The sequence below is a fragment of the Mixophyes fleayi genome, chromosome 2 (assembly GCF_038048845.1).
Source record: "Mixophyes fleayi isolate aMixFle1 chromosome 2, aMixFle1.hap1, whole genome shotgun sequence".
In the NCBI taxonomy this organism is placed as follows: Eukaryota; Metazoa; Chordata; class Amphibia; order Anura; family Limnodynastidae; genus Mixophyes; species Mixophyes fleayi.
In genome coordinates this window covers 314,640,867-314,712,955 of record NC_134403.1, presented here as the reverse complement: position 1 = coordinate 314,712,955, position 72,089 = coordinate 314,640,867, and the positions used below count along the sequence as shown (strand labels likewise).

Below are 72,089 nucleotides of genomic sequence, written 5' to 3'. Positions count from 1 at the left end.
GTTTGGTAGCAAGTCAAACTTCCAGTCCATCGCCCGAGCCTTGGTGCGCAAGACAGGCAGAAAGGTTTGTGCTGATCATGTTAGGCTGGCTTGGGATTGGTCAGATATCTCAAGAAAACAGGTGTTATTGTTAATAGTAGAATAGTTAAGGATACCTGAGACCACCAGATCACCTCCATAGTCTTTTCAACAGAATGTAAACCAACGTGTAATCAGCACTACACCAGAGGTACCTCTTCTATAAAATTCTGGAGAGTCTAGGCAATATACAATAAGAATGCAAAGTACAATATGGTACAATTTATTACATGATCCAGTGCAGTGTTCACAAGACCAAATTGGTCAAATTACAGTCCACTTAGAATTCTAAAATACTAATGATTACATCCAACATCTGTCATATTGGCGAATCACTATAGCATGAATTGATAGCATGTCTGAACTATCACATTGGACACGTTGTATCTGGTACCATTAGTTTTTGATATTGGATATTTGGAACATTGATAGACAATAAGGGAACACGCTGTTTACCCTCAATTCATGCTATAGTAATCATTAGTATTTTAGATCTCTAAGTGGACTGTAATTTGACCTATTTGGTCTTGTCTGCAAACAGTGACTATCTGCCTGTGGTTTGACTGTTGCAGGAGGTAATGGTGCACTGTAAACCAAGATGTATCTTGTAGTTCAGGGCACCACTGCTGAGTGAGACTGTTTTGTCCTGCAAAATGTAAGTGCCCCTAATACAGCTTAAGGTTCTGCTTTTGCTTATCTGCCTCCTAGTTCTAGTATCTGCCACTGACCTACATAGTTATAGATTTGGATTGAACGATTATTGAATAAAAAATAGCATGGGATATCCTTTAAGCAGGAGCAGAACTATAGGGGGAGCAGCAGGTATGGCTACTACAGGGCACAGAGGTGACGGGTCAAGACAATTCAGAGCGGGGGCCCCCAAATGCGATAATGACATCATACAGGGACTTGCTTTAAAGTGTAAAACTTTAAAATATAACACCATCTAAACGTTTAACTTTTGGGTGGTGTTCACTCATTTAATCTAAAAAACTAAATTTTACTTGGGTGATGGTGGCTCTCACATATTGCACATACATGGTAAGTACAATTTCTTAATTTTATACTAACTGATTGAACTCCACCCATGAATTAATCTTTAGTTTTGGGCAGAGTCCTTCTTTAAGTTTTCATACTAAAAGGGGTATGTCCAACTATTTGTTTTTCATCCATAGTGTAACTGAGCGTCTCCTGGACAGCTTTGTGCTGACTACGGCTTTCTGTGAACAGATTGTTTGAGGGGGGGTGGGGGGTCGGTAATCCTTGAGGACATTTTTAGTTTTAATTATTCTTCAAATAAAACTCAGTGATGACAGCAAGTAAATAGTATCTGTAATAGTATTTTTGGCTGCAATTTCAATGTTCTGTATGTGGAGTAAAGTTCAGAATGTTTTTGAGTGATAGAGAAAATTTAACTTGTGCATGCATGACATTATCTTGTTAGTAGTAAGTGTTGTGCGTGTCTAAACTGCATTCTGTGCATGTGTCCATAAACAAATGTTGTACGTGTTGCACTAACCATGGTAGTGATACAAATGTGGTGTTCATTTTGCAGGTGTTGACATTAGATGCCCGTAACCATGGCAGCAGTCCTCATTGTGACGTTATCACTTACACTGAGATGAGTGACGATGTGTCTCAGCTCCTGCAACAACTAAACATTCCTAGTTGTGTCTTAATTGGCCACAGCATGGGTGGCAAGACTGCCATGACTTTGGCACTGCAACAAGTAAGCTAATGACGCAATCATTCGTGGCATAGTTGCGGACATTGGAGCAGTTATGAACATAGACAAATTGTAACAAATATATTGTACAACAGTGATATACAATGCATGAAATTATTTGTTTCAGGGTGGGATATTGTTTGACATATTTTAAGTATCTTATATTTTTCTCAATTGTACATTTTTAAGTTGGCACAGTTATTATGTTATAAATATGGAAGAATATGTCCACTATATAGCAGGAGCAACTTAGCTGCTACACAACAGTACATTGCAATATTTTTTTCTGCATCAATTTGATCTACAGTCATTATATATACATAAGGAATGATTGTGGTAATAATGGAGTAGCTATGTCACCTTTTATTAACTGTTGAGTAATGATTGCATCTTTCTGTACAGTATTCAGTAACAACACTGTTAAAGGAGTTGTCCACCCTATAACCCTCCCCCATCCCCAATGCATGAAGGGGTCTCTTGCTCCTCCCCTTGGAAGCCTCTTTTATCTGAGACTGGCTAACTTTGCTTCACCTCACGTATCAGTCCATCAAAACCTCTTTAATAAAGCTTCATGGGGCTCTATTGAAGGTGATTTGAGAGATATATTGATAATATATATATAATTTATTTCTTTATTTTTTATTATTATATACAATATATTACGTTCTCATGGCTTTATGGGTAAAGGCGCCGTCTATGGGAGGATGCACACTAATGGGACAGCCCCTCCTCCACACACTATACATCCAGGCACATATCTCCGTTTTGTTCCTCCATTGTTTTCTTTCTCTGTGTGAGTAGATCATTGGACTAGTCCATTCCTTATTTACTCTTGACATTCGGTTTGATAATTGAAGCAATTGAAATTGTATGATTTCTTTGCTCCTTTGGTGATTTTCAGTCTGTGCTCTGCTCTGATGTTTTTAAACTTGAAGTTTCCAATTGAAGACATCTGACTAGCCTTTCCTCTGGACTGCCTGATCCTGTGCTATCTGGGAGTCTCTGTGGACGTCATCCATGGTGTTGTGCCCCCTAATGTACAGGCATAGATGGGAGGATTTATGTACTTTCAGATAAAGTGGAACTAAGCTCCAGAAACATTAAAGCACTTGTTCAATCCTCCATGTATGAGAGGTATATTCACACACATGAAGGTAATATTTGGGTGTTTGTTTACTGACTTACACCAGTTTTGCAGTCTGACTAGTAATGTAATGACGAGCTCTCTGGAAGCCGGTGGTGCTCTTTCTTTAGCTAAGAGCAAAGAAAATCTTATAGCAATGGAAGTACTTTGCTCTGATTGTTAATGTAAATGTATGATATGTAAGCAGACACAGAAAGGAAAATCATCTGCTGCAGCATACATTGTGCTAGAAGTCCGGTGTCTTCATTTATTAAAGACAGTAACTGACGACAAAGAGTTTGACAGAAACATGGCAGGTAAGCTAGTTCGTTTAGCCTCCTATGTAATGTATACAATTTCATCTTTATTTCCTCTTTAGTCCATTCTCATGATGTTAACTGAGGTCAGCAACCATTGTGGAGTTTTTGCAAGGGATTGCTTTAGGTGCAATAGCATCAGCTTTGAAAGTGAACTGATTATCTTTGTCTCATGTTTGGGAGTATGGGATGTGGAGGAGAAGATCATCATCATCAACATTGTTTTGTGAGATGCCATAAAACTCTGCAGTGCCGGCAGTCAGAACGACAAATCGTTTAAAATACAAATCACACATTAAAGAGAACAAGTATATACCAGATTGATTAAGGAGGTGCAGATGTGAGACAGAGAGTAGAGAGGACCCTGCTTGTGACAGGTCACTGTGTAATGATGTTTTTGTGTTTTTACTTTGATCCCAGACTTATAGTGGCATATTCTATATCCTTTATGTCTTTCCTCCTCTTGCTCTCCAATGACATATAGAACAAATAAATTATTGAAGCACTCTTCTTATGTTATTGTTTTATACAAGGACATTAGAAGCACTGTAGATAGATGATGTGTTCCCAATGTCTTACCGTATCAATTGCTAACAATACATCAAGTCAGATGTTTTATATTTAAACTAAGAGCACAGATGTATGTAACAAGCTTGATGATTTCTAGCTATTTATAAGTACAGAGATACGTCCACTCTAACAGGTGACTTTCTTATTACAGTGTAATATATAAATCTAACCTTTGTAAATATTCTTCCCTGTATCTCAGCCTCAGCTAGTGGAGCGCTTGGTGTCTGTGGATATTAGTCCTTCTCCAACAGTTCCCCAATCTGGTTTCCCAGAATATATCAAAGCTATGCAACGTGTACAATTGGAAGGGAAGATGCCAAGATCAGCAGCCAGAAGACTGGCAGAGGAGCAGCTCAGTGCTACAGTGCAGGTAAAACATTGTGTTGTCTTTATAGGGCACATGTTGGGGATGATAAGGCACTTTTTTTTTGCAAAATACACAAATATCTCACTTATACATTCCCAATATTATGTGTACTTCTACGTTAATAATTAGACAATAATAAATGATTCAAATAAAGTTAATATTCAAATAAATATTATCAAATTATAAAACCACATAAATTAAAGCACAACTTGTAAAAATGTATGGAAACAGTCTAAAGGCTCAGACCACTTTTTGAGTAAAATTTTGAGTAAGATATTCCCACTTGTGCAGAGGAGAAGGTAGTTTGTATCATTGCAAAGTTGTTTCGGAAAGTGTAGTTTTCTTTAGTTCAGTGATGCATGGTAATCATGATGCCTGTTGTCACAATGTTTCCTTAGAGTCTCATAAAGTTACATTATGCTTTAGAGATACTTTTTAACAAAATGTTGCCCGGGTTCTTCCCATTATGCAGAGTGATATCACAAGCTATTTACAAAGTCATAAGTTGATATTTTTTAGCTGGTATAGAATATTTTTGGACATTGTTATCAGCTTGCATTCTTTTGGTTTTTATGCAGGAATCATCAGTTCGCCAGTTTCTGCTGACGAACTTGGTGCAAGAGAATGACCATTTTAAGTGGAGAGTGAATCTGGAGGCTATCGCAAATCATTTGCCTGATCTGCTAGACTTCCCAGAGTTTCATACAACTTATCCTGGGCCTGCACTTTTCTTAGGGGGTGCTAATTCTCCATATATTAGGTGAGATGCAAATGACTGATAATTACACAATGCAGACTACTGAATTTTCCAAACTTCTGCTTTTTCAAGACAATCCATCACTTCTGGTTTTTATTTTATTGAGTATGTGAATAAATTGAGGAAAGACGTCAAGGAAGGGAACAAATCTATAAAATATAAATACACAGATGAATTTATGTGCATAGCAATGTTTAGAAATTAATATCGTATTAAGAATCATCTGCAGGTTGATTCCAAAAGAGTCACTAATCATTGCTAACAAAAAAGAGGAAAATAAGGGACAATGACATCTAAGACAACCTGACACCATGCCCATCTCTCTGAACAGTTTGTTTACAGGACTGTAATTACTGGCTTATAGTCCAGTTCTGGGCATGCTCAGAGTGATTTTGTGTACAATACGCTCAATATCAACAGACACGTGTCTTGATGAGTCAGGCCCAATTTGAGAAATGGAGCACAATCATGCATTGTACACTATATCCCATAAGACCCCACCCATTTTCTGTGTTAAAGATATTCGTTTAGTGTGCTGGCGTGAGTAATTTAACTAAATTAGTAAAGCACCTGATCACAACATTTGTGAAATAGGTTTTTGGTGTTGGTAGTGTTGGATATGATACAAATCCTGAATCATGTTCAATGTATGCTCTCTAAAAATGTCTATTTGTTATAAATTTGTATTACCTATAACATTTTTTTTAACTTTTAGAATTGTTTTTATGTTATTAGTTCAGAAAATTATCCTGATATAGAACGGCTCTTCCCATGTGCAAGCGTGGAGTACATTCAAGGAGCTGGACACTGGGTACACGCAGAGCAGACACGGGATTTCCTCAATGCCATCTGCAACTTCTTAGAGACCGCATAACACAAGGCCTTCATATTTTGTGCAGAGCCAGGCTATGGAAAATAGTGTTACTTTATTAATGATCTCTTATCACGGCAGCTGGGAAGACTTTATATGTATTGGAATGTTTACAAATAGGGGTATTTATATGTTGGACTGGTTGAAACATCGTTGGATGTATTCATTGTATTGTTTTTCAAGTGTCACCAATAAAATGTCTTAAATAATAATGCTGTATGTGATAAGTCATGCTGGACTCATGCAGAAAAATACATCTAAATGTGCCCAATTGTTTTTATATTTTTAAGTTCCAGAATATTTAAATGTATTTGAAATAGTGTGTGTGGCAGTTATGTATATTGACTATACATCTAATATATTGGTGTTATCTTTTTTATTTTATTTGTATTCAATTGCAAGTGGTTATTATGTAATAAAAATAATGCAACACTACCTACAATTGTTTCCATATGTTCTTCCAGAGTAGTCTGACCTTCATAGTCAGGCTTCTATAACCCTGATGGTGCTGCGTCTGTCCTCTCCAGGATCCGTGCATTTTATTATATGGGCAGAGAAAGCTCACAGAGCAGCTACTATTTTATTATGATATTTTTGGGGGTCTCCTGTAGAACAGTCTAATCTTTTTATGGCCTGTCTACATTGCTGCTTCATGATTTCCCTTCCAAGTTTCTATTCGTAACTATTTTATTTTGTCCCATTTTTTCAATGAATTTATGCTAGTGCTGATTTATAAATGCATACAGCATTATGAGAAATCCTGATGATTTGTTAGATCTATCAATCTGTCTGTCGGCTTTCAAGATAATTTCATATATATTGTCATTGCACCTTCATATATGTTACTTATTGTATTTAAAGGTTAATACTGCTTTTTGGTTGAAAAATTTTACAAATTAACCCCCAGCTCCCTTGCTACCCAGTACCTTAGCTGTGGGGTCCCTCCTATGGAACCCCAACCTCTGCACTGTACATAAAGGCGGGCTGATTTGGTGTAGACCAGTGGTTCCCAAACTTTTGCAGTTCGCGGCACCCTTAGAGTCGCCATAATTTTTTCAAGGCACCCCTCCAAAATAATTACAGAGCAGTCCCCTTTTATAAGTAGTTGGGTCAAAAAAACGTATTAAGTATTTAGGTCAGAACAGAAATACTTATTTAGTTGTATGCAAAAATATTACAAATAAATCCAAGGGATAAGAATATTTTTATATATTTTTTTCAATTATATTTCTGTCAAAGAATAATTTACACCTAACTCACACTGAACCCTTCATCCACACACTGTGCCCTCCTTCATCTCCACCCCTCACTCTGTGCCCTCCTTCATCTCCACCTCTCACTCTGTGCCCTCCTTCATCTCCAGTCATCACACTCTGTGCCCGCCATCATCTCCAGTCATCACACTCTGTGCCCGCCATCATCTCCAGTCATCACACTCTGTACCTGCCATCATCTCCAGTCATCACACTCTGCCCCTTCCATCTTCTGTCATCACACTCTGCCCCTGCCATCTTCTGTCATCACACTCTGCCCCTGCCATCTTCTGTCATCACACTCTGCCCCTGTCATCTTCTGTCATCACACTCTGCCCCTGCCATCTTCTGTCATCACACTCTGAGCCTGCCATCTTCTGTCATCACACTCTGCCCCTGCCATCTTCTGTCATCACACTCTGCCACTGTCATCTTCTGTCATCACACTCTGCCCCCCCCCCCCCCCCCGTGTCCCGCGGCCAGGTAGCGAAAAAAAAAAATACTTACCAATCTGGAGGCACCCGGGACCCAGCATCCTCCTCTCTCCTGCTTGTCACAGACTGTCGGGTCGTGATGACGTCATCACGCCCGACGTTCAATGAGAAGTGAGGAGGGAGGATGCTGGGTCCCGGGTGTCTCCAGATTGGTAAGTATTTTTTTTTTTTTTTTTTTTTTTTCGCTACCTGGCCGCGGCACCCCTGTCACAGCGCCGCGGCACCCCTGGGAGCCGCGGCGCACAGTTTGGGAACCGCTGGTGTAGACTGCAAGCGGAGCTCTGGTTGGACCCGCTTCCAGTTCATATCATCACATTGCTACAACAGCCATCATTGAAAGTCCTATCACCAATAATTAACTCACTGGGACAATTGCATTCATGGCACAAAGCGACGTAGTAATGGGACAGGCAGTAGAAATGACATAGAGCTCTGCGGCATCTCCAATTTTGGACTTAATCCTACAGTGCAGAGGATCATCATCATCACCATCGCCACTAATTCCGCAGCGCTGTACAGAGAACTCACTCACATCAGTCCCTGCCCCATTGGGGCTTACAGTCTAAATTCCCTAACACACACACACATGAAAAAACAGTCAGTATTTAACTTATGTTCAAAAAAGAACACTCATTTGCACCCCTTTCATTGTAACATGGTTTTGTCCAGGAGACTGAAATAAGGATCCTCTTCATTTAAGATCCTTAATGAACCAGGCCCAGTATAACTAAACCTTATCATGCTGATGCTGAGCTGGATGCATATGCATAGCTCAAGATGCATTAGATCTACTCCAGTAGCATATGCACCATGTTTATGTCTGAATTCCTTAGCTACATTTACCCAGATACAATGACCTAACCAGGTTATAAGCACAATAATTTTTTTGTAACATTTGTTTTTATAGCAAAAAATACATTTGCTTTAAAAAAGACGTCTGTAATACAGCAGATAGAATCTTCCTTTTTCTGTATGAATGTATCAAAAAAATCATGAAAAAATACTCTCACAAAACCATATACTATAGACATGAGCACGTAAGAAAGCTTTAGAGATGAATCCGCAATCAGCCACTCACGAATGGCTAAGTAGTGACTAGTGCATATTTACAACAGCCCTGAGGCATGTATAAGTGATTGTCAGGCACCGTACCCGCACATTTAGCCGGTGTCGGGAATGGATGCCTTTCTCTGTTGCGGACGTATCTCTTCTTTATGGTCACGGCCGGCGGGCGCTTGTGCAGTAGGTGCGCGTCCCCGTTGCTGGGCAACGGAATGCTGGCTGTTCAGTGGTCAGCTGTTCTGCAGTCCTATTCACTGCCACCAATGAGAGAGCAGTATTGTCTATTTAAAGGAGACTCTGGTGCTAGAGTATCAAGGTCCCCTTATGCTCCAGCGTTCCTGTTTGCTCCCATGCATCCTGACCGACTCCTTGGCTCCAGACTTGGCTTTCCCTGACCTCCCTTTTGGATCTCCCTTTGGCATTGATAGATTCCCTGGTTTGACCTTTGGCTTTCTGGCTATACTCCTGTCTGACCCTATTGAACCTTTCTGCTCGCACGGCCTGACCTCGGATTGCTTGACCACGCTTATTCACATTTTACTTCACTGGAAGTAAAAGGTGGCTAACTAGGAGGGCCGCGGCCTGCGTGTCTTCTGCAGCGAACTCCAAACTCCCTTGCGGGGGTCCCTTGCGAAGAATAGAAGCAAGTTTAGACTCCGTGCCTCCTTGTTTAGCAGTACAAATACCAGTAAGTAGGCCTCAGTTTTCTGTTATCTGTGTGAGTGATACTGCTACTGACAGGAGTATCTGCTTCTCCGTGCAGGTCTGCCTCAGTTGCAACTGCGCCTTTACTGTACTTAAGGAATTTGCACGATCCTTTTCTACTTTATCTCGCCTCTCCAAGCTCAAGGAGATGCAAATATCAATTGCCCAATAACAATTTGCGTATTTTACGCTAAGAAAGCAAACTTTGCATAGTCTCAGTTTATTTAATCTGTTTTCCACTGATATCATTAAAGTCACTCACTCTGATGGGTCTGTGCATTTTACCAGTTCACCCAATTTTTCCATACATTTAAGTTATTTTGAATTATGTCTCTAAATGCCCCAGTTTGCATATAGATTGAGTATATTCTTGGAAAACAGGTTAAAACATCTACATAATGCTCCGAATTTTTTTCATTGTCTGATGTGTTTCAGTGTCCTCAGTGTTTATTATCAATTTTACCTGAGTTTCTTGTAAGCTGTCCATTTGTAAATTGTTTGTATGTGCATTTCAATATTAAGCTGCCTATTATTGTCAGTTTCTTGCCACCTTATCTTCAGTCATGGTTGTGGTTTTATCAAGCAAATAAAAGAATTTTGTAGAACTTGTTTAAGTTTGTGGTAGGGATGGGGATGTGGCCGTCACACAATCAAGGTGTGACATGTCAAGCTGATCGCATGGTCACGCCCTGGTAGAGATATGGCCACGCCCTGAGGACGTGTCTATCGCTTTTAAAGCCAAGGGCTGCCCCATTCTCTCCTCACCTACCCTCCTAACCCCTTGATTGTGATGCACACAGCACCTGTTTTCCGGTGCCCTGCCTTGCAAAGCAGCAGTGAACAGAATACATCCTAACTTTCACACCTCCAATCAGGACTGGCCCTCCTAAACCAGCACGTTTGGGAAGTATGGTGCAGGGATATGCAATATACTAATCGTGTATCTGTGTTCACATTTAACGGTATATGCTTTTTATCCACTTTTAGTGCTCAATATTCCACCTCTTTTTTATGTCTCTTATTTTCAACTACTTCATACATGCAAATTCCTCATTTTACTCCATATGACCCTAGCACATACTCCCCTCCACTCTTCCTATCTGTTAGAATCCTACATGGTTCTCTTGTGAGCCCTCTGCTTTCCTCACTGTACATCTCTTCTCTTGGTGAAATAATTTTCTCATTCAGCCTACAATACACTCTCTACACTGAGGACACCCAAATCTACCTCTCCACTTCTGTACTATCTTGTGTAACCAACTGTCACTCTGCTCACTCAAAAAGCATGTCCCAACGCTTCCTAAACCTCCACATGTCCAAATCAGAGCTTATCATCTTCCCACCTCCCAGAGTCATCAGCTCTCTTACTGTCACTATCACCACTATTTCCTGAGTTTTCCAAACCCGCTGCCCTAATGTCACACTTGACAGTCACACTCCGACCTATGCTTAAGTTCTCACATCCAGTCTCTCTCCCAGCTCTGTCACCTCCACCTTGCAAATATTGCCAGAATATGCCCTTTTCTTACCGAATATGCTGCCAAAACTCTTATCCATTTTCTCATCATCTCCCGCCTTGACTAATGCAACCTCCTGCTATGCAGCAATCCCCTCACTCATCTATCCCTGCTTTAATCTATTTTATATACTGCAGCAAGACTGGGCTTTCTTTCTTGCCACTCCATATCTGCAAATCCCTACACTGTCTTCCATGTCCTACAGAATACAATTCAAATTACTCACCCTTACCTGCAAAGCCTTCAACAACCCTACCCCTTCATACATCTCAGATGTCATCCCAATATACTCTCCCTATCATCCTCTTAGATCTACTTCTCATCTGCACCTCGCCTCGTATCTGGTAACCACCTCTCACTCCCGCCTACAAGACTCCTGTGCCGCTACTCACTTATGGACTTTCCTACCATTCCCAGTCGGACTTTTCCACGGCCTTCACATTTTTAAACTGTCTCTGAAAACCAATTAATTATTCTAGTCCCACCTATACTACCCACACTAAAGCACCCTCACATCTATACCAATCTCCACTATGAGGCACACTTGTTTCAGCTGTGCCCTCTTCCAATTAGAATAAGAGCTCTCTTATGAGCAGGGCCCTCCCTACCCTTTGTTATTCATGTCAGCATTTATTTTCTCTACCTTGTATGCCTCTGTTTTATATATGTCATGTTATTTCCCCTGACCGCTGTGTAAGACTGGCATCTTACAAATGAATTATAATAATAATAAGTTCCTCAGTGTGTTCTTTGCTCTATATTTCTCTTTCCACTGTTTGCATGCTTCCAACAACATCTTGTACCTCTTGTGATGCACCCTTATGTGCTTTCATATTTGCTTTTGACTCTTCAAAAGTTTTTCCAATTTCTAATGCCTTTTCCAGACATTTTCAGGGCAAGTGCCCTTTCTTCAATGCATACACCCTGAAACATTTGTTGATATCTCTGCATTTGTTATGTATCCTCTCATAAATTCTAATTGCGTTCAACTAGAGGAAGGCAAATTAAAACTCTTAGGTGTGACAGTGGCAATTTAATCTCACTGAGAGAGAGAAAAGTGTCCAGGCTGGAAAAATAGCAATCGGATATATACTATGGACCATCTTTCCCTATATCTGAAACTTCTGAAACATTTCAAATTCTCAGTGAGGTGCCCAAAACAGTACCCCCATAGATGTGGCCTAATTAGTGAATTCACGGGTATTTAGCCCCTATTTTATACACTCCAGCCTTTTCAGCCACAGCTTTCCACTGTGTGCTGCGACTCATCTTTCAACTACTGTAATACTCCTAAGGTTGGGTACACACTACGGGGTTTTCAGCCCATGATTGGGCCAATCACCCGATAGACAACTGTTCGGCCTGATGTTGCATTAGTGTGTACACGGCAATGATGAACGATTATCGTTCCAAAGCACATCATATGATTTTTAAACTAAACTAAAAATCTTGTTCAGTAATGGTGCGACCTCCTTCCAATCCTGCAGTGTGCGCTCACTTTCTAGTGTGTATGCACTTACTATTCGGATCTCCATAGAGTTTACAGTGTCATAATCTTTTCAGCCGATGGTTATGACAGATGACGAGCACAGATCTGAAGGTAAATCTTGTAAAACATGTATAATGTGTACACCTGAATAGGGATGCTGATTGTGACTATTTTGTTTTCCAGTCATTGGTAAAATCGTTATAAATAACACATTGGTCGAAAATTTCTGTAGTGTGTACCCAGCCTTAGTTAGTATTAGCATATATATTACCACAACCTACCTAGGTGCATATCACTATAGTTATCTACATTTAATTTCTTCTGCCACTTCACATCCCAGTTTGCAATTCTATCTAAATCTTTCTGTTGTAAGTTACTAATCTGCTCTGTGCTAATAACCCTTCACAGCTTAGTGTCATCAGTAAATATGGATGCCTCAGTTTTTAGGGTATTTACAAAGTAATTAATAGAAAGATTGAAAAGGACATGACTAATAATGATCCCTATTTTACACTACTAATATCTTCAGCACAATCTGAATATGTTTAATTTTTAACTACCCTTTGGGAGGGGGAATTAATTTTGAGCAAAGTCCCGTCAGAGCTACGCCATTTCTGGGTATTACAGTATCTAAAACATTGCTGATATTTGCTTGTACCTCCATTAGGTTACAATTGCCTAAGCGGCCACAAGGATAGAACCCTCCCTCTTCCGATGAATTGTCTAGCCGGCTTTGCAGTTGTTTCCGTGGTTTTATGTGGTTCTTCCCTAAATTGGTCTTCAGATCGCGTGCTTTTTTATACACTATCTTTTGGGATTTGGGCAGGATAGTGGCCTAACTATGGTCTTTTAAAAGTATTGGCCAATGTCTCTTTAAGAATTGTCTGATCTGGTTAGCCGAGTTGTTATATTTAGTGATGAAATACATCTTGTTATTAGTCTGGTTTGAGTGTGGTTTTACCTTATAATCCAAAAGGGCTGCTCTGCTCACACTGGTGGTATCTGTAAATGCCTTTTTTACTAATTCCGGGTCATAATTTTTCTCTAAAAAACCTATCTGCAAGTTGTTGCCCTTGTGTTGTGTACTCCTCTAGGGTTGAAGAGTTATGTCTAATTCATTTGCACTGACCAAGTAGTATATTGCGTAACCATGTGGGATGGTGTCCACTGCTTGCTTAAATATAACTGTGTACCGCTACCTGTTTCTGGAATGTTCTTGTTGTTGTGTATGTAAATTTCCAGATCGAGAAACTCAAACTTGCTTTTACTGTAATTGGTTGTGAATTGCAGATAAGATTCCTCCTCAAACCATGCAAACTTGTGCATGAGGATGAACTGTAGACTCTGAAGAATAAAGTTGATCTGTTCTGTATGTATGGTGTTTTCTTTCTCTAGAAAATATTTGACACTTTCTAGACCTTGTTGGTGTTAAAGCGATGTGACGTCCAATGGTCAGGACCCAATCTAACGTGTGAATGATATTCAGTATTTAAGTGGTATCTCTTAAATATGATTTCTGCAAACAGTATATATGCTGGTATAGAACTTTCACTTTGAAATGAACGGCTGGGGCTGTCTGGGTTTTGATAGAGTGAAATTAATTTTACATGCATTTTAACGTTATATAGTATAATATAAAACATGTTAAATGATGCAAGGCTATCCACCCTGTGTCCTCCACCTCTCCTGTGTCCAATTACTTTTCCTCTGTGTCTCTCCACCTCTTCCTCAAGTCACCTTTGTTTACTTTTTCCTTCATTTCTCCATAATATTATAATAAAACTTTCCAAAATAACTCCCTTATGTCTTCCATGTTACCCTTTAGCTTTCACTTATCTGTTTCCTTTCTCTGTGTCCCTACTTCATTGCAGGTATCCCCATTTCTTGCTCCATACCTGTTCTCCCCTATGCCTCACATCCTGCTTCTCCAGCTCCTTCCTTCTTGCTCCTCTCTATCCCTGTTCCTGCTCTATTATTCCTCACCACTGAATTCACAATTTTGCCTCTCCATAATCACAATACATCCTCCTTCATCACACTGTGCCCTAGGGGCTGGCTGGGCTGGGGGTTAGGGGGGTATCTGCCCCACGGACCAGTCCCATAGTGGATTACCTAGGGCTGGGTCACTGGGCCATGTGCATTTTTTTCCTTTATAGCCCTCCTATGCTGTGCCACAGGGGCGGGCTGGGCAGGGGGGCACATGCCTCCCGAGTCGGAAAAAAAAAGATTGTTTTGGGCTGGTCCCTGCAGTCAGATTAGATGGCTGGCCCATCCCCCGGAACCAGACACCTTCTCCCGTTGGCCACGGATCCTTAGATTCGTCCCCACTCCCTCCCGCTCTGTCTGCCGTCCTATTGTGGTCACATGGGAAGCACAGCACATGACTGGTGCCATCCCATGTGTGAAGAGGAGAGGAGGAGGCTGCCCGGCACGCGGATGGAACCAGGTAAGTATGTGGGGTGCGGTAGTAGTGTGTGTGGCAGCATATGAATGTAGTGTGTGTTTGTGGTCAGCATATGAATGTAGTGTGTGTTTGGGGTCATCATGTGAATGTAGTGTGTGTTTGTGGTCAGCATGTGAATGTAGTGTGTGTGTGTGCGTGTGTGGTCATCAAATGAATGCAGTGTGTGTGTGTGGTGGCCAGTAAATGAATGTAGTGTGTGTGTGTGGGCCAGTAAATGAATGCAGTGTGTGTGTGGGGGCCAGTAAATTAATGCAGTGTGTGTTTGGCAGTAAATGAATGCAGTGTGTGTGTGTGGGGGCCAGTAAATGAATGTAGTGTGTGTGTGGGGTCCAGTAAATGAATGTAGTGTGTGTGTGGGGTCCAGTAAATGAATGTAGTGTGTGTGTGGGGTCCAGTAAATGAATGTAGTGTGTGTGGGGGGGCCCGTAAATGAATGTAGTGTGTGTGAGGGGGCCAGTAAATGAATGTAGTGTGGGAGTTAATTTTTTTTAATATAATGTGGGAGGTAGGCTATTAATTTAATTGTGGAGTGCAGGTGGGGGTTCATTATTGGGTGCTATTTTATTTGTGGGGTGATGGTGGGGCAATTTAATTTAATGATAGGGCCTATGAATTTATAATGGGGTATTTGGACCTTTAATTTAATGCTGGGGAGGTTTGGGAGCTATTTATTGATTGTGGGCTGTTTGTGGAAAATGAGGTCTATTTATTAAATGTGATTATGTATTATTTAATGCCTGTGATTGTTGTGGGAAATGGTAATATTTATTAAATGTAAATGCTATTTAATTTATTGCTGGGGCTGTTTGGAGGGAGGGAAATAGGTTCATATATTAAATGTGTTTGCTATCTAATGTCAGGGTTGATTGGAGGGAAAGAGATCTATTTAGCAAATGTGAATATTATTATTTTAATGTTGTGGCTGGAGGGAGGCCTAATTATAAAACGTGGGTGCTATTGATTTAACACTGGGACTGGTGTTAGGCTGACGGTCTGATCACCACCTCACAGAACAAGATGGCGGAGGTCTTTACCTTTAGCAGCCACCTTACCCTTAGAGCTTTATATGTTCACCGGTACTCAGATGAACCTACACTCAGGTGCAGGCTAATAGATAATGTGCTCTGCTAATCAGCCCACAGGCTGAAGATCTGCACATGCACCCAGCTGCTAGACTTGTCGGGGCGCATAGAACCTAATTTGACGTCCGGCCGTTGCCCTGGCAATGGTCGGCCCGAACTTCTGAAAGGGACGTCCCGGTCATCATAGCGACGGCCGGAACGCCAGAGAGAGGGGGGTGTGAGTCGCGGCGGTGCCCGTGGCCGAAGCACCTCTCTAACAGTACTCCCCCTTGAGGAGGGGTTATGGAACTCCGACAATCAAGTTTCCTAGGGAATCATTTGAAGAACTTCTTTAAAAGCTTTTTAGCATGGAGGCGCCTTCGAGGAACGCAGGACTGCTCTTCCAAACTGCGATTCTTACACTGAACCAGAAAGTGGACCGTAACTCTCTTAGAGTCGAGAATTTTTTGGATAACATACTTCCGGGATTCATTCAAATCTAGTACTTGAGTACTTGAAGGCTGAGGATGCTGAGACTGGTCTGGGTATAACACTGGTTTGAGAAGAGAGCAGTGAATGGTGTTAGGAATCTTCAACGAGCCAGGGATCTTTAACCTGAAGGCTACGGAGTTGATTTGTTTAATGATGGTGAATGGTCCAATAAACTTAGGTCCAAGTTTCCTGCAGGGCTGTCTGAGCCTGATGTTGCGTGTTGAAAGCCAAACTTTTTGCCTTACTTTGAAGGAACAGACTGTACGGTGGCGATTAGAACATTTTTTTAGAGAAAAATGAGGCTCGTCTTAAAGAGGACTGAACTTTCTTTCAGATAACCTTGAGATTAGTGGCTGTGGAACGAATCTCCGGAATGCCAGTGGATATAAGTATGTACAAAGAATTGGATCTGGGATGGAAACCAAAATTACAATAGAACGGAGAAGTTTTGAGTAAATGACATGAATTATTGTAAGCGAATTCCGCATAGGGTAACAAGGAGGACCAGTTATCGTGGAATTCTGTGGTATAAAGTCGTAGGAACTGCTCCAGGGATTGGTTAACACTTTTAGTATGACCATTAGATTGAGGGTGGTATGCAGATGGAAGGCTGATTTTGATTCCAAGAAGGGTACAGAAAGATATCCAGAACTGTGCAACAAACTGAGAGCCACGATCGGAAACAATATCAACAGTAAGTCCATGGAGACGAAATACATGTTAAATGAACAAGATAGCCAAATCTCGGGCACTAGGAAGCCTGGTTAATGGTATGAAATGTGACATTTTGGTTAACCGGTCTACAACCACCCATATGGTGTTATGTCCTGCAGAGGGTGAGAGATCGACAATAAAGTCCATTGACAAATGTGTCCAGGGTTTTGAAGGGATGGATAATGGGACCAACTGGCCTGAAGGACAGTTCCTAAGGATTTTATTCCTAGCACAGTCTTTGCAGGAGAGTACAACATTTCTAACATCAGCGGATAATGAAGGCCACCACACGGCACGGGAGAGAATTTCCAATGTTTTGTAAATTCCAGGATGTCCAGCAGTCTAACTGTCATGTGCCTCAGAAAGAACCGCTTTCATTAAATGGACCGGGACAAACAGACCACCCTCCGGAGTGTTGTCAGGAGCTATCCTTTGAAATCTACGGAGCGTGATACTTAAATCTTGAGTTAATCCAGCATGGATAATTGATGAAGGAATGATGGGTAGAGGATCCGTAACGGGAATGTGATGTGACATAAAGCTCCTAGATAGAGAATCTGCCTGGACATTTTTAGAGCCTGGTCTGTAGGGGATTAAGAAATTGATGCGGATGAAGAAGAGTGACCAGCGGACCTGTCTGGGATTCAACCGTTTGGCCGACTGGATGTATTGTAAGTTCTTGTGATCTGTTAATACGGAGATTACATGTATAGCACCTTCCAGCCAATGACGCCACTCCTCAAAGGCCCATTTAATGAACAACAGCTCTTGGTTGCCTACATCATAGTTAGCTTCAGCGGTAGAGAATTTACGAGAAAAGTAAGCACATGGGTGTAAGCGGTGAGTATGAGGGTCCTTCTGGGAAAGGATAGCACCAACACCAGCGTCCGAGGCATCAACCTCTAATACAAGAGTTATCTCTGGATTAGGATGTCTAAGGACTTGAGCAGACACAAACGCCATTTTTAAGGCTTCGAATGCGGTTACTGCCTGAGGCGGCCAATTAGTTGGATTCTTTCCTTTTCGGATCAGGGCAACAATAGGAGCCACTATATCTGAAAAACCACGGATGAATCTCATAATAATTTGCGAAGAATCTCTGAACAGCTTTGAGGTTGTTGGGTTGTAACCAGTCGAGAATGGCTTGGACCTTGGTTGGATCCATGGAGAAACCAGCAGAAGAAATTATGTATCCCAGAAATGATACCTTCTGTACCTCAAACTCACACTTTTCCAACTTGACGAAGAGATGGTGTTCCCGAAGTTTCTGGAGAACCTGTTTGACGTGAGCCTGATGCACGGATAGCGACTGAGAGTATATAAGGATTTCATCCAAGTAAACAACCACAAAGTGGTCAAGGAATTCACGGAGAACTTCATTAATTAGGTCCTGAAATACTGCAGGTACATTGCTAAAACCAAACGGCATGACCAGATATTCGTAGTGGCCAGAGTGTGTGTTGAATGCCGCCTTCCATTCATCTCCTTTTTGATGCGGATGAGGTTGTACGCTCCACAGAGGTCCGCGGCTCTCTAACAACTGGTTGGAGTTTTCTAAATTTTATGTACCCATTTTTTTTTCAAATAGGGCCTCCAATATTCCAGGATCCAGACAACCAGCAAATGCGCTAAAGTAACCAAAAGCCACAAGTGGTGAAAGGGACAAGAACAGGTAGGAGAGAGCAGGACAGTCTGCCAACTGTCCTGAATCTGGTGGGACAGTCCCGAATTTGGGTGACTGTTTCGCTTAGGACAGTAAGGAGGTATGTCCCGCTTCACTGTGTACTGCTCGTGAAGGCAGAACTGTGTGCACCTAAAAGTAGTGCACACAGTATTGCCTGTGTATTTATCTAAAATGATAACAATGCTACATCATAGGGGGTTACCCTTTCTAAAGTGCCCAGGCCCCCCAGAGCCCTAATCTAGCTCTGGGCCTGGGCATTAAAATATATATATGGATTAAGCAACACGAAAATAGTCTCTTTTTATATAGATAAATATATATTGTACTAAAAACCACCCTTTAAGGATGGGCCGCTATTAATGGGCCAGTGCTGTGTGCTTGCCCCCCGGGCTAAAGTCTGCCAGCCCTCTCCTGCTGTGCACCCTTCCCCATTGTACTGTGCCCCCTCCATCATCACACTATGCCCCCTCCTTAATCACAGTGTGCCCCCTCCATTCTTTACTTACCTTTCTATCACTTATTTTCTTCTGTCTTCTTCTCTTCCTCTCCTTCGGTTTTTGGGCTCCTCTCTGAGGTGCTCCTCACTGACAGTCAGCAAGAAGGGAACAGGCAGGAGGGCGCTACAAGCGGATGCGGTACAAGCTATGTTGTTTACAGGGCTGGTGGTGTAAGGAAGTGGGGCGAAGAAGTGCCGGTATGTCATACCAGTACATACTGCCGAGCATTGTACATATCAAAAAGATATAGAATCCTCTGCACTCACCAAAGACGTTCTCGTGAATTAGTTAGCTTAACATGTATTGCACTATGTGAAACAAACATTCAGTTTTTAATACAGAATATACCTTTAATAAACAGTATTACAGCTTGAATAACATTAGTAGTGTCTTGGTAAGTGCAGGGGACCCTATGTATTTATGTTTGTACACAGTGGTCACACCCCTCTTGCAACCCAATTTTTAGTTCTTTATACTCTTTTAATATCTGTGGTAGAACACAATACTTTGCAGTTATTTTTGTTAAAAATGGGTTTTGTGACCAAACCCCTATTGTAGCTCCTTTCCCTTATCAAAGTATCCAACTTATTTCATTTTATTCCCTGTGTGTCCATCTGCTATTGCTTGGCATGTACTTACCTTTAAAAGCTGTGCAGGTAAGATATAACCCAAATAAAAGCATAACATGACCATGTTAATATCTATAGCACACAATGCATGTTTAAACTTTTAAAGTTGGCAAGTAGGTGTTAGTTCCACATATTGCAACACAGGTTACGCCTACAAACTCATGCCCAAGTCTTCCCCTTCCAGCCAGTCCTATCCTGAGATGGAGGCTCACGCCAAATCACACTCCGAAACAATCATCCCCAGGGACAGACAGCTGGGCAATAGCCTCCACAATGTCACGATTCACCATAAGCTCTTACATTAATCCAGGGCAAGGAGAGGGGGAGGGCTCACGGTTCTCATAAAATAACAATCTCTGGATGCAGGTGTAAAATGATTCTGTAGAAATCCATGTAATTTTACTTGTATTAGTTGTACTTCTACTGTAGCCACAAGGTGGCAGTGTTGTACTACTAAAGGTTGATTTCCAAACTTTTTCAAATAGGGGGGGTGGGGGGGATTCTTTGTCCCAGCTCTTAATCTGTGAAGCAATTGTTTTTAGCAATTTCGAATGCTTTTAAAAAGTTTAATTCACCTGTTCTCCTGTTCATTTCAATGTATGTGCTAAATGTTGAAATGAGTGGGCACTTTGAAATGAATGGTAAAAATTCCATCCATGGAGTTTTCCTTTACTAGGTTTTGCACGTACACCTATCAGCATTTCATGTACCCACTTGAGAGTTCTGTACTTATAATGGATGTTGCCACCTAGTGATCATCATCATCATTATTTAGATAGCGCCAGTAAATTCAGTAGCTTTACAATTGGGGACAAACACAGTAATAAACAATACTAAGTAACACAGACAAAGGGGTAAGAGCGCCCTGCTCACAAAATTACAATCTATAGGTTTCATTCTGCATACATTGGTTGTACATACATAGACAACACGCAGCACGTCAGCATAGAATGTTTTACTATATTGGAGTTTCATTTTACTGTAACTGTTGCAATCAAGGAAGTCTTGTAAGTGGTTGTAAAATGATACAAGTTCACTCCTACTTTGAAAGACAACCAACTGGAAGCATGTAAAATAAGAGGGCTTTTCATATCTTGTATTTCCTACTTCCTGTACAAGGTTCTAGAAATCCTCTGCATGGACACATGAGAACATAACTCTCAGACATGGCGGGTAATGTTTAAGGTTTCCTTCTGCTGACTTTCTGGCATTATCTCAGTCTAACTGTTTCTATATTCCTGACCTTCCCCATGTTAAACCCCCTCTCCAGATTCCATCTTCTTTTACACAGTTCTGCTGTTTTGTTTCTCCTATCTTCACCTTTATTTACACAATAATATCAATGATAAATTACTTTTACTTTCTATGAATTTTCTGTAATTTACTATCAGTATTAGGAAATGACACGTCATATTCACAAGCAAGTATTTACATGCATGTACCTTGAAAAGGGTCAGTCCAGCCAACTGTTTTTTAATTATGTGGTTGAGAGTAAATTAGAGTGATACGTGAAGTGTGATACGTTGCTAATTAATAGGAGTGCGAAGTGCAGAAAAAAATGTACTTTTGAGCTGTAAGCCGTAAAATTAATGTATTAAATTAGAGCCAAACAGATATATTAGCAAGCTCTTCAAGCAAATATGATATATGTAGTGTACTGAAATATATCATATGCAGTACACTACATATATCTTGCTAATGTAGTATGGTGCAAGAAGCATGACGCCAAAGTTGTACATTTGTATGTTATTACAGAACATGTGTACAAATATATATATATATATATATATATATATATATATATATATATCATACTTACCTACGTTTCAAGGCAGCTGTCCGGGAGGGGGTCCGTAGAAGGGGCGTGGCCACGTGTGGTGTGCCTTTAGGCTCCACCCCTGTCAATCCTATGCAATTTCAGCCAATCGCAGCAGAGGGCGGGGCCACGATGCCGCGTTTAGCCCCGCCCCCACCCATCTTCAACAACGGAGACAGCTGGATCCGGGATTTTTGCCTGCTCTCTTGGGAGTCTGGGAGAACTCACAAAAATTCGGGAGTCTCCCGGACATTCTGGGAGAGTAGGCAACTATGATATATATATATATATATATATATATATATATATATTATATATATATATATATGTATGTATATATACTTGACATTTATATTATACACCCGTGAAAAAACTGGGGTAAAAATGCCCACAGAATGCACAGGTGTATTAGTATTCTTCTGGGCGCTTTTAATGATTAAACATGCAGGTGATCAGCTGCTTTCCTCAAGGTCTGTGCGAAACAAAAGTAAAAAATAGCAAACAAAGGAGACTGCACTAGAGATCTGCATATAAATCAATATACAATATCTGGATAATTAATAAAAATTGATTTCATTCATGTATATTACATACATGACCAATATGCTCCATATCACCAAAATGCCTCCAGAAAGCCTTATGTCAGTATACAGCCAATATGACCATATAGCGCCACACACCCAGCATAGACGGATCATATGCCAGGTAGAGAGAGTGTGGGAACATAAAGCAGGACACAGTAGGAGACACACACCAATATAAATATGACTATGTGACTTGATGGATCTGAAAAAAGGACATAAACAATTTTTTTCATATCAATTTAAATGTGTTTATTTCTTTGCTAATTATATAAAGAACCCCTTAATGGCCGGAAGTGTGACCAAAGCAATGTTCAACATTTTACTGCCAGTTCAAGGGAACATTTGAAACTGATTTTTGTACCCAGGGACATTTAACACATTTGTTCAGGGCAGATGCGTGTTTCTTTTAGTAGCACGGATGAATAAATATTTCTTTCTTTTTTACTTATATTACATTGGGAAATAGAAATAAGGAAAATGCACATATTAATTGTAGCCTCCTTTCTTATTGTTTTGCAGTTAGTACAGTCATACTGATTTACCCGTGGATTTATTCCACAACCTGTAACCTTTATTCAAAAATATATTTAATCATGGGATCTTTGTTAGGAGTTTAAAGCGGACCTGTAACTAGCTTCTCTACCGTTAGTTTTGTTTTGCTTCACCATACTGGGCAACAACAGGGATCTCGTAACTTCATCCTGGATAGATCAATCTATTCAGCATGCTGTGCGCTCTTCCCTGCAGGCTTTCTACCAGACCACATGGTAATCTAGTGGGTCACAACATATTGAATATAGAAATATATACACAGCATATAAACTTTCTATTTGGCTTACTTATAATACCTAGTGTTGTGCTGGCTGCTGTCAATCAGTCTATACAGGGCTATTTAGATGTGGCTATTTAGACTTTCTTGTTACAATTTAGCTTTGTAAGTAGTGAGGTGAGTGCACCTGAGTTTATTTGCATTTCAGTGATGTCTGGAGCATAGATATGAGTGTGGAGACTTGTAAACTTGAATGTCTTTATCAAAATATGAAACTAATACCTATGTTTCTATTGTGCTCCATATATTCAGACTTGTACTGGTAATGACAAGCACTGACATCAATTGCTCTTTAAGTATATAAGTGTGATTGTTTTTTATTATTTATTTTGTATTTTGAAGTAGTTTTATTTTAATTATAGTCTACCCTTAAAGTGTACCTGTTGTAGACACACAATAGCGGCCAGAGATACCGGAGGGATAGGTCAAGTGGCAAGAGTGAGGAAGGGGGGGCGCACCAATTCGCTTAATTCTGGACCTGCCCCCATGCTGCAATGATGTGCTTGCCTGAAATTGCACCAGGGGTGGGGGCCATGATGATGCAATTCATCACGAATAGCTTAATTGAGGAAGTGGGCGGGATCGGAGTGAAAGATCTGCTCCGTGAGGGTAGGCAAGTATGTTGTAACTAGAGATGCTCACTGACCCCCGTGAAGTGGTTTTGGTTTTGGATCTGGATTAGCTTCACGTTCATCATCAATATCCTCACAAGTGATGGGAGTTAGTCCTGCATCCAAGTTGCTAATGCTAGATGACTCCTCCACTAACCATGATTCCTCTGAAGAATTATTGAGCGTTAGTCCCGCTGCTGCTGCTACTGCTGGGGGTGGATCTTCAACCCAGAAGAAGACTACTAGTAGTTTACAACAATTGACTGTTAAACAATCCTTTGCTAGAGGAAGAAAGTAAGAAAGCTGTCACCCAGTCGCAAAGCAGATCACAGATGCCATGGGGACTATGCTAGTATTAGATCTGCGTCCAATATTCACTATTAATGCAGCTAGGGGCTTGGGTTAGACAATTACTTGAGGTCTTGTGTCCCCATTACTAAATTCCATCACGACACCATTTCACTAGAAAAGCTATTCCTCACCTCTACCGAAGGTTCGTAAAAATTTAATTATTGGGCTACAAAATGCCATTCTACCCACTGTACACTTAACCACAGATATGGGGACAAGCGGAACTGCGCAAACTAAAGATTATATGATTGTGACAGATCACTGGGTTGGTGATTCACCTTAAGCAGGAACAACCCTCCATCTACTATCAGTGCTCAGGATCTTGCTTCCTACTTTAAGGACAAGATTGATAAGATCAGACTAAAAATGGTATCCTCTTCCTCGACAAGCAATCAGCTCAATTCCTTCCCACTACCCTCTGACATCCTCTCTTCATTTGACCCCACAAATGAAGAGGAAATTTCTACTCTCTTCTTATCTTCCTACTCTACCTCCTGTCCTCTTTATCCTATTCCCTCGCAAATTGGTAGATCCCTGTCTCCTGTGCTCATTTCACCTCTAACTCAAATCTGTAATCTCTTACTCTCTACTGTCATCTTTCCATCACTATACAAGTGATTACTCCTATTCTAAAAATACAAACCTACGACCCAAACTCTCTCTCAAATTACCGCCCCATCTCTCAGCTCCCTTGCCCCTCCAAGCTTCTAGAGAGACTTGCCTACACTCGCCTCACACGCTTTCTTTCCGCAAACAACCTGTTGGATCCTCTTCAGTCTGGCTTTCGTTCTCAACACTCCACAGAGACTGCGTTGACTAAGGTTGTCAATGATCTGATCACTGCTAAAACTGAACGCCATTACTCTCTCCTAATTCTCCTGGATCTCTCGGCTGCATTTGACACCGTTGACCACTCTCTTCTCATACAAACAATGCAATCTCTAGGTCTTCAAGACATTGTTCTATCCTGGTTCTCATCCTACCTCTCTAATCGCTCTTTCACTGTTAATTTCTCTGGAGCCACCTCTACTCCGCTTCCCCTATCAGTTGGAGTACCACAAGGCTCAGTCCTAGGTCCTCTGCTGTTCTCTAGCTATACTGCATCTCTTGGAAATCTAATAAGTTCCCAAATCAATCTCTCCTCTCCTGATATCTCGACATCCGTGTTGTCCCGTGTAACTGACTGTCTTTCTGCCATATCATCTTGGATGTCTTCTCGCCAACTCAAACTTAATCTTTCTAAAACAGAGTTAATAATAATATTCCCACCCACCAACAAGAGCATACCTGACATTTCTATCTCTGTTGATAACATGACCATAAATCCCACCCCACAAGCTTGCCGACTAGGTGTAATCCTTGACTCACACCTATCCTTTGTTCCCCACATTGACTCTATATCTAAATCATGCTACATACATCTAAAGAACATTTCCAGAATTCGCACATATCTCATGCAAGACACTGCAAAAACCTTAATTCATGCACTTATCTCCCGCATTGACTATTGCAATTCCCTCCTTACTGGTCTTCCCAAAAACAGACTCAAACCCCTACAATCTATTTTGCATGCTGCGGCAAGACTGATTTTCCTTGCAAATCGTTATTCCTCTGTTGAATCACTCTGTATGTCTCTACACTGACTGCTTCTTTTCTACCGAATCCAATATAAAATACTTTTACTAACCTACAAGGCCATTAACAAAGCTGCACCAACATACATCTCCTCTCATGTCTCAAAATATCTCCCAACTCGGCAACTCCGTTCCACACAAGATCTGCCTCTCTCATCCACCCTCATTACATCCTCCCATTCTCGGCTACAGGACTTTTTTCGGGCTGCACCCACTCTATGGAATTCTCTCCCTCGCACAATAAGACTACTCTGGTCTACAAACTTTCAAGCGTCCTCTGAAAACCTACCTCTTCAGACAAGCTTATAATATTCCTCAACCACCCTCTTAACGTCACTACCTTAGCCTGTTACCGCCTGTTACACAATTTCACACAAGACAACTACTCCCTGACCAACATTATTGTATGACAGGATCATTTAGCTTATGAGTCACTTTTACCTTTGCAGTCTGGCTGGACCAAAATGCAAAATGTAGTCTTAACCTCATGTGTCAATCTCCCATTGTCCTATAGATTGTAAGCTTGCGAGCAGGGCCTTCTCACCTCTTTGTCTGTTTTACCCAGTTTGTTTATTAGCTTATTATGTTTGTCCCCAATTGTAAAGCACTACGGAATATGTTGGCACTATATAAATAAATGATGATGATGAACAACAGCAGCATGTACCCAAGTATGTCACATTTTTCAGAAGTAGGCTACTCTGTGTATCAGCGGCTTCACTAAGAAGCATATAGCTGACAATCTGTTACAAAAACTAAGGGATGTCATTGCAATATGGCTAATCCTGCTTGGACTCTCCTGAGGATATGTGATTTCTGATAACGCCACCAATATTGTTAGAGCATTACAGTGGGGGGAATTCCATCACATTTCCTGTTTTGCTCACACAATCAACTTGTTGGTACAGAACTTTTTAAAAAATGACAATGACATGCAGGAGATGCTGTCTGTGTCCCGAAAAATTTAGGGTCATTTTCAGGATTCTGCAACAGCATGTAGGAGAATGCAGCAGCTGCAAGAAGACTAGAATTTGAGGGGGAATGTATTTTAGTCCAGTGAAGTCACCTGTGAAGAGAGTGCAGACACGGTTAGCTTGAGTCAAGTGATTGCCTTAATTATACTTTTTGAGAAGCAGCTAGAGAAATTGAAGCAGGAATTAGACTAAGCAAATCCACTAATTTGTAATTGTAGATTAAGGACTTAATTCGCATCGCCAGGATCCAAGAGCTATCAACATCTTGTAATGACGTCTCCTCCTTCAGATTCTCTGGCAACTGCTCCTTGGAAAAAACTTAGCTTTCCCAAGACACCCAGTGGTGATGCAAATGAGTCAGCACAACATTTTGACATTTGCTCTGCTCTAAAAGAATTGTCCAAAAATCGTGACAGCTCTGCCATAAGATGAACTACACATTCCATGAGAAAGGCCATTACTGGCAATTACATCAAAGTACACAGACTTCTGTGATGGTGGATTCCAGCGGGGATGAGTTAGTATTGTTTGAGTATGATGTACACAATGATGAGGGTGAATATGATGACAGTGTAGATTGCAGGTTCTGAAATCTAGCTAAGAGAAGGGAGCTACCTGATGCTGGTATGCCTGGTAATATTTTGGTTAGAATGGTATCTTGGCAATTTTATGCTTTTCTACAGTAAACTTTCACCTTTTTTAGAGAGGTTTTTTTTTTTTTTTTTTTAAAGGTACAAGCTTTATATTTACATTTTTGTTTCCCTGACTTAAAACCACTATGCACTTGAACATAGGCTTTAGCACATGAGGTAGATGGATTAGTATCATCATGACTGAGACTGGAGAGTGACGATAACAATGTCACCCCCTCCTGTTTCTGTATGAGCTATGGCACAGTAGAATGTCATTGGAGACTTTGAAGAACACTTAGAAGCCCTATTATTACAATTTCTGTTTCAGCACTGAACCCTGCCACCTCTCCTGTTTCTGAGTGAGCTATGGTACAGTAAAATGTAACTGCAGATTTAGACCAAGCGAGCCAGCCCTATAATTTCTATTTCAGTAATGACTCTTAGCAATGGAGCACTCCTCTTTGTCTGTTACCTATATAACGCAGTAGAATTTGCCTGCAAATTCAGAAGAAAAGCCTGCAAGGACTAGTATTTGTATTTCAGCAATGACAATTAGCAATGGAGCAACGCAGCTTTCCTTTTTGTTTTACACAGTAAACAGTAGTTGGTAAAGGACCTGTATTTACGCCATAATTGCGCACACTATCTTCTACTATTTCTGCATACGCTCGTTACATTACCTTACGCATTTACGCTTTCCCTCGTATGACACGCCTAATTCAGACCTTTAAACCTAATTTACTGTATCACACAAATTTATATATATATAATATCTCCTGTATCAAGACATTATAAATTCATAACCACAACGCAGATATATATGTATGAAATAGAATCTTTACTTGTACAATAATGTAATAATAAAATTTCGATAACATAATCTTACACACGGTACATATAATAGATGGCATTCTGTATGTAGGTACAATATCTTATTAATTTCTTGATAATTATGCGTGTGTGTGTATATGTGCATGTGTCTGTATGTATGTATCTCAGATCATAATGAAACTTCTTCTTACAATGCAAAGTCACCATCCAAAATGGCTTACTTACAATGCTTTGATACAAGCACATGTTGGCTCAATGGCTTCACTTACTAACAATGTAAAGTCAGCAACTGGCCCTTAACGCATTACAACCAGTATAAGCCAGTCCACCACAAATAGCTCTCTATTCAGCAGTTATCACACAATGTCCACTAATATTTCTTGTCTTGTCTTTGGGTGTATGTACACTTTTTGATGTAAATTCAGAAGAAAAGCCTGCAAGGACAGTAGAATTGGACTGCAGAATTACATCAACCCTGTGAGCACTATTATTTGTATTTTTCTGCAATGAGATTTAACACTGGAGCTCTCCTTTCCTTGTGTTACCTATATAACACAGTAGAATTGGACTTCAAAATTACACCAACCCTGCCAGCACTAGTATTTGTATTTTTCTGCAATGAGATTTAACACTATGTAGCTCTCCTGAATGTCACTGATTACTTTGTTTAACACTGCTACCACCCTCTTCTTTCAATTCTCTAACTTTGCCTGCCCAACTGCTCTACACTCTATGCTACCCCTTCTGTGTCCCTCTCTCAAATGGCGCTAGATCATCGTGGAGGGCGGTATTTATAGATTAAAAAACTCCCGAGATCCAAAGACGTCACAATGAAGTTTTACCTTGTTTTCGATTCCGAAAAAAACGCGAAAGTGCTCGGTACTCAGAACCCCTAAGTTCGGGTGTGTTCGGTTTTCGAGGAACCGAGCCTGAGCATCTCTAGTTGTAACTGAAGCAGGAGGAGACAATATGCGGCTTGTAATTATATTATATGGCACACAATTTAAAACATGGTAACAAAAGTGGAGTAATCTGTAATGTTCTTAAAAAGTCTTTGATGAAATGACTATACCATTTTATACGATATCCCAATAGAAATAAAACATTCCTTCGGCTGTACAAAATGTGATATTTTTTTGTCCTTAATGTTTTTTTTCTATGCTTTCTTAAAAAACTTAAACATTTTTTATAGCTATTCTCTGGTCTCCACTGACAGGATAATTTCCTGCTTTTTACAATGAAGTACTGGTTCTGACAGAAAAAAAAATATGCTGGCTCATTCACCATCACCAGGAATAGCTTGCTCCTGTGTGTGACTGCTGCAGCACCTCTCTGCTGGTTACTCTGACTGGATGGATTAGACTGTTAGCCTTTATCTGTATGTGGCAGCAACACAGCAGATATAGGGCTAGATTTACTAAGCTGCGGGTTTGAAAATGTGGGGATGTTGCCTAAAGCAACCAATCAGATTCTAGCTTTCATTAATTTAGTACCTTCTACAAAATGATAGCTAGAAACTGATTGGTTGCTATAGGCAACATCCCCACTTTTTCAAACCCGCAGCTTAGTAAATCTAGCCCATAGACTTTTCACAGGAACAGAATGTGATGTTTAGTGATAGGGATGTGTAGAAAGTGTTTAACTGTCTTTAACACTTTAAGATAGTTTACTATTTTTATTCAGTTGTACAAACACATGCTGCAGGGTATAATCCAGCTCCCTTTTCCATTTAACCTAATAATTATCATGATAATCATTTTGGCTCATGTTCTTATTTTAAAATTTCAGTCAGAGGCAAATTCCTGTATTCTCCCTGTGTCACACATTGCACCAGCTAAACCTGCATTATGGTCACTGTTCTCTCCTGTTTCCCTCTTTCTGCATTCATTTGCTGGGCTGTCCTGAGCAGGCACACACCTGGGGGTAAATGTATCAAGTTGAGAGTTTTCCGGCGGGTTTGAAAAGTGGAGATGTTGCCTATAGCAACCAATCAGATTCTAGCTGTCATTTTGTAGATTGTGCTAAATAAATGATAGCTAGAATCTGATTGGTTTTTTTTCAAATTCACGAGAAAACTCTCAGCTTGATACATTTACCCCCTGGTCTGCTCAATACTTCCTGCATTCTTTTGATTAGCTAATTGCCTGTCAGCTCTGTCTATTTGAAGCACCTGCTCCTGTTCAGATGGCCTGTTCCCTGGCTCCTGTTTGCTGCCTGTTCTCTGAAGTCTCCAGCACATCTATCTGCAGATCATCACAGCCTTTGTGACTACTCCACTACCCTGTGGTAAATAATGCTCTGCAGATTATTGCTACCTGTTCTCTGAAGTCTCCAGCACATCTATCTGCAGATCATCACAGCCTTTGTGACTTCTCCACTACCCTGTGGTAAGGCTCTGCAGATTATTGCTACTTGTTCTCTGAAGTCTCCAGCACATCTATCCGCAGATCATGAGCCTCTGTGACTACTCCACTATCCTTGTGGTAAATGCTCTGCTGGTTATTGCTACCAGCCTCCTGTGTTAATCAGAACACTGCTTCACTGTCTCCTAATCTCTCAGCCATCCTGGTATTTCTCATGCGAAGCATCTTCAGTTATAGTCCTGGTTCTCTTTACAGTTTCGCTCATCACCTCCTAGGAGAAACGTGACCTGCGGTCAGGGAGCTGCGAAGACCAAGCGCCCTTGCGGGCGCCTCTGGCGAAAGTTTCCCACTCTGTTAGACTCCGCGCCTTCTATGAGGTAGTGCCAACATGAGCAGACTGTATGGGTACTCCTCTGACCCTACTGGTTGTGACACCCTGCTGTGCACACTGTTAGGGCGAGGCAAAGGCGGGTGGCTTAGCCTCCTCTCCAACCCAGCTTCATTAAGTCTAGATTAGAGTATTTTTTTCTTTAGATCTACTGACTTCCAGTATCCCAGCTGACAGAGGTCCAGTGTGGCGCTTTGCCTCCTGGGACTCCCTGGAGACAATAGGTCTCTTGGATGAGCGTGAATAGAGGAGGCGTTATTAGAAGCCGCTTCAGTTTGCCCACTGGACCACCAGGAATGGGGGCCCTCTAGCACTGCTGTGCTCCAGTTCCCGTGAACAGAAACTGGAGCAGTATCATAACACGACTATATTTCTCTTTACCCACTAGCCACCAGGGTAAGTGATTTTCTTACTTTTAATGTTTGAAATAGGGCCGGATTAATAATGGGCCTGATGGGACTGCAGCCCCAGGCTGCACTACAAAATTAGGCACATGAAGATCAGTGGTTATGTTGTCTTAGCCGCTATATAACTGCTTCACAAGCACAATGAAATCATACTGTCCAGGAACGGAAAGAAACCCTCTGGCAGTCCCTATAATAAGTCATTATTTTGACTCATAACTTATGTACTGACTGGCTGGCTGGTTGGCTTCACGTAGGGCCATCCACCCGCATGGCAACAGAGGAAAAAATGATGCCTGGCTCCCATCTCTTGGCAGAGTTGTGATGTCAAGACACTTTGAATATAGAGGAGGCAGGAAGACAGGAAAGAGGCAAAGATGAAAGAAGAAATAGAGAAGTAGACAGGAAGAGAAGAGAAGCGAAGGTAATCAATTTCTTCAGAGAGAACGGGCAGGGAGGTGGATGGAGAGAACATTATTATTATTATTATTATTATTATTATTATTCATTTTTATTTATAGGGCGCCACTAGGTGTCCGTAGCGCCGTACAGGGACAAACGAGATTACAATACGAGGTGAGACAGCACAGTACAGTAAACAATAATCACAGTAACTCAGTGAGCTCAAAGCACCGCTAGAGGGGCGGAGGAGGGGAGAGGGGAAGGTCCGCCAACGACGGAGTCCAAGAGGGAAGGCACGGATGACAGGGAGACCCCTAGAGGGGAGAGGAGGGAGCGAGAGGGGACGCGGGAAAGAGGGTCCTCAAGGAGGAGGGCTAAGTAGCTGGAGAGCAGAGTTAACAGTGGTGAAGACAGGAGGAGAGAATACCCTGCTCAAAGGAGCGTACAATCTAAGGGGTGGGGTAGACAGACAGAGAGACACGGGGGAGAGATGGAGGAACGGAGGATAAGGATAAGGGGGGAGGAAGAGGCAGAAGAAAAGGTAGGAAGTTAAGTGGGAGACTGGAAGGCTTTAAGAAAAAGGTGGGTTTTTAAAGCCCGTTTGAAACTGGACAGATTAGGGGAAGTTCTGATGGAGGGAGGGAGCTTGTTCCAGTGGAGGGGAACAGCACGGGCGAAGTCTTGGATACGCGCGTGGGAGGAGGTGATCAGGGGGGAAGAGAGGCGACGGTCATTGGCAGAACGGAGAGGGCGGGATGGAGAACATAAGGGGAAAAGGTGGCTGGAGTAAACGGGGGGGGAATGAAGAAATTGGGGGCGACTGGAGAGAATGGGGGTGAGGTGGCTGGAAGAAACGGGGTGAGAGGTGGCTGGAGGAAACGGATGGGGTGAGGTGACTGGAGATAACTAGGAGGATAGATGGATGGAGAGAACAGAGAGGGAGGGGTGGCTGGAGTGTGAGAGGTGGGTGGAGAAAACAGGGTGAGACGTGGCTGGAGCAAACAGTGGGAGGGAGAGGTGGCCAGAGTGAACAAGAAGAGGAGGTAACTGGAGAAAGCAGTGGAGGTCGCTCTAGAGAACCAGGGGGAGAGGTGGCTGGAGAAAATGGGGGGAGAGGTGGCTGGATAAAACGGGGGGAGAGTTGATGGGGAAAATGGGGGGGTGGATGAATTAAACATGGGGGCAAGGTGGCTGGAGAAAACGGGGGGAGAGTTGATGGAGAAAATGGTGGGGGGGTGGAGATAACTGGAGAGGTGGCTGGAGAAAAAAGGGGCAGAGAGGTGGCTGGAAAATACGGTGGGGGAGATGGTTTGAGAACACGGGGAGAGGTAGCTGGAGAACACAGGGAGAGGTGGCTGGATAGATTAGAAGGAAAGGGGGGCTGGAGAGAACAGGAGTGTGAGGTGACTGGAGAAAATGAGGTGTGAGGTGATTGGAAAAAATGAGGGGGAGTGATGAATAGAGAGAACAGAGGGTGAGAGGTGACTGGAGAAAATGTGGGAGAGGTGGCTGGAGAGAACGGGGACGGGGGGTGAGGTGGCTGGAGGAAATGGGGAGGAGGTGGCTGGAGGAAACGGGTTTGGGTGAGGTGCATAGTCCTGATCATCCAAGAGCATGTCCCAATATGAGGGTTAGTTGGGATGTATTTCTTACTCTTCACGTTTCATACAAACTGTGAACCATTTAAGGGAAGGTGGGAGGGAGATGTTGGGGGATATGTGCTAGGTATGCCCTCCATGGTCCTGGCCATGCCCACACATCACTGGCCACACCTGTGGTGGAACAGCACTTCTCACAATAGACCCTTGATCATTTTCAGCTAGAGGCTCATGTGGCTTTGTCAACCATTATTATAAGACATTTTGGCACATAAATTAAATAAAAAATATTTTGTACACCACATGTTGGTTGTGGAAGGGACACCCGCCACAGAGTACATACTATATAAAAGTGACATATTTTCCCTATTGCTCTTTAACTTAGATCTGGACCCAATGTTAACAGTCCTTCAAAAGTGGCCCTTGGTGCAGGCCATCCAGATTGGAGATGAAAATATTAAATATCTGCATTTGCTGATGATATTCTTCTATATACTGTATATATCAATCCCATAAGAGTCACTTCACCCACTGTTCGAGAATATTGAGAAATTCACATTTTTACAAGTTGGTGGTGTTATTATTATTTTTTATTATTAATTTTAATTTATAGGGCGCCACAAGGTGTCCGTGGTGCCGTACAGGGACAAAACGAATTACAATACAAGGTGAGACAGAACAGTACAGTAAACAGTAAGCACAGTAACTCAGTAGGCTCAATGCACAGCTAGAGAGGGCAGGAAAGGGGGAGGGAGGATCGGCAAACAACGGAGCCCAAGAAGGAGGGCGCGGAAGACAGGGAGACCCCCAGATGGGACGGGGGGGGGAGGAGGGTCCTCGAGGAGGAGGGCAAAGTAGCTGGAGAGCAGAGTTAGAAGAGGTGGAAACAGGAGGAGAGATGGCCCTGCTCAGAGGAGCGTACAATCTAAGGGAAGGGGTGGACAGACAGAGAGACGCAGGGGAGAGAGGGAGAATAGGGGGACAGGGGCGGGGAAGGGGAAAGAAGGAGGAGAGGCAGCAGAAAAGGTAGGGAGTTAAGTGGGAGACTGAAAGGCTTTAAGAAAAAGGTGGGTTTTTAAAGCCCGTTTAAAACTGGACAGATTAGGGGAAGTTCTGATGGAGGTAGGGAGCTTGTTCCAGTGGAGGGGGGCAGCACGGGCGAAGTCTTGGATACGCGCGTGGGAGGAGGTAATAAGGGGGGAAGAGAGGCGATGATCAGAGGCAGAATGGAGAGGGCGGGATGGAGTGTGAATAGAGAGGAGGGTGGAGATGTAGGGCGCAGTGGAGTTGGCGAGGGCCTTGTATGTGAGTGTGAGGAGTTTAAAGAGGATTCTGAAGGGGAATGGGAGCCAGTGAAGGGCTAGGTAGAGGGGGGAGACAGAAGAGGAGCGGCGAGAAAGGAAAATAAGTCTAGCAGCAGCGTTAAGAACAGATCGAAGGGGAGCAAGATGAGAGTGGGGGAGGCCAGTGAGGAGGAGGTTGCAGTAGTCCAGGCGGGAGATGATCAGAGAGTGGATGAGACATTTGGTGGCATCTTGGGAGAGGAAGGGCCGGATGCGAGCGATGTTACGCAGCTGGAAGCGGCAGGATTTAGCAAGAGAGAGGATGTGAGGGCCAAAGGAGAGAGAGGAGTCGAGGATGACACCAAGGCAGCGAAGTTGGGGGACAGGGGGGATAGAGGTGTTGTCGACAGTGATGGAGAGGTCAGAAGGGGATGGGGTATGAGAGGGAGGAAAAACTATGAGCTCAGTTTTGGCGAGGTTAAGTTTGAGGAATCGAGAGGACATCCAGGAGGAGATGGCAGAGAGGCAGGCGGACACTCTAGAGAGGAGGGAGGGAGAGAGATCAGGAGACGAGAGGTATAGTTGAGTGTCGTCAGCGTAAAGGTGGTAGTTAAAGCCGAAGGAGCTGATGAGTTGACCCAGTAAAGAGGTGTATAGAGAGAAGAGTGAAGGTCCCAGAACAGAGCCCTGAGGGACCCCGACAGGAAGGGTGGACGGGGGGGAGAGAGACCCAGAGGTGGTGACAGAGAAGGATCGGTCAGCAAGGTAAGAGATGAACCAGGACAGGACTGGGCCGGAGAAGCCGAGAGACTGGAGGGTGTGGAGGAGGAGGGGCTGATTGGAACAAAGATTCTACAATTGAAAGGGCAAATAAGGTACTTATATACTGAGGGACAGAATTGCCAAACAACACTCATAATTTATATAAGCTCTATTAACAATGCTATCCCAAAGATGAACAGGGACCTAGCAGGATTTAGTTGTTTCTAGTTGTCCTACATGGACAAATCAAATCTTATTAAACAAATTTAATTTCCTAAGTTGCCATATCATCTTCAGACCTTACCAATAGAATTCACTTGTAAAGATGATTCTTGCATTTAACTGATGACTTTGGAAATTTATTTGAAAGAACAAACAAACTAGAATTAGCTTAAACTTACCCTTAACCCCACACTGGGCAATACTGGCCATTCTACCTATAGGCGCCTGTGACAGGATGGACCGCCTATGCCACCCTCTCTGTTGTTGCTGGGAACCGTCTGGATTTACTCTGCCACCGTCCTCTTTCGTTATTCCGAATACGCCCCTCCTGCCACAGCGGGATGATCCTGCTGCCACCACTGAGCTCCTTTATGGCACTCAGACTCACGTTCCTTCTGGGTAACAGACTCACGTTCCTTCTGGGTAACTGATGCTGCTAGCGTACCTCGTTGCTGGTCTACCTGGGCTGGTACTCCTGACCTCTTACTATAGATCAGGGTTGCTGTGGATAGATCCCCCCCTAGCCTATCACACTGACCAGGGCTGCATGGGTAGCAGGCAGAGCAGTGGTACTGGAGCTGGGTCCAACCTCAGAATCAGCCGGAGAACGGATTAGAGTTTGGGTCTAATCTGTAGGTCACAGGATTTTCAGCATGGAAGATATTTTCAAGCAGGTCTATGAAGCAAGTGATGTTTATTTGCTCAAACACTGGTTGAAGGTACCAGCATTCAGGTCAGACTAAATCAGAAAGATACATTTCAGTGTACAATTCAGTGCATTTTATACAGATTTGAACACAGGCTATTTTTAGAATCAGGATGTAACCTGCTTACCAAAACATAGATTTACATGCATTGCAAAGCTAACAATATTTACACTTGTCTGTGATATCTTACAAATCCAGTGATGTCTTTAGACACAGGAAATCTAGTTACAAGCTCTTAATTAACCCTTCCTGCCTTCAAAAGGCTTCACATATCAAAAGATCCAATCAACATGAATCCCTTCTTTAGACAGGAGCAGGATACGCATTCCCAAAGACAGGTACAACAAAGCATTTCCTTGCACCAAGATATGCAAAAGGCTTTCAAAACAAAGACTTATTGTATCAGATACACATCAGAAATAAGGTATTTACTTTTGAAAGGTTAAAACAGAAAAAAAAAATCTTATTTCTACCCTGGTCTCAGAAATAACGATTTCCTATCTCGCAAAATATACACAATATAAAAAAAAGGGCACGTGCAATTATATAAATAAGCGCCTTGTGCTATTTCCTTTAAATACATTTATACCAAAAGTTAATTATCAGTGATCCAGTCACAGCGCCATAACCTCCAAAGGTAACAAAACACTCTTACTGGCTATATCTGTAGCCCGCATAGATAAGCATGGTCCAGATGTGGGTGCAAGAAGCCCCCCACCCCATCCTTTTAGTTGTTCCAGTAGAAACTTTTCCATATATTCCAAATGGACTGGCTTGAAGCATCGCTACTTAAGAAGAAGCATACAAAAACTTTTTGAAGTCTGGCAGAGCTTTTTTGAAAGTTTTCCCTACTTCACAAAAGAACAAGTCTGGAGGTACTTTCGCCACATTATTTGGTAAATGTGCGTTTATATGCACAAGATATACATATCTGGTTATAATTTTTGCATGACAGGACATCTCAATCCAGAGATTGGTCTCTGCCTGCCCCCTAAGAAATGGAAATGTAATAAGCTCCAAATCTGAATCATACAAGATTAAGAACTAATAAAGCGACTGTAAGCTTTACAGCATAGTTAAGACATTGGCGAGAATTCAGTTCTGCCGTGAGTAATGCAGCGCTAAATCTATTACCGTTAATACAGTATTTTAACCCTGATTTTTGCGTGCGGCTCCCTGAGCTGCGAGCAAAAACCATCGTTAAAGATTACCGTATTAATGGTAATAATGCACACTATTACCATAATATCGGTAATAGTGCGCATGCCGCATTGTATATATAACCATAATGTTTTGATCAACTTTGTCTATGTTTTAAATTCATGGATTGCTGATGTATCTATAAACTAGTCCAGTGTTGGCTCACCTGTGACACTCCAGGTGTTGTGAAACTACAAGTCCCAGCATATCCTTCCAGCAATAAGCTGCTATATATTGGCAAAGTATGCTGGAACTTGTAGTTTCAGAACACCTAGGGGTAAATGTATCAAGCTAAGCGTTTTCCGGCAAGTTTGAAAAGCCAATCAGATTCTAGCTATCATTTATTTAGTACATTCTACAAAATGATAGCTAGAATCTGATTGGTTGCTATAGGCAACATCTCCACTTTTCAAACCCGCCGGAAAACTCTCAGCTTGATACATTTACCCCCTGGAGTGTCATAGGTTAGCCAACACTGAACTAGTCAGAGGCAACTGGATGGATATAATGTTCCAGATATTGTTGTACCATTAATGAAACCTTTGGAATGTTTAATATGTACTTTTACACAATATCATATGAACTGCACCCGTGAAATACATAGTGTATGATTTAATAAATGAAAAAAATAGTTTTTAATAAAAGGGACATATTATTGTACTTTTAAACAAGCCATGCCACATTTGTAATCATGAGCATACGTAAAGTTGGCTGTTATGACAGTATTGTTCTGTATTGTCTACATGTTGAATATATTACAGGAATTTCCCCTGCCTTCATTATAGTAAAATGACCAAAGACGGTTTCTTGAATTTATATTTAGAAAGTATTATCATTTCTTACAACTGACATTCATACTTTCCTCCTTTTCCATTTCTCCCAGAATGAGGGTAACTTTGTGAGTGCAGTAAACTTGTCTGGTCATCTGGATAATTACTGATAATGCAGGATATTGGATAATATTGAGAGGGTTCATGAGTTCATTAAGGTTTAACTCAAGGGTATCACCATTTGCAGACAAACCAATTGTCTCCTTATTTATCTAAAAATCTATACATTGTAATATCATTTTCCAGATAAACTTCATGAATTGAGAACACAGTTGATCAACCGTTGCAACACTGCACTCGTGAGAGGACTATTAGATGATTTACAGCACAAAAAGATACTCAGTAGTTCGGAGGTGGAAACAATCGACGAAGGAAACCCTTTGTGTAGAGACAAATGTCGTGCACTGATTGATATAGTTAAAAAAAAGGGAGACTATTCAAGCAATGTACTGATCACACAGGTGTTCGAAAGAGACCCGACGCTTAGTGAGACACTTGGGATAAAAGGTACATTTTTACAAAATTTAGTTATTCTAAAAGACATCTCATTACTTCAAGTGACAAGATTGTATTTGTAAATATGTATTAAACGAAATGTAATTTTAAAGAAAAACTTTCTTATCTAACTATAAAAGTAATAATATCATTTTAAGTAGACACATATTTAATTATACATAATTGTAAGGGGCATATTCAATTAGCTTTTGGATTCGCGGTAACGCGCGTTGCCGCGAAAAGTGCGCGTTCTTGCGGGTATTACGGTACCGCATTAACGCGGATTTTCGTTCGCAACCCTATGGGCTGCGAACGAAAATCCACGTTATTGCGGTACCGTGTATTATGTTTCGCGGCTGTTCCGGCGCGTTACCGCGAATCCAAAAGCTAATTGAATATGCCCCTAAGTATGCTTTTAAGTATCCATAGTTTAAGTAGAATTTTGCTACTGTGAATAATGCACCAACAATCTCTCTCGGTGACCCTAAAATGACCACTATCCCCCTAACCATCCTTTGGAAATTAAAAGGTTGACTATCGGACATGATTGGCAAATGTAGAGAAAAGATGACCGCTATCAGCCTGTGTATGCAGCAATCGTCTAAACACACTAACACCTTGGGGTGAATTTATCAAGCTGCGGGTTTGAAAAAGTGGAGATGTTGCCTATAGCAACCAATCAGATTCTAGTTATCACTTATTTAGTACATTCTACAAAACGACAGCTAGAATCTGATTGGTTGCTATAGGAAAAACATCTCCACTTTTTCAAACCAGCAGCTTGATAAATTTACCCCATTTTCTTGTCCAATTTGGCCACAAGTTACCCTGTTGACACAAAAGACATCCCCTTTTAGCTGCCCAAAGACTACTCAATTTGGATGACCAATTTTGGTCTTTTTAGGCCAAATTGGCCCTAAATCATTATGCATGTCAATTAAAGAGAGCATTTGATATGCTGTAGCTGTTAGTTACAAAATGTAGACTGTTTATTTTGTTCTGTGATGGAGACACAATTGGCTTAACCATCCACAAATTCAGCTAATATGTAATGCTCAAATTAATAAACACTATACTTAAAGCTAGAGAAGGCAATGTGAGGCTCTACAGCTGTTGTAGAACTACAAGTTCCACAACAACTGGAGAGACAGATGTTGCCTAGTCCTCATTTAAAATATTAAAATTAAATGTGGTCGTGCAATATATAATTAATAAAAAAAAAACAACTTATAAGTGTCTATAAAAATTCTATGTAGAGAATTTACATAAACATCTGATCATTTATTTGTATTATGAAAGTAAATGATTCTCAATAAAGCTCTGAAATTTAGATTTAAATAACATTTTAGTAAGTATGATGAATCCTGTTGGTGTATTTACTAAACTGCGGGTTTGAAAACATGGAGATGTTGCTTATGGCAACCAATCAGATTCTAGCTGTCATTTTGTAAAATGTACTAAATAAATGATAACTAGAATCTGAGTGGTTGCTATAGGCAACATCTCCACTTTTTCAAACTCACAGTTTAGTAAATATACCCCCTGGAAATAAAAGTATTATTTCATTGAGGTAAATACTGTTTCCAATTTTGTATTTCATAAAACAAATAAACAATTATGTTAATAAAAGAAGATAAAAAGCCAAAATAAACTGTAGAAGCAACAATCGTGTAGCAATATCATCATGTATCTAAACTAGAGAGAAATATTGTAGATATTGAAGGGGTATACTACATTCATAAAGAAGAATAATCAAAAACCCTCATGTGTTTTCAGCAACTGGTGAGCTTCCTCTGCCAACACAGGAACAGCAGAATGTACAACCCAGCCAATCAGGTAATACCAGCAAAAGTCACTTGATCATTGCCCGATATGGAATGGTTATTGGAAACTGTGTCTCTGAAAGCTTGTGAGCAAATGTTATCTAGCTGTTATCTACATATGCACATGTGTGCTTTCAAGTCTTTGTCACTAAAATTGTGGTATAAGTGTTATTTTTACGTAATTCTTGGGATCAACTACAAAGAGTAAGAAGTACTTGGCACAGCGGATCTATACATGCACAACTGTGCATCCTTTCACAGGTCAGCTCTTACATTTATCCACACACACACTGTGCACTGTCCATCTACACCTGCAATGTCTGTTATGATTGTGATGACTTGTGGGACTCCACAACACATCACTCGCATAACTGAAAATGTCACCATTAATCATGGCCCATCAGATTTTATGCCGCCCCATAATTCATTTAAACCTTTGCATTTTTCTCCCAATATTCTCCTTTTTAACCTCCATTCATGTTACATATAACTACTGTTGCCTAGCCCTGATTAAAAGTAAAAGGACATCAGGGTCAACTTTATACGAAGTGACAAACATCAAATTCCCTATGGTATACACCTATATATTTATGCAAACAGTTCCCCACTTGCAGCTTACTTACACCTGTATTTACAGTGCAGCATCATTATTTCTTGTGTGTAAGCATAGAAGTGTGTGTGAGGAGGGAAGGGTGAGCATAGAAGTGTGTGTGTGGGGGGAAAGGGGCATAGAAATGCGTGTGTGTGGGGAAAGGGGCATAGAAGTGTGTGGGGTTGAGGGGCAGGGCCATCTTAACAACATTATGGGCCCCCGGGCTGCAGGCCACCGGGGCCCCTACCTATATATATATGTATGTATATATATATATATATATATATATATATATATATATATATATATATATATATATATGTTAACCTGTGCATAATACTCATGCATTCTAGTCAAATCAAGCTACTTAAGGTGTTAAAAAGGTTCTTGTCATCTTCATCGCCACACACACACACGCCGCTAGGCTTTTATATATTAGATAATGCTAAGAATTTAGTAGGTCAGTGTAGTATATAACTCCGCCCAGCAGGTGGCGCTGCAGCTTGAGCACTCTGTCACCCGGTAGTTTTTTACACACACATACACTAACACAGCATGTATGTTCATGAGGTAAAATTACCTCACAAAAATGAGTTTGAGCCCTCAACTTGTAAATTTAGCTTTTACTACCCCTCCCATGGGGGGAAGGGGGGATGATGGAAGTTAACTGACTTCACTATTATAATTTTTTTGTCAAATGATGTCAGTATACCAAATTTCAGGTCAATTGGATGAGCCCTTTCTGAGAAAATAGTTTTTTCCACACACTCTAACACACGCCGCTAGGCTTTTATATAATATATATATATATATATATATATATATATATATATATATATATAAAATCACTTTTTTTTAAATGTACTCACTCAGTGACCCTTGAAGTTTTTTTTGCAGGTTTTTGTTTTTTTGCAGGATTATTAATTCCAATTAAGAGCCCTGCCTATGGGGCCCCCTTGCCTGTGGGGCCCCCGGGCACCTGCCCATCGTGCCCAATGGATAAGATGGCCCTGTTGAAGGGGGGAGCAGAGAAGTGTGAGGGGGGAAGGGTGAGCATAGGTGAGTGTGGGGGGGGACATAGAAGTGTGTGTGTGTGTGTGGGTAAAGGTTCATCATAGAAGTGTGTGTGTGGGAGGGGGGTAAAGGGTGATCATAGAAATGTGTGTGGGGGGGGATGAGCATAGAAGTGAAGTGTGTGGTGTGGGGGTGTTTAGTGTCCAGGTTGGTAGCTCCTCCCACTAAAGACAGGACAGGGCCCCCAGGCAGGTCCTGGCTCCTGTACTTTGTACCAGCTCCTCCACCTCGTCACCCCTGTGTATTTTTACTGGGTACTCATGTCAGGATTATAAGTGTAAATATTATAATATTGTAAATATTATTCCTGTGCATTTATCTTAGTTTGTAAATACTGTGTCTGTGTAATGTGTGTCCATGTGTGTAACTGTAGGGATGTGGGTTTAGCAGTAATAGGTGCAGTTGGTGTGTTGAGGGTTCTTGGTTGGCAATGAATGTGGTGTAAAGGGTGACGTACAATACAGCACTGTCTGTATTATATTCATCCACACTCACCGCAAAATATACAAGTTGCCAATCCTTGATTTAAAGTGATACAATTACATGTGGTCCCACTGTAAATGTCTAAAAAAAGTATTCATGCTTCTCAATGTCTGTAAAAATTAAATTATATTAAATGATTCTCAGTTAAGCCCTGGAACACATACAGAAATAGCATTCTAGTAAGCATGTAATTATAAGGTGACTCCTGGAAATAAAATTAGTATTTCATTCATGTAAATACTATTTTAAGTTTTGCATTTCATTATATATATTTAAATTTTCTTTTAAAAAAACAGTCAACATACAAAAGAAAGAAGTAATGATAAGAGGCAGTAGTAACTGAAGAAGCAGTAATCATGTCTAGCAACATCATTAATTATCTACACTTGAGAGAATCAGTGTAGGAATCATATAGTGTATTGCAGTATAGTCCTCAAATGCTTATCATTTTGCTATTCATGGATGAATATTATATTGAGGGTTTACAGATGCTCCCTAGTAGTGCATCACATTTTAAGTATCTGTCTTTTATTTTTACATTCTGATGTATATTTATTTATATAAAATATGCCCTGTGCTTTCATTGCGCTGGCAATTAGAAATAATGAATATTGTAGATTTTTGAGAGGGTATAATACATATATAATGGAGACTAACCAAAATCTTTCCTGTGCTTTCAGCAACCTCTGAATTTCCAAAGCCAACACAGGAACAGAAGAATGTACAACCCAGCCAAACAGGTAATTGCTGTGTATGAAATTGTTATTTATTGTCTAGATAAGCGCATGTGTGCAGTTGTGTGTTTGTGCATGCAAGCCTATTTGTGGTAAATGTGTTATTTTTACATAATACATGGGACCAGTCACAAAGAGCATATTGTACCTGGCACAACAGATCTACATATGCACAATTGTTCATACTTTTACAGTCAGCTCATACTTTTGTTCACAGGCACAATGAGCACTGTGATCCATCTGCACATGTGATGTGTGTAATCACTGTGAGTTGGAATGTTGGACTCCACGACACGTCACTCGCACATCTGAAGCCATCACCATTAATCATGGCCTACCATCAGATTTAGCCCATGTATCATGCATTTAATCTTCTACATTTTCTCCCAATATCCTCCTTATTTAACCCACAATCATGTTTCATATTACTGTTTACAGTAAGGTGACATCAGAGCCACCTGTATGTCAAGTGACAAACTTTTCAATTTTCTTATATTAAGTACATATTTATTCTTCCTTACTTGCAACTTATTAGCATCATTTATTATGTGTGTATGCATGGAAGTGTGTATATTTACCGTGTGTGTTTCCGTGTGTGGGGTATGGAAGTGTGTGTGTGTGTGTGTGTGTGTGTGTGTGTGTACATATGTGTAAGGGTTGGGTATGGAATAATGATACTGATTATTCGGACACTACTTACCCCGACGACTTCTTTGTAATGCGACTGGAAGTGATGCCGATCCCTGAAGAAGGCGGCGCCAGCTGATGACGTCGCCGATAATCGCGACGCGGTCATCGGTGCTTTTAAAGGGGGTAATGCCCTTCACAGCACCGATGACCGCGATCACTTCCAGACGCATTACAAAGAAGTCATCCTGGATGCTGGTCGGGGAAGGAGCCCTTCGGTCTCTCCACGTCGGGGTAGTCAGCATCGATATGCTGACTACCACCGGTGTGTAACTGTGGAGGCACGAGTGGACCTGGCATTAATTGGTTTGTCGGTTTGTGGGGGATTTTGATTGACAATAAATGTGGTATAGGTGGTGATGTATAATACAGCACTGTCTGAATTACATTTCTCCACTTTCACCACAGCACAGACATCTACTACTAAATGAGCATCTGCTAGCACCTAAAGCACACATACACTTCCTGCTATCACTCATTATATACATAGACATAGTACACACATGACTTGTGAGGAGGAAGGGGGGGGGGGGTGACACAGTACAGACACACACATTGGGGAGGTGGTCACAAAGTACATGTACAGTCCCTTATACACACAGTTGAATTTGGCTTCTTGGATCACCCACAAGGGTGTGGAGACTGGTACTGCACCTATAGAGGGGAGTGGCTGGAAGTGACACCTTTGAGGGGACGGGGCTTGGAGCAAGTTGGATGTGTGAGATGCACTTCAATAGCTGTGCTGAGATAAGGGCCGGCAGGTGGAAGGACAGATGGGAGTTCGTGTCTCAGGACGGGGGAAAGGTAATTTGAGGGGTACAGCGGCAGTGTGGTGTCAGGGAGCTGATCATGGATATTGTGAGTACTGTAAATAGGAGCAATGAGTTAAGTGAAGCATTTTCTTCACTTCGTGTCAATTTTTGGAGTTACCTGCAGCATTCAGAAGCATTAATTCTATGCTGCAGAGAAGCTATAAGAGACGTTAATTAAATACATCTAATACAGTTAAAACTAGGACAAAACACAAGGTTTCTTTCAAAGCCCAAGTGTACAAGCACCTAATCTGTCCATCCCCTAAGCAGTCTCTTATTGGCTGTATTATTATTATTAGGCTGATTACCCCACCCCTGATTTGAGGATGATTAAACACTAATCGATTACTCTCTGTTCATTTTATAGAAGTTAATGGAATAACACTGTGCTCAGAGAATGAATATCGGGAAATAACCACTAAAGAAAAGGAGGTGAGACCATTGATCATGGACATTATTCACATCTCTGAGCCACAGTGGACTCTTGCTCATGTCCGCTCCTCTCATGACACAAGGTGAGAACCTTGTTTCAGACAACACAATCCTAGAGACGGCAGACACGAGGTTCGCACTTTGCCTCCTGGACCCAAATTTGTGCCTGGAATTGTACTGCTGAAGTGCAATATGGAGTTGCAAATTGGGTGCTATTAGCAGTATCATCATCATTCATTTATATAGCGCCACCAACTCCACAGCGCTGTACAGAGCATATTTGTCATTCACATCATCCCTGTCCTCAATGGAGCTTACAGACTAAATACCCTGAAACACACACAGACTAGGGTTAATTTTTTCAGCAGCCAATTAACCTACTAGTATTGTTTTGGAGTGTGGGAGGAAACTGGAGCACCTGGTTGAAACCCACGCAAGCACAGGTAGAACATACAATCCCAACACATTCCCCTGTTTGGGAATCAAACTCATGACCCTAGCTCTGCTAACCACTGAGCCACCATGCTGCCCAGTATAACTCTATAGGACAAAACCAAAAGTGCACCAGCTCTGAGGGGTGAAAAATTCAAATACTTTTACTCAGTGAAAATGGTTGTGCTTCCGTATGCTCAGCAAGAAGCTCCCCTAAAAATTGTGTCCCCCTTATCTCACGTCAATAATCTCACTCCACAAAAAGGAAATCTCAATTCTGCAGAGCTCCCTGCTGCCATTGTTACTCCACCCAGCTCCTCCCTTGACCTGCACTTCTCTGCAAATGCCCCTATCTTGCTTCATAAATCCATGCACCTCAGCATCAATTTAGGCACACTGGAGCAAAATGAGGCGCACAACGTATATAGAGTTGGGTCTTTTGTGTTTTGTGATTGACCTCCTTATATTTTCAGATTGCTCAAACAAATAAAATAATTCTGCTTAATGAAAATCCAATCTACCAAGCTGGTGCCAATGTGTTTTTTCCCCTTCAAAACACAGATGTATCAAAGCTTATGTAACTTTTATACTCTATATGTATCTGAGAGCTTTACACAGTGTTATTTCATATAGTAGCAATTTCTAGTTCTTTCATTTTATTTGCATGCAAGCTCCTTGAGCACACTGAAGTATTCTTAGACATATATGTTTTCCTTGTTCCTCTAGAGATACCCTATTCAAGACAAATGTAAGCGCACACGCCTGGCACTCATTATTTGTAATGATAAGTTTGAACATCTAGAAGAACGGAGAGGGGCAGAGTTTGATTTGAATGGAATGAGGAATCTGCTAGAAGGATTTGGCTACAGAGTTCATTCGGAAACTAACCTGACTGCCGAGGTAATACAGAACACTGTGTATACATTGTCCTTATTTTAAATTATCCTTAAAATGTTCAATAATAAGTGCAAATATTATTCTTTAATTATTTACAATTTTCTTACAAACCACAAATGTAATCCTTGTTTATAAGCTTTATATCAACTTAATGAATTGAGCACAATGGATCGGAAGTCACATTGGTTCCACTTCAATTTCAGGGGTAGCAGTATATGTAGACTCTACATCCTGCAGTTATTCCTCCAGATGCTCTCAATCATGGTCAGTAACTATGAGTAAGAGATTCTTTATACTGGGTAGGATGCGATTCAGCAGCAGGGATGGATGGGATGTCCTACTAGGCACCCGACTGCTTCCTCAATACAGACAGAGCAAACTCTTATGTTGTCTGAAAGTCCAGTGATTTTCCTGCTGAAGAGAGAGACTTAGGGTCTTACAAAACCCACAATGGCTCTCCGGCTGTGTGGGTATTGTTGCTTTAGCATAGACTTTGGATGTAAGTGACATGCATGCCCACGTTATAGCATATGCCCATATAATTTCCCCTATTTGGTATAAAAAGATAAAGAAAAAAAGAAACATAAAAGTAGACAGAACATTTTCCCATATTATGTCCCAGCCACATACACCAAACCTTTAATAAAGTACATGTATCCGACACTCCGTACATATATACATATTGTAGTATATCTGTGGAACTGTGCTAACTGTGTAAAAAAAAGGGAGTGGTTAAAAAGTTATTCTCACTGTAGCTGACACAGTCCATTCTGTTCTGGCCTCCTGAAAAAAAATGGCCCAGTCCCCTTGGAGTGAAAGGGATAAACATACTTAAAACTTTTTTTCTGCTCACTTCTCAGGGTATGCGGGCCGCAATGAGGGCATTTGCGGTTGAAAATGATCACAAGGATTCAGACAGCACCTTCCTGGTTTTTATGTCTCATGGAGAGAAAGACATCATATGTGGGACTGATCGTAAAAAAATAAAAAATGAACATGGTCAGGACAAGATGATCGGTGCTCTTCCTGTTCATGATATCTTCAATATCTTCAACAATGTGAACTGCTCTGTACTACGAGATAAACCAAAAGTCATCATTATCCAGGCCTGTCGTGGGTGTAAGTTACAGAAATGTTATATTTGGATATTTGTAGTTTAAATATCAGATTTACCAGAGAGATCTTCCTTAAAACATGACAAATATATTACATCTGTTTTTAAGCAAGTTGTCCACTTTCAGATAACCATTTCCCTTTAAGAATCTCCCTCCAACAATAGGAGTTCTGTAGAGATTCACCTGGAATTCTATAATTCCCTGAGACAAGCTGCTAGATCACTCTCTTTAAGAGCAGGAAGAGTAGTGAGCTTTCGTACTTGAGACTGTGATGGTGACTAATTCAAATGAAAGCACTTCTGGACATCCCGTCATATGCCCCGCTAGAGGGTAACATTGCTAAAAAAAGAAATTTGCCTTGTTAAAATTACTGGTATTTGAATTAAGAATTCTGTCAGAAATCGTCTGTTGAAAACTGTGAAACACATGCTACTTGAATTGTGAAAAAAGAACCTTCCTTAGAAATATCTGTAACCATGGAATCAAACTGTTGACTGCTCTGTTTCTATGGTTACAGAGATTTTTAAGGAAGATCAGTTTTTAGGCAATATTTTTGAGTGGAGTTAACCTTTAAGTACAGACTGCCCGTCCTATCAGTTCTAGCCTTTCTCCAAAACCTACCTGTTCTTCCTGCTGAATCAACCTGATACAGTGTCTCTTCACAGAAAATGGAGATACCCAACAAAGTGCCACACTGGCAGAATAGTTATTAATGTGTGTTTGTTGTCTTATAGTAGATGTTTTTGTACAAGGCATTACAAGGTGCACACTGAGGACTTGTTCACGCTTATCCACTTTTAATGCACTTTTCATCCGTTAGCTAAGGTCTGAAAAGTGCAATAATAATAAAATAAATGGCTTCTTAGGAGGGCGTTCCCACCATTGTGTTCTAAAATTTCAACACTGTGTCTAAAATTTTAGAATGTGTCATGTTCTGTTTCTCAAGTGTTAACCGACATTACAAGTAAAATAAAATGTACGAGCAAAAGTGCAACACTTAAAAAGCAAACAGAAAGCCTGTTAAATACACAACTCTAAGGTGCCCATTACTTTTCTTGCATATTTCGCCCATTTTCCCAGTGCATATCTGTCAACAAGCCCTGAAAGTGAAATACATTTCTGTTAGAGTCATATATAAAACAACCCAGTAAGTCTAATTAAGGACACTGCAGGGATCCTGACAATGGCTGATACATAGAGGGTGATCGCTTTCAGTAAGGTAGATTATATGGTTACATACAATATCTTGTAATGACCACACATGGTTTCTTCTTCTGCAGTGGGGGGACACAAACACTGGGTTATGTTTTACCCTCAGGAGAAAGCACCGACCCTTGTAGAAGGACTGCGATTCCTTTTCCCAGATACAGCAGACACCACAGAAAAGAAGTTAGAAAAGCCTACTTTCCACCTATGGTTTGGTGCCTAGGACAGTTTTTGCACCCGTTTGGGTGGCTAAAGTCACATTCACTTGGCAACAACAACTTCTAGAGGGGTTGCAAATCTGCACCCCCAGTTGATGCAGCTAGCCCCTAGTACCTTAGCTATATCTTCTGGATTTGTTTCTGCTTGATTAGAAACCATATCTTTGATCAGCAGACAATACTTCCAAAAGTCCCTGTCTTTGTTGCCTTTTTCAGAGTAGTTCCTCTTCAGGCTGTAACTGGAGAAGATAATGAACGATGCTACTCAGGCACAAAACATTCCTTGAGGCCCTATGCTGCCTCCTCTTTGGCAACAAAATTTAAAAGAAACAGCCCTTCTGGACTTCGAAATGAGAGCACCCCAAAGAATGGGGACAGTGGTAATTCTTTCTGACTTCCACATAGTACCCAGTGACTCCAAGTCTTTCCATGGGGACATCGAGGGGGGTGGTCCCTGTTGTTCTGTATTTGGATGACATCCTCAAAAGAGCTTGACCCAGACGGCAAGAAAATCCTTGAGTGACATGGCTGGATTATAAACAGGCCCGAAATATTGTTCCTCGATTCCACATGGTCCTTCACGTATTCCACCATAAGGACAAATTTTGCTCTCTATAGAACCTAATGTGTCGACTTCTGACCAACCTGTCCACTACTATCCGATACTGTATGAAGGTGGTGAGGAATATGGTCTTTACCATGAGCACCCGGATCTTGCTTCTAAAGGTCCAAATATTCAGGATCTGCATGAACAATACCACAGCGGTGGGGAGCACTCAATGCCTTAAGGCAATGATCAAAACATGCTGCATGCTGCTGTGGGTGAAATTCTTTGTTCTAAACATTTTAGCCACATACTTTCCATGGGTAGACAACTGGAAGACGTACTGCCTGGTTCTTCCTTCCCAAAGATTTTCAGGAGCTTATGCAGATGTGGCTGTTCCATAATTATAACTGGGAGTCTGCCCATCTACAGTGTCAGGTCCCTGACGTAGGAGTGTTTTCTTTGGGTTTTGTGGTCTGAACCTGATCTTCCCATGTCTTGGGTTCTGTGTGAGGTCAGACAAGAAAGGGTGAGGGTGTTCATTGATTCAAATTGTCCCAGATGATCTTGGTGCTCCATCAATCATCCTTAGCACTTTCCTCTGTGACCTGACCTTCTGTCTTAGGGTCCCCTGTTTGTCTGGGACTAGCAGAGTTGCCTTTGACAGCATGGCTTTTGAAGTCAAAATTCGTAAGGGCCTTGCCGATCCAGTTACTGAGACCATTCGGCAGATATGGAATACCTCTTCTATGTGTCACGGTTCTTACGAGAAGACTCAGTAGATGCAGCGAATCCAGAGATTCGTACAGCTTGGCACTACTCTAGCAGGGCGCGGGGTCTCAGTGTTCACCAGGAACCGCCGCAAAGCAGTATGGGCTTAGCTGCGTCTATCTCGCAGGTCGCGGTCCCTACTAAGAGCGCTGTACGGAAGCCCCTGGGAAGGCTACAGAAAATTGCACCGTAGGAGGAGGGATCCGTGCAGTAAGTAATGGCAGCGTAGATGCAGGAGGTGAGCGACAGCTCTGCAGACCACTATGTGGAATAGATGTCAGGAGAGTGAGCGTCAGCTCTGCAGACCACTATGTGGAGTAGATTTCAGGAGAGTGAGCGTTCGCTCTGCAGACAAGAGTAGAGTAGATTTCCGGAGATGAGCGTTAGCTCTGCAGGCCACTGTGTGGCAGATGAAGTAGATTCCGGAAAGTGAGCGTCCGCTCTGCAGACCACTATGTGGAGTAGATTTCAGGAGAGTGAGCGTCAGCTCTGCAGACCACTATGTGGAGTAGATTTCAGGAGAGTGAGCGTTATCTCTGCAGACAAGAGTAGAGTAGATTTCCGGAGATGAGCGTTAGCTCTGCAGGCCACTGTGTGGCAGATGAAGTAGATCCTGGAAAGTGAGCGTCAGCTCTGCAGACCACTATGTGGAGTAGATTTCAGGAGAGTGAGCATTAGCTCTGCAGACAAGAGTAGAGTAGATTTCCGGAGATGAGCGTTAGCTCTGCAGACCACTGTGTGGCAGATGAAGTAGATTCCGGAAAGTGAGCATCAGCTCTGCAGACCACTATGTGGAGTAGATTTTAGGAGAGTGAGCGTCGGCTCTGCAGACAAGAGTCTAGAAAGCAAATGCAGCAGGACAGCAGGGAAGCCATGTCTATCACCAGGAGGTGACTCAAAGAACAGGCACTGAAGACAGAGAGGAAGTGCCTTTTAAACTTTCCGCCAAGGAGAAGGACCAATGAGAAGGAGGCAGAGAGATTAAAGCAGCTGCGCAGACCCGCATCCAAGATGGCGGCGCCCACCGGGAGCGCCGAGGACGGGTTAGTCTGCCGGGTGCGCTGCCCGAACACCCGGCGCATGATACTATGTCTAACATAGGATATGGGAATTCTACTTTACTATTATTATTAATTATTATTATTTATAAGGGCCACAAGGGGTCCGCAGAGCCTTGCAGAGTGTATAAAGTAAGACATAATCTAGACAAAGCACTACAATATAGTCAGAACAATATTCTGGCAAGGATTAGCTTAACTAGCACTGAGGAGATAGGAGGAGGATAACCTATCCCTAAAAACATGAGCATAAACATGGGAAGAGTGGGAAATAAAAGGAAGTAAGGCAGCACTAGCTGAACTTGTACCCGAAAAAGTGGGCACAGCAAACAGATTTAGAATCCTTCATTGACAAAAGGAGGGAAGGCACTGGCATGCTGGTGGTAACAATAGAGATGAAAGGAGAAAAGAGGGCCCTGCTTGTGACAGCTTACAGTCTAAAAGGAGGTGCAGAGGAATGGGGGTGAAACAGCAAGGGTTTCACAAGTGGAGTAAGGTGAGTTAGGAGGAGAGCTGATTTGATTTTGATAAAGAAATGGCTTTTAAGATCCCAGTTGAAACCTTGGGGGTGTATTTACTAAACTGCGGGTTTGAAAAACAGGAGATGTTGCCTATAGCAACCAATCAAATTCTAGCTGTCATTTTGTAGAATGTACGAAATAAATGATAACTAGAATCTAGTTGGTTGCTACAGGCAACATCTCTTCTTTTTGTTACCCGCAGTTTAGTCAATATAGCCCCCCAGACAGAGGTTAGGTCCTGACTGGGAGTGAGTTCCAGAGGAGGGAGGCTGCACAGGAGAACTCTTGAAGGCAAGAGTGTGTGGATGTAATGAGTGTGGAGAGGCATCGGTCATTGGAAGAACGAAGAGAGCAGGAAGGAATGCGGAGGGAGATGAGGTTGGAAATCTAGGGGGAGAGAATTGGGTTAGGGCTTTATATGTGAGGGTACTAAGAAGTTTGAACTGGACTCTCTAGCAGAAAATGAGCCAGTAAAGAATTTGACAGAGAGGGGAAGCAGGTATAGAGCCAGGGGGAGACCAGATAGAAGGAGGTTGCAATAGCCCAGACAAGAGATGACAAGTGATTGGATTAGGGTCTTGCCTCCAGGGTGAGAAAGGGTCTAATCCTGGTGATATTTCCAAGGTGGAAGCTATAACATTGGGAGCGGGATTGAATGAGGGGCGTGAAAGAGAAGGAATAGACAAGGATAACTCCTATTAAGTGCATGTGGGGGACAGAGGAAAAGGTAATGTTATCAACAGGTAGAGATGAAGGGAGGTGAGGGGACTCGGGAGGTGAAAACACTATTAGTTTAGTTTTAGATATGTTCAAGTTAAAGAAGCGGTGGGACATCCAAGAAGAGATAGCAGAAAGGCACTGGGGGCAAGGGAGAGAAGTGAGGATAGAAGGTCAGAAGAATAGATGTAGTTCTGGGTATCATCGACGTATAGATGATACTGGAGACGAGAGGTGATAAGCAAGTGGATTAGGGATTTAGTTGCCTCCAGGGTGAGAAAGGGTTGAGATGTGGGGAGTGAAAGAGAGGAAAGAGTCAAGGATAACGCCTAGGCAGCAAACTTGAGGGACAGAGAAAGGGGTAACGTTATCAACTCATGAGCTGGGTGTGCAGTGCAGCCACATGGTAATCCCCACATACTTTTTTTCAAAACTGGACATCGCAGCTCTATAGGCTGCCTTTGGTAGGAAGTTCTTCCAGGTGGCTATTCATTCCTAGGCATTCCTCTCGTCCTGCTTAGGGTACCTTAATATGTTTCCGCATACTGCAGAAGGAGCAAAGGAGATTTTTTTTATACCTACAGTAAAATCCCTGTCTCTAAGGTTGTAAAGGGATGGACGAACCAGACCACCTACGAATGTGTGTCTCTTTTGTACTCTTCTTTTCCTTGTCTCCTTGCTGATCTTATGGTATACTCAGGAAGGAGCAAAGGGGTTATAGGGAGGCAGAGAGGTGAGTTCTATTTTTTTGGTGGAGAAAAATAAATTTAACAGTAAGAAACAATTTGTCACTCACCGGACTGTGAGTGCTTCTTCCCGTATATTTAGGAACCGTGGTCGTCCTCCATCCTGAGGGTCTGCGCATGCGCAGCCCTTTCAAACCCTTCAGTACCTGTTCCTTTAACTTAATTGGCAGATCAGGCAACACTCCCTATATTAAGCACCTGTGGTCAATACCACGTTGCCTGATCTTGACGTCTCATTCCCCATGAGCCTCTGAAGGTGTTCCTGTGTTTCCTCGTGTATTCAGCGCTGCTGATTCCTGTGGTTTCCAAACCACTTCTACCCCTGTGGTTTCCAGACCACTTCTACTCCTGTGGTTTCCTAACCACTTCAACTCTGCTATGTATCATCGTGACTGTTAGCTGATTCCTATCCGCTGCCTCCGTGCACTACAGTCTTCAAGCCTCTTCAACTCTGCTATGTATCATCGTGACTGTTAGCTGATTCCTATCCGCTGCCTCCGTGCACTACAGTCTTCAATCTACTTCAACTCACCTGTGTGCCATCATGACTGTTAGCTGATTCCTATCCGCTGCCTCCGTGCACTACAGTCTTCAATCTACTTCAACTCGCCTGTGTTTCATCGTGACTGTTTGGCTGATTCCTATCCGCTGCCTCCGTGCGCTTCAGTCTTCAGCTCATCTCATCTCTCCCGTGTTTCCTCGAGACTGCTACAGCTGATTCCTATCCGCTACTCTCCGTGCTCAACCGTTCCAGCTCAGCTCTGCTCTCCCGTGTTTCATCGTTGCTGCACCTGCTGGTTGCTATCCGCTACCTCCGTGTATCTGCAGAGTCCTGCTGCTGCTACTTCTCAGTTCTACTCGTCCTACAACAGCTGACCCGCTCTCCGTGCTTCTTCGTGTTCCCGCTGGTCTCTACTCGCCAGTCTGCATCGGATCTGCGCCTCACTGTTTTCATCTCATCTAGATCATCGCTACTCTTCAGGGTCCTCCAGGAGTCCAGTCCTACATACTACTGCTTCCTGAGTATTTGTTCCCCTGCTGGTCTACCTACCTGTGCGCTGCACCTACTTGATTACCGCTTCACCCCTCCAGGGACTTCGCATCCTGCCGGCCTCCAGCCGTTCAGGTATCTCTGCACTCCTGTCTGACAGCCTGCTTCTGAACCACGGTATGCATACTTCTCATTGACTGTGCTGATGTATTGCATATCTTGCTGGACTGAGTTTGTTCTCCTCTGGAGTTTACTATCCGCTGAGACTATTGCCATCATTGACTGTGTTATCTTGTGCCGGATTACCTCAAGTGACTTTCTATTATTGCAGTGCTGTTCAGTCATTAATATATTGTGCATGTTATTGTGGATCAAGTTTAAGGTGCCCGTGTATCCCCTGTATTGCAGTCTCTCCCCGTGCTCCTCCTCACATATATATTCAGTGGTACAACTTGCTAGAGGCAGACCACTGATCCCTGTTTCCTGTGTCACCTGTTCCAGTATCCTCTCACATAGCAGTGGTACAACTTGCTAACGCAGACCACTGACTCCCCGGATACCTCCACTTGGATTTCATTCCTTCACTCAGACAGCGGTACAACTTGCTATCCGCAGACCGCTGACTCTCATCACCTCCTCGTTTCTGTTGGACATTCCTCCTCACTATAGCAGTGGTACAACTTGCTACCGCAGACCACTGACTACCCTCACGTGTCCTTTGTCCATACAGTTCCTCGTGTATTACTACATCCATATTACCAGTGCTGCTAGTCATAGACTTTCCTGAGCATCTCTATCATCTACTATTTCCTGTTCCGTGATCACCCTGCTACCAGAGTACCATATTACCATCTATACTGCTCTGGTAAGCCTATCACCTGGTGATCCCTGGGTAAAGACTCCTAGTGCCCGTGACACAATTCCCAATTTTCAAGTGCCATGCAACATGTTCTAGCAATTTAGCAGCTATCTTTGGTAGGTACAGCCATTTAATGCTTGGGCCAAGTAAGCAGAATACACGGGATAATGTCAACAGAAGACTACACACACAGGCCGACAGTCTTCATCTGCTACGGGATTTTCAAAAGGTCTGTTCACACACCTCCCTAGTTGTTTAGCTGCAGCAATTCCTTCCCTAGCATCCCTGCAATTTGCCCATTACCTATCACACCCTCTGAACTAGTGGAGTTCTCCTTTAACCATATCTTAATTCATGTTAATATTCATGGCAATATTTAGTTATATGTTTGTGAATACTGCAAAATACTTTTTTCATGTTGGATCATCTGGCAAGAGAATTTGCCTTAAAGTAGTTTATTTCTATTGCATAATGTAAAGAAAAAAACAATAATTTATTTTCAAAATGTCGTAAGAATAAGAACAGAAAAAGAAGCTAATAATGTACATGTAATATGTTATAACAAATGTGGCGGTAATTTTTTATGCAGCTGAGAAAAGCAAGGTGTTGGCCTGTGACTGTGATTCTGAACCCCATAGTATCGAGCCAGAACAGTTGGAAGATGATACAATGCGCATGATTCAGAAAGAACGTGACTTCATCTGCTTCTATTCAACAACCCCAGGTACAGACTGTTACTATTTTATTACACAAATAGCTTTGCAAAGTGACATTTATTATAGGCTTCATTTGTGTCTATAATATACATGTAAAATGCTGCAAAAATGGTACATTTACATGTTTGTTTCTTAAATAATGTATTTTTATTGACAGAAATTGATTTTCAAAACAACATTCAAACATTGCATTAACAAAAACAAGCTATGTGATAAACGCACATGTAAAAATAAATGTCAATATCACTAATAAAAGCATATATAATGTGACACAGGCACTCTTCTGCTGATGCACACACGGACATATTCTTGCTCAAAACAGTGCTTTTATTGTTCCTTCACAATAAGACGGCATACACTTTCTGTCAGGGGGACACCAGGCAACCTATCACTGGCTAGTCCCAGTTTCCCTCTCTGATCACCGGCCACTAGGTGGCATCGGTGGCAATGCACAGTAGCACAAAACAGGTTTATATAGTTGAGACTTCTCCTGCAGCCTTTGCTTGATGGACAGGTGACAATCCCACCTTGCCTTTAGAAGGAAGTTTCCTCAGGTGCTCTGTAATTACTCATCAGTGCAGGCAAACCTTGTCAGTTTTGCTATAGCTGTGTAAGACACTTTCAAAGCATTTAAGTGACATTTTATACTTTTACTTCGTGTCACGCATGTCTTACACCTGTATATCTTTGAAGGTGCACTGCTATACCTGTGTGTAACCCGGTCTGCAGTCTTTACCTGCAGACTGTCAGCTGAAAAGCTGATTCCACTCTTAGAGGCCTGTGGAAAACCATTCCCTTTTTCACAATAGAAAACAATCCAAAGTACAGTTAGTTAGCTAATCAAATATAATAGTTTGTGAGCTATATTATATATACAATTAAAAGGTATAAGTGTTTTGCGTGGGACCGAGTGCTCCCCAAGAGCAAAAAATTCAAATAGAGAGCTGATGCCCTCACATAGAGCAAATGAGGGGCCACATGTATACAGCAACTCATTTTTGAACCGTGTGACGTATTTAGAATTATACCAGAGACCCCAAATTTTATGACATTTATTAATAGCTTTACTATTTGTATAGTCAAATATTTCATGATTTATGGTATCATTGACCAAACATAGCCAGCTTTGAAATGAGGGAGGCTTAACTGCCAGCCATGTCCTAGCTATAATGACTTTAGCGAGACAAATCAGCTAAAAATATATCGTGTTAAAATTTCCCTAAAAGGATATCCCACAGCATGGTCGAATGAATGTACCTCCACACCTTAATCTAAAATTGTTGAACTATTGAACATGACCCAAGCATATACCAAAATTTTGCGGAGGGTGTCTTACACCATGGACACTCAGGAGTGGTACACCCACCCATGTCATATAGAATAGTTGGAGTAAATCCTCCGAAAAAATATAAAAATCTATTTGCTGGTATTTCAAGAAGGTAGTAGCTTACCTCATGCCACCTAGCATCAGCTTTCAGCAACACACCCAAATCCTCCACCCATTTATCTCTGAGACCATCTAGTGCATCGGGTAGCAGGTGAGAATAGAGGTGATGTATGTCACTTTAGCCTTTTCAGAAGGAAAGTTTCGAATTGTAAAGCACATTGGTTTAAAAATCCATGAAAGGATTTTGGATCATTGTAATATGTAGCAGGATTTGAAATCCCCAGCTGGGAGCTGCCACCACTTGGGTTGCTGGAGCAGCAGGAGTTGAAGTAGCCAAGGTATGTTGTCCAGCGAAGGCGACAATCCCTGGAGACGCTGCCTGAGTTGCGTCTAGAATGTTTCTTGTTTCTCCTTTCAACCAAATAAATGCTGGAGGAGGTCGTGAGGTGACGGGTTCCCCACAGGTTCCAAGGCCACGGCAAAATGTTAAGGATCACAAAGATAGAGATGCTAAACCAGCTCAAATTGTGCGACCCACACCCGGGGCGCAGAGTCTAATGGGACGCCAGTCTTCACCAGGGTCCCCCGTAAGGAGGTATGATTTTTCTACATGCACATACATCATGGTACCCTGGAGTGGAACCCACCAGGGAGAAGACAACCAGGCGGTGCCACAAAGAACACATGCAAGTAAGTCTGGCGAGTGACAGAGCGGAAATCACTTTGCACGATCCAATCTTGCTAAGAAGTTTCCTAATAGGTGAATCAACTACAAGGGGAGTCACTCCCTTGAACGGAGATCCCAGAGCATTTCTCAATTGGAAAAATCATTGCTTCAGATTCTAATATTCATCTAAATTAGGATCTGACCTTAGTGAGGTGTCCGGATCCAGCCCAGCACCCTCCAACAGCTGATGACTAATAGACCATATTTATGGCCCCTATAGAAGTACTTGCAAAGGATTCAAAATGACGAAGGTGTCACTTGATGCCTCGTCTTTCCATTCAATCAAATTTGATAGTTGACTAGCATAGCAGTGTATTCTAATGTTTGGCAGGGCAAGACCGCCTTCCCCTTTAGGGCTACATAAAGTACATAATTTTAACTCTGGCTCTCTTCCCTCCCCATACTAAGAAGGAATATATTGGTTAATGTTGATGAACTTACTTAAGCCACTTACAAGGCTCTCTCCAACTCTACTGCCCCTTATATCTCTAACCTCCTCTCCATTCACAATCCTGCCCGCTCCCTGCGCTCGGCCAACGACCGCCGCCTCTCCTCCACTCCTATCACCTCTTCCCACTCCAGAATCCAAGACTTTTCCTGAGCAGCCTCCCTTCTCTGGAACGACCTCCCTTGTTCCATCTGTCTCTCTCCTACTCTGATACCTTGTGGCGCCTAACAAATAAATGATAATAATAATATTTTGTTTGGTCATCCAACCTAAGTACGTTTGACCAGGTTACTTCTCCCTGTCACTGTGAGGGGAGAGTGCAGTATATTTTAAAAAATTCTGTCACAGGATCAGTATTGAGCAACACATAATCAGAAGCGCTGTTTGTGACCCAGTTCCCAAATATTTAAATTTGCTGGTCCAAACCAGGGAGTGACACTTCGGTCCGACAAAACCTAACCCAGTGGAAAAATGTTAGACTTAGACCAATGGATGTGTAAACCAAAGAAATTACCAAACACATCCACAGCTTCAAGGAGATTGTCTGTGGAGCCGTTTGCATCTGCCAAGAAGCAAAGCTTGTCATCTGCATATAAGGCATATACCACCTGAGTTATAACATCATTGAGTCTGGTTGCAAGAATTTTGGCTAGTATTTTACCATCGATAGGGAGGAGGGAAATATGATGATAGGAGTTTGGGTACGTGGAAATCGTGAGGCTACTTAAGTGTAATAATTGGTTTAAAGTGTTGAGAAAGTCAGGAACAAACAAATCAGATTTCCTCTAAGTGCTCTCCAAATCGGTCATGCCATTCAGGGCCCGCTGGGCCTTGTAGTGCCACATGCAAAAATATGATATTGATTGGTCAGAGCTTTATGAGGCTACCAACAACAGTGTACAAAAGATATAGTTTAATGGCTAATACCATAGAACCTACAAGCTTTCTGCACACAAAGGCTCCATTTTCAGTTTGGCCTACACATACGTAATACCATGACCACATCACCTTACCAGCACTCTTCTTATTTGATTTGGGGTGGGAGGGAGATTTGAGCAGCGAGGGGAGTCTTGTGGACATGAAAGTTACACAGAAGGTAGTAGAGACATTTATTAGTGAAAAAAAACATATGATGAAAACATTGTGGCAATAACTTGTGTCATTTGATGCCATAAAAGCAATTTTATGTACAAGAATGGAGTGCACCTGATTTACAGCGTAATTCGCATATTACAAGAATACAGGTACAAAAATCTAGAAAAAATTGGGCCAAATCCCCAACACACCCAAGACACACTAATATCAAATCAAACTACACCGATATGCTCCGATTCCTTTCAGGCTCCAAAATTTGGTACTGTTCCAGAAAACTCAATACTATTGGTACATCATTCCTACAACGCCACAGACACAATTCTCCTATTCACTGACTCACAGCATGGTAAATGAAAACATTTGCCAATAAAATCATTAGTGGCGGTGGGGTTTACCTTTCCAATAGGCGAGAGATAAGAAAATGAACTTTGAGACCACACTCTGAACATTCTATGAGTAAAATACAAGTTGAATCATATTAAAAGAAAACAACAAATAGGAACAGCATTCACAAATAATGTAAATACATAGGGGCTCATTTTGAGGTGGATGTACGTCTATTGTTTTTACTTAATATGCGCATTTTCATTTATACAAAAAATGTGTATGCAAATATCCTTATCAAGATTCTTACATATTGTTGTCTTGTATCCACCTAAAGGCTGGAGAAGTGGAAGTGGGCCGGGCAGGGGCATCCAATTGTAATCTGAGTACAGTAAGGCATAGTTGTCAACTTTTCACTCTTCGCCTCTGGGAGATCTTGGAGGGAGGTGAAGTGTGAGGATGGAGGGGAGTGGGACACGCAAATCCTGTCATTAAGGCCTGCTCCCCGGATGCAATGACGCTAATGCGTCATTTAGCCACAGGGGTGGGGCCAAAATGACGTGATTCACCGCAAATCCCGTCATGGAGGCCCCCAATCTGCCGACTTCACGGGTTGCGGGAGAATGGCCTACTCTCCTGAGAGTGCGGGAGACCTACTTTGAATTCGGGAGTCTCCTGGACATTCCGGGAGAGTGGGCAAGTATGCAGCAAGAGCGTGTTCACGTAATTGTAACATAATTAGATATGGACACATCCCCAGCTTTGCCTTTACTAGAAAGCTGGGACAATGAGCCACAATGGTGACTATGATTAGCAGCAGTCACTTCAGGCAAAGTGCGTATAGATGCCTATAGATGCGTATAGATGAGAGCACTTAGTTCATAATTGTTGCGGGAAATATTCCCATTTAATTTCTAAAGAGGTAAACAGATGTGGAGGTGTTTGTATTTAATTAGATTATATGCAACTTTCAGATTTATTACTAACTATCAAGACAATATTATCTCTTGTGTATATGACACTTCATTAAATTGTAATACTTATTATGTACAAATAGATTAATGCAACTTTATGATGTACTACTACTAGCACTGTCAAGTCACAACTGTGCGTAAGTAGGCGTGATGTACACCTTGTACTTGCATGCCTTGTACACCGGACTTACTCCTAGCGCATCTATTGCATTATGTGATGCATCCAGTTAACGCGGTACAAGCCCTGAATTAAAAATCTGTGCTATTGCTGACAGCTGATGTTGTGACGTAAATAATAAGAGCATAAGAACATGTGACTTTATATTCACATATGCAGACACTGTTTCCTGGAGACATAAGAATAGCGGTTCCCTGTTTATCCAACGTTTGATTGAAGTCCTGAAAAAGGATGCTCACTGCACTTCTCTAGAGGATATGTTCCGTAAAGTAAGTCCCCTTTTATAGAGCTTAAAGGTAAATGTAATAAAGCTGTGTAAAGAGTACTGGCTGGTGAATTGTACATAGTCCTAAATGTCTAAAGGGGGTAATAGACTTCAAGGGGCATATTCAATTCCGATCCCGATCCGCGGCAACGCACTACTGCCGGTAATACGGTACCACAATAACGCGGATCTTCGTACGCAGCCCTATGGGCTGCGAACGAAAATCCACGTTATTGCGGTACCGTGGATTAGGTTTGCGGCCCGTTCCGGCGCGATCCCGCGGATCGGGATCGGAATTGAATATGCCCCCAAGAATGTAATGATTTAACCACCTATATGCGGCACTTAAGTGATAAATATTTTATGCTCATAGAACAGTTTTTTCTTTTGAAAAGTATTGGTACACATCACATGTTCAATAATATTCTATCTTGAATTAATATGTTATATATTTTTGCTCTTATAGCCTTATTTATATATACCCTGGATGCCTGTATTCTCTGTTAGGTTTGGCCAGGTCTACAGACACCATACTCATGGGAACCTGTGGGGTGGGGTGCTTTACCACTAAATGGTGGGTTATAACTCATAACACTCAGGCGGACTGAATGAAGTAATGTAGATAGCATTATTTTGAGGAGAGGGCAGGTCAAAATCTCAGGCAAGTGGTGGCTATCTATAATGTAGTTATGTTATTATATGAGACAGAATAACAAAGCAAAGTGGAAGCCTGGTTCTTAATAATAATAGTGGCAGTGGAGTACCATGATTTAGTTTACACCAAGGGATATTTTTTGAATCATGGTAAAGAGATTTCCCTTACCCGTCAGTCCAGTAGGAGAGCCTTAGGAAACTAACTAAACCGTTATATACTTCACTTTGGCAAGAGATTCAGATACATTTCTCCCTCTGAGGGGGGAATTCAATAGGCCACAAGGTGCTGCCTGGCATCGCCTCAATGTCCAGCTGCAAACATTACAGGCCAATGCGGTACAGAATCTCTGCTCATTTTCCTTCGCATCTCTAAGGGTTGAAAAATGGGTGAAAATGGATACATTGCGGTGCCTCGCGGGCAATTGAATTTTCCCCTGAGGTCAGCCTGGAATGTCCTTCACTTTGGTAAGAAACTCCGATATCCATCCCCTCCACAGAAATGAACATGGCAGTAACTATGATAACATTGACAGGATACAGAGATAAGAGAAGAACTCTAGCCATAGAACTGTGCCGTCCCTTGTAGAACAGGCAAGAACATCGCTATCTCACTTCTTGTTTAATAATACACAAACTCTAACTGGTCACACACTGCTTTCAAATAGTATATTGACCTTTTAGGCAACACTGTATAAGGCGTTAAATTGGAGCTATATATAAAGTCATCTAACAGGACTCAACATGGAACATACAAGGGAGTCAGTAGTGAGTAGTTAGGTAGGCCACCTTCAGGTAGCTAGGACCTAGGATGGGGACACCTCCTTAAAACAAATATTTTTACTTTTTATTTTAATATTGCATCCTTATATCTCTACACAGGTTCAGTTATCCTTTAAAGACGATATCCAGATGCCAACACAGGAGAGAAAAACCCTCATGAAGAAATTTTTCCTTTTCCCTGGGTGGTGATAATTTAGGGAAGAAAATATTGTATTTTATGCAGCACATATATTTTATACCATAAAAACACAGTAATGAATTATAATGATATATTTCTTTAATAATTTTTGTGATATCAAAACAATAAAGTCACATTCCCCTTACATGTATGCCTACTGACTGGCCTGTTTAGGCTTAGGACCCACAGGAGGATCCCCTAGTGAATGTGTTAGCCAGTCCTAAACTGACTCCAGGCTATGGTGCATGATCTGCCTAAAGAATTTGTGCTGTATTTATAAAAATAAAAATACATGTCCTGCATGCAGGACCACTGTGCCTTTGGCCACACACATGTGCAACAGACCACGACAGTGAGTTCCTGACCTCTCTGCAACAGATGAAAAGCAACTTGCAACTTTAGCACAAAACTAGAGTGTAATAAGTTTTCTTACAACACAACATATCTTTTATTTCATGGTGATAGTTTGCTTGCTTTATTTTCTTTTGTTTTGCACAGAACTCTTTTACATTTAAGGAGACCTTTAGATATTAGTCTAGGTTTAAAAATAGGACCGTGAAGTAATGTTTGGCTGCTGTTACTAATATTAAATATTAGATATTAGAATATAGAAAAATATTAAATATTAGAATACTATATATTGGAATATAGAGTTATGCTTAAGCGTTAGGACTACACTCACCAAGAGAATTAGGTTAAGGTAAGTTTTGCTTATCTACTTTCACTAACTTTGCTTCGCATTGCTCAACCCAGTGAATTTTTATTGTATAAAGCCAAGTTAGTTTAATGAACAGTGGGAGTACCAATGGGTGCCAATTTGTTAATAAATGAGAGGTAATGAAATGTATATATAAAATACTATTGTGAAATGATATTGGGTATATGAGAAGAAAGGGTAATAATGTCACCAGTAAAGACATATTATGAATAATTAAGCTTTACAACAAATGCAAAAATAGCGTATTTCAGACCATATGCTGAGTCTTCTCAAGATGCATCCAGCTCTACATCTGTAGCATATGTGTCAGGTTTGCGGTAGGAGTACTTACACCAACATACATAGAACCATCTGATAAGTGCAATAAAACTTTGTAAAAACATGTTTTCATAGGAAAAACACATACAAAATCATATAATATATGCATGATCATTGAAGAAAGCAACCAGCAGCTTCAAAGGTGAAATTACAATCGGCCAATCAGAAGCAGTTACGTAATGCTGGTGATCATCATCATCATCAGCATTTGTGCCAACCCCTAGGCTTGTGCAAATAACATGGTTGTAAGTGGTGCAACTTATGAGCTTAGTTTAAAACTTCAAAATTCCAATTTATAGGCGGACATATTTCTTATAGCAACTAAACAGTACAAAATGCAGTCAATGGTGTAATTGAAGGCATGCAGGGTGTAATATTCTATTGCTGAGCCCCATAAAAAAATTTGAGGGGCCCAGAGATGTCGGTCCAACCTCCCCCTTCCTCATGCGCTATGCCGTTCTGAAAGGCCCATAAAAGGCTTTATTGCGCATGTGCTGCCCCCTGAGCAAGCTCTGAAAAAGGAAAAGCATAATGGGTCTTCTGGAGGATGGACCAGCATATTATACTATTGTACCTATATTATTTTCCCTCCTTTATGTCCTCTTATTAGGCAGCAATACAGTGTAACACTAGGCTGGAAGCTCTACCCCCCCCCCCCCCTCCTCCGACAGTGAGTGAGGGATTACATTAATGAGCCCAAGACTAGTACTGGGGCCCCTATCTGCCCTCTCTGGTGCCTGGTGGGGAATGGCAGAGTATGAGGCCAAAGCCTTGTGCTGGGAGTCCATTCTGTTCTCTTCTGGTGTGCCAAATGGCAGAGTTGTCATTGCAAACCTGGACATAGTGGAGCCAGTGGGGAGAAGAGGAAGACCCCCACCACTTGCCCTGGTAGCGTGTGAACAAGAATAATCTCCTGCCACTGAGTATAGTATTAAAGTGAAAGCATGGTCCAGAGGAAAGGAAATCACACTGGACTGGTTAAAGGTACAGTGGTCTGGATTTCCCTCTGCCAGCATGTCTGTGTAAAATGAGCATATCAGACAAAAAGCCCATGTAAAGTGTATAACATCTTCAAAACTTTTAAGTGTATAACAGGTTTTTTGAGAGTTATTCTAGAGGAAAGACCCTGCTCTGTTCCTGTGAGACACCTATACATGCCATACTCCCCCGGCTGCCCTCTGTGGTACCCAGCATCTTGAGTCAACGCTTTATCCAACAGAAGAGAGGTTGCTGTAGCATTAATCATCCCCCCAGCCACTATTCTCCTACAACTGGGGGCGTCACATTAACGTGCAAGCGATGCTTACAGTCGGCTTGATTGGCTGAGCACCACCAGTACGTAGTCAGTAACGGTTAATGACAATAAGTGAAGCTTCAACCAATCTGTAAACCTCTGACAGGAAGGGGTGTAAGTGAGAGAACTAACTATAAACCACAATCTATGTTCTGATTGGTCCTACCATTCTCCCCTGCAGCCATTTTAAACTCTCGCATTCCCCACCCCCACAGCCACCGTGAGATCCGGTGCATTGTGGGTCAAGACAGATACAGGGGACCCATAACAGAAATACTACTTTAGTGTTTCTGCCCTACTGCAAACTGCATTACACCAGGGGGTAAATGTATCATTCCCCGGTTTTCTCAACTCGCGGGAGATCGGAGTCTTCGCAGCTTAAATTTAAAGCGGCGCTGCCTTGCAAAGGGAAACTTCCCTTTACAAGGCAGCGCCGCTTTAAATTTAAGCTGCGAAGACGCCGATCTCCCGCGAGTTGAGAAAACCGGGGAATGATACATTTACCCCCAGGTCTCACTGCGGCTGTGGAGGTAAGGACTGTGACAAGGAGGTCAGACAGTCTGGCAATGAATCAGAATGAATCCGCCTACTGCATTGACCTTCCTATATATCTGCTGCAGAAAGTCAGTGTAACAAGAAATTAATGGTGCAGTGTGTCAGATGAAAATGCAGCAGTACTCACTGCCTCTGTACTATGGAGTTTAGTGAGGCCTGATCAAAGTCTCAGCTTGTGAAACTCAGTTTTACTGCCTTAGAGACACCTTTAGCATCACCACGTAAAGTGATGGCAAAAATGCAGATATTGGGCCAGTGAATGGCGGAAGAAAAGTGTGCTGCAGAGGAGGTCTGAGTGTCACGGCTCTGAGGTCTTTTTTAGATCCCCTGCCTCACTATCGAGGATGGTGGAGGCAGAATACAATTTACAGGATAAGTTCACGGCTTACAGGCATCAATAATAGCACAGGAGAAAGTAGTAGTGCTGCAACGTAATGTATTGAATGTTGGTACAACAGGAATAGAGATATATATATATATATATATATATATATATATATTGCCAGAGATGAATACACGGCAATTTGTAGTAATGCAGACACAATTCACATATGCTACTTCATAGTCGGTAACACTTGGCAACAGCATGAGATGAGATGATATACAGTTCAACGCAGTGATGATAAATAAGAACACTAGGATCCAATAGAGAACCACATAGCAGATGAATGTGAATCACTGGTACAGCATACAGGGTAAACAGAGTAGTATATAGAACTTAGCTGATCCGAGAGTAGAGGTGACTCAACATAGCAGGTGGTCCTGGAATCGCTGATTCTTATTAAGTAAAGCAGTAAGCGTTAAACATCACCCAAGGACTTGGATGAACACTGACACATGCAGTAGAATGTTGCCTAGAAGTAGCAGAGACGTGAGTAGTATCTGAATCATGCGTGGAACTACAGGTAGCAGAATTCGTTGTAACTGCAATGGTAAGTTCGCTGTAGTATGGAGCAACTGAACAGAGACACGCAGCTTGAGCCCAAGTACTAGCCACCGGCACAACAAGTAGTTCACAATAATAGTCCAGTAACCAGGTAACAGCAGAGTAGGGATAACCCGTGTCAGACGTGGAACTACAGGTGACAGGTAACTTGATAGTAGCTCTAACAGTGAGATGCAGCGATCTTAGCCAGCCAGCAGTAAAGTTGAACCAATAGATAAAACACCGGTTTAGTAACAACTCACGATACTCGTTCAGCGTGCAGATGAATAGTGGAGAGAAGGTCCAGCTAGCAGGTGAACAGCGGTGAGGAGTTTGCAGCTTTTAGATGAACAGCGGTAAGAAGTTTGCAGCTTGCAGGTGAACAGCAGTGAGGAGTTTGCAGCTTGCAGGTGAACAGCAGTGAGGAGTTTGCAGCTTGCAGGTGAACAGCAGTGAGGAGTTTGCAGCTTGCAGGTGAACAGCAGTGAGGAGTTTGCAGCTTGCAGGTGAACAGCAGTGGGGAGTTTGCAACTTGCAGGTGAACAGCGATAAGGAGTTCAGTACAGCGAGCAGGTAACGGACGCACGGGAGGAGAGGTATACAGCCAGATCCAAATGCAATCAGAGTAACACGAAGAACAGGCAATGAGCCCATAACCTTGGCAGGTTAATATAGTGCTCCAGGACCAATGAGGTTCAGGAGGAGGTCCAGATCACAGTAGCCAGGAACACCTGTGAAAGTAATGTCTCTGAGGCAGAAGCAAGCAGAATCATGGTTCTTAAAGGGAAAGTCACAGTGCCGGCACCTGACTATGGGACCGGCGTGTGTCACTGAGAATAGATATGTGCCACAGGTAGGGGAATAAATGTGTTAAAGGGGTAAGGGATGTTATAGGAGAGCTGTGTGTGGGGGATACAAGGTGTGGTACTTAAGTGAGAGGGCCAGATGTGACTCTGTCATGGGGAATTTCACAAAATTAAGGCATGACTGCAGAGAGGTTCTTCTTTTTAGTAGTACATTCTACATATTTTAAATTAAGTTTAGCAAGTTCAAATTTTATTGCAGCCCCTTCAAAGGAGTACAATTTCCCAATGTGGCCCTGGGATCAAAAAGCCTGTTCTAGGTGGACATAGGGCACTACAACCCCTACTAAATAACATGACATACATAATAAATCTATTGCATTTTAAATAATGTTTTTCTATAACATGTAAAATATACAGTTCATAAAATAATATAAATAGAGGACTTCCGTGGGTGGGGCATCTGGAATGGTTGCTTTTTAGACTGGCTCAGTGCAGCAACTTGTTATCCATTAACATCAGTGGACCGGCACACTCTAATGATAACAAGGAGAGTGAGGACCTCTCTGAGGTTCATATAGCATCATGGAGTCCATCTGTTTCTTTCTGTGTGAGAGCCACGCTAGTTTTCCCGCCACTCGGCAAAGACAACTTCACAGGCTGAAGTGAAACTCCTTGCCTACTCGAACAACATCTGAGTGGAGAAGAATATTGTTACCACCGAAAGCATATTAAGTCGGATTGGAAGCTGAATTAACTTCTTCAATATCCACCGCGAAGACCGGCGGTGACCCGACTGAGAGACGGCGCGAAGCTGAGGGTGCTGACACTTACCTGGCAACCTTATCGGAAGGTCTTCTCCATGCAGGGGACTGCAAGCGGCAGGAATGAGAGGAGTGTCCAACGAGTCTCTAGGTGCTTTAAGAGAGCAGAAGCACGGTACCGCAGTGATCGGAGGATTGTCGGGTGGTGTGCGACTTCTTGAGATAAGCACAACAGAAATAGCAGAGGCTTCCCTTGTTCCTGGTTGCAGAACAGAGCTGAAGAGAGGAGAAGACAGCCTGGTTGTGCCTAGATTGTGCCCTGTGTCACGGATGCGGGGAGCTGCTGTTCATTGGGAGCAGTGAATTTGCCCTGCAGCAGCAGATCTTGGTGTTTGGCATCGTTCAGTGCGTCGAGTTTTCCAGGGTGGCAAGTGCACCGAGCAAATTGGAGGCACTGGACACCCCTGTGTCTTCCTCCCACGCTACGGCTTGCTTGGACAGTGCAAAGCTCCTACAATTGGCCCCATATGCCTTTCTACAAGATTCTTTTGAGATTTTCCACTCAGTTGTGAAGTAGTAGGTGGATAACTCAAGTTTTAATAGGAGACTTTATTTTCTTTTTCTTTTTTCTCTTATTTTTCTTTTCACTTTTTTTTTCTTTTTCTTTTTTTACATCTGATACGCAAACAAAATTTGGCTATACTGCCCATACTTATTTAACATCAGAAGTAAAACGGTCTATAACTTAGTAGATAAATATCTATTTCTTTGAGCAATGTTATTAGCTGATAATGATGCCATCTAGTGTTCACCTTTCGAACTCTCAAGTCAATTAAATATCTCATACAGTTAACACAATTAATGACCAATACTGCTTCTTTAAAACCGAATATCTGACTCATAAGATTTAAAATCTTGCATATTTGTCAAAATTTTCTCTATTGGTATTAATACTTGTATGTGATAGAACCTTGTTAAGTGGTTTTGAATAGGCTGCTATATAAATATGCTGTGACTCTGCTGCCACTTAGTGGTGGTGGATGCTCAATAATTCTGAACATCATAAGTTAAAATTGTATTACGATATAATTAGACTACTAAAGGGTCACTTAACTAACTATTGATCCATATGTGATAATTCATTTGTATTACTGACTGACTAACTTGAACGTCAGAATTCTGAGAATATTACCTGTATATTCACTGTCTCTTCAACCAATGTAAATGTAATTTCTCAAGGAGAGAAGCAAATATAAACTTTTATCTAAAAATTTGCATCCTAGGCACACCACCTTCCCCTTTTTATTTATCTTGTCCATCCCATGGAAACATCTTTACACAAACAAAAAATAGGGACAAATGCACCCAAAGTTCCTCTTTCCACAATGAGAAAGCCAAAATCACAAACTAATAAATCTAACCCCTCTCCCCCGCCCCCTCCATTGTCAGATACTGCTCAATAAAACAATTCTGACTCCATGGTGGCCCCATTGCAAAGTACATTCCTTTCCATCTCGGCAATGGAATTCTCAGCCATATTTATTCCCCAGATTGATTCTCTTACCTCTCTGTCTGTATGTATTACCCAGTATTGTCTTATTAATGTTTGTTCCCAATTGTAAAGCGCTACGGACTCTGCTGGCGCTATATAAATTAATGTTGATGATGATGATTGATAAACAATTTCAAGCTATGCATGATACGGTTGAGAATGTCCTATCTAATATTGCGGCTAACACAACCCGCATTGTTGAGTTGGAACAACATACTAGCGATGTAGAAGACAAAAATCAGTCTTTAGATGTCAAACTGGATATCCATTCCCAAGCTTTACAACAACTAACAGACAAGCATGACGACCTGGAAAACAGGAATCGGAGAAATAATCTCTGATTCATAGGTATACAAGAGAAAATAAAAGGCCCAAAACTTACCCATTACCTGTTACGACAACCAGTGCGGCATAAACTTATAGAACTGGTAGAAGAGGTCTTCACCTTTAGCAGCCGCCTTTCCCGTAGAAACTGGCTATGCTCACAGGTACTCAGATGCCCCCAGGTCTTAAAATCAAGTAGTATAAGTTTATACTCACACGGCTGCACACAGGTACAGGAGGTAACACACGGAACAGAGGCAGGCCAGCGATCTGCAGACTGGACGGAGCAAGGGAGGAGATATCAGGTACCAGCATGGTCAGGGTCACAGGCAACGGTTCATAATCCGGGTTCAAGCAATGGATCAGAATCACAGGAAATGGTTCAGAACGGGTACAGGCAATAGGTCAAGGTCACAGGCAATGGTTCAGAATCCGGGGACAGGCAATAGGTCATACACAGGTAAACAATCCAAAGGTTCAACACCAAACAATAGCTCAGGAGCAGGCAGCAGTACTGGAAACAGGACGCTATAACCGGCAGGGAGGCTAAGCCCTCCCTGCCATTTACACTGGAGCCAACTAATCAGGGCATTGCCCTGCAACAACACACAGGCCAAAGTTAATTACATTAGAGGCCTAATTAGGCCGCAGGCTGTAGTGCACGCGCCGGCTGTACTGAGCGGCCGTTGCGCGATAGCAGTGATTTCGGCGTCCAGCCGTTGCCCTGGCAATGGTCGGGCCGTGAAACAGGATGTGACGTACCGGTCGTCATAGCGACGGCTGGGACGCCAGGAACCAGGGGCACTGAGTCACGGCGGTGCTCGCAGCCACCGCAGCTCCAGACATTACCTAACTGTTTTGGTCCCTCTGGCGCTGGAGCTCGAAGAAACAATGGATAAACTCCAAATTGAAAGGGTGCACAGAATAGGCCAGGAAAGAGAGGGAGATAGGCCCAGACCCCGTCCAGTCATAGCCAGGTTCCTGGATTACAGAGCAAAAGAAAACAATACTTGGGGCATATAGAAAACGGGGGTCACTGATTATTGAAGGAACAAAAATCTTAATCTTTCAAGATTTTTCAGTCATTGTGTCACAAAAACGAAGAGTTTTCAGCTGTATGTAAACACTTAATCGACAGCAATAAGCGTTTTGCTTTACTTTTCCCGGCCAGACTTAGGGTCATGGAAAATGATAAAGCCCTGTTCTTTGATGACCCAGCAGAGGCCACTAGATATATCTTACAAAAGTCACCGTCATGAGAGACACCAGCTGGAGACAGAGTGTCCCCTCATCGCTGAGATAATATATTATTCTAGATATATGGCCAATCTAATGAGTATTGTGCCTGTTCTCCCTTAAAAAGTTGTATTCTGTATTAATATACTATTTACATTTCTTCCCGTTATGGTTATGAGTTACAAAGTTATTGAAATGTTCATATCTCTGAGGATGAATCCCGACTGCATGTCCAGGATCTATCCTATCTTGTTAACGGAAAAGAGGAAAAATAGAAAATGGTGGAAGAAGATTGTTCAGATAATAATTTTTTTCAACATGTACAAAAATTCTCAATTTGAAATTGTGTGCGAGGTGCGGTGGAGACCAGAATCCA

The 72,089-nt window shown here is 42.0% G+C and overlaps 2 protein-coding genes across 3 annotated transcripts in view; both read left to right on the top strand.

The window, feature by feature from the left end:
- Nucleotides 1-6,244, top strand: part of ABHD11 (abhydrolase domain containing 11) — a 9,615-nt gene extending 3,371 nt beyond the window's left edge. The window contains exons 2-6 of the mRNA XM_075196615.1: nucleotides 1-64; nucleotides 1,634-1,807; nucleotides 4,014-4,184; nucleotides 4,760-4,941; nucleotides 5,674-6,244. The exon at nucleotides 1-64 is cut by the window's left edge and continues 72 nt beyond it. Of these exons, the coding sequence (XP_075052716.1) occupies nucleotides 1-64; nucleotides 1,634-1,807; nucleotides 4,014-4,184; nucleotides 4,760-4,941; nucleotides 5,674-5,812 (730 nt within the window). The 3' untranslated portion in view covers nucleotides 5,813-6,244. The remainder of the gene's footprint in view (nucleotides 65-1,633; nucleotides 1,808-4,013; nucleotides 4,185-4,759; nucleotides 4,942-5,673) is intronic.
- A 14,709-nt stretch (nucleotides 6,245-20,953) lies between these two features.
- LOC142139202 (caspase-1-A-like) lies at nucleotides 20,954-63,369 on the top strand. 2 transcript variants are annotated; one of them, XM_075196613.1, is made up of 10 exons: nucleotides 20,954-21,043; nucleotides 38,538-38,798; nucleotides 40,563-40,622; nucleotides 43,439-43,498; nucleotides 45,359-45,423; nucleotides 46,582-46,755; nucleotides 47,613-47,871; nucleotides 56,088-56,222; nucleotides 61,507-61,616; nucleotides 63,146-63,369. In XM_075196613.1, the coding sequence occupies exons 1-10, from the start codon at nucleotides 21,037-21,039 to the stop codon at nucleotides 63,233-63,235; spliced, it is 1,221 nt and encodes a 406-aa protein (XP_075052714.1). In that variant the 5' UTR covers nucleotides 20,954-21,036; the 3' UTR covers nucleotides 63,236-63,369. The 2 variants fall into 2 exon arrangements, with proteins under 2 accessions (XP_075052714.1, XP_075052715.1); XM_075196614.1 differs by lacking the exon at nucleotides 43,439-43,498.
- The last annotated feature ends 8,720 nt before the right edge of the window (nucleotides 63,370-72,089 follow it).

Excerpts from the sequence above, each read along its gene's own strand:
- LOC142139202 (XM_075196613.1), top strand. Across the intron at positions 47,872-56,087 it reads TATCCAGGCCTGTCGTGGGT|CTGAGAAAAGCAAGGTGTTG; the intron begins GTAAGTTACAGA and ends TTTTTTATGCAG. Across the intron at positions 61,617-63,145 it reads TAGAGGATATGTTCCGTAAA|GTTCAGTTATCCTTTAAAGA; the intron begins GTAAGTCCCCTT and ends ATCTCTACACAG.